The 72,089-nt window shown below is 25.5% G+C and overlaps 1 long non-coding RNA gene across 1 annotated transcript; it reads left to right on the top strand.

Moving 5' to 3' along the window:
- The first annotated feature begins 18,770 nt into the window (after positions 1-18,770).
- On the top strand, positions 18,771-35,525 carry LOC145270974 (uncharacterized). The gene is made up of 2 exons (XR_013865639.1): positions 18,771-19,043; positions 31,363-35,525. It is a non-coding gene; the product is annotated as an uncharacterized LOC145270974 (long non-coding RNA).
- Positions 35,526-72,089: the final 36,564 nt, after the last annotated feature.

Genomic DNA, 72,089 nt, shown 5'->3' with positions numbered 1-72,089 from the left:
CTTCAAGTTTAACAAATTAATAATTATCTGATAAGCTTATTATCTTCAAGTTTAACAAATTTATAATTATCTGATAAGCTTATTATCTTCAAGTTTAACAAATTTATAATTATCTGATAAGCTTATTATCTTCAAGTTTAACAAATTAATAATTATCTGATAAGCTTATTATCTTCAAGTTTAACAAATTAATAATTATCTGATAAGCTTATTATCTTCAAGTTTAACAAATTTATAATTATCTGATAAGCTTATTATCTTCAAGTTTAACAAATTTATAATTATCTGATAAGCTTATTATCTTCAAGTTTAACAAATTAATAATTATCTGATAAGCTTATTATCTTCAAGTTTAACAAATTAATAATTATCTGATAAGCTTATTATCTTCAAGTTTAACAAATTAATAATTATCTGATAAGCTTATTATCTTCAAGTTTAACAAATTTATAATTATCTGATAAGCTTATTATCTTCAAGTTTAACAAATTTATAATTATCTGATAAGCTTATTATCTTCAAGTTTAACAAATTTATAATTGCACTTAAGGTATCTGATAAGCTTATTATCTTCAAGTTTAACAAATTAATAATTGCACTTAAGGTATCTGATAAGCTTATTATCTTCAAGTTTAACAAATTAATAATTATCTGATAAGCTTATTATCTTCAAGTTTAACAAATTAATAATTATCTGTTAAGCTTATTATCTTCAAGTTTAACAAATTAATAATTATCTGATAAGCTTATTATCTTCAAGTTTAACAAATTTATAATTATCTGACAAGCTTATTATCTTCAAGTTTAACAAATTAATAATTATCTGATAAGCTTATTATCTTCAAGTTTAACAAATTAATAATTATCTGATAAGCTTATTATCTTCAAGTTTAACAAATTTATAATTATCTGATAAGCTTATTATCTTCAAGTTTAACAAATCAATAATTATCTGATAAGCTTATTATCTTCAAGTTTAACAAATTAATAATTATCTGATAAGCTTATTATCTTCAAGTTTAACAAATTAATAATTATCTTATAAGCTTATTATCTTCAAGTTTAACAAATTTATAATTATCTGATAAGCTTATTATCTTCAAGTTTAACAAATTAATAATTATCTGATAAGCTTATTATCTTCAAGTTTAACAAATTAATAATTATCTGATAAGCTTATTATCTTCAAGTTTAACAAATTTATAATTATCTGATAAGCTTATTATCTTCAAGTTTAACAAATTAATAATTATCTGATAAGCTTATTATCTTCAAGTTTAACAAATTTATAATTATCTGATAAGCTTATTATCTTCAAGTTTAACAAATTTATAATTATCTGATAAGCTTATTATCTTCAAGTTTAACAAATTTATAATTGCACTTAAGGTATCTGATAAGCTTATTATCTTCAAGTTTAACAAATTAATAATTGCACTTAAGGTATCTGATAAGCTTATTATCTTACAGTTTAACAAATTAATAATTATCTGATAAGCTTATTCTCTTCAAGTTTAACAAATTAATAATTATCTGATAAGCTTATTATCTTCAAGTTTAACAAATTTATAATTATCTGATAAGCTTATTATCTTCAAGTTTAACAAATTAATAATTATCTGATAAGCTTATTATCTTCAAGTTTAACAAATTAATAATTATCTGATAAGCTTATTATCTTCAAGTTTAACAAATTAATAATTATCTGATAAGCTTATTATCTTCAAGTTTAACAAATTTATAATTATCTGATAAGCTTATTATCTTCAAGTTTAACAAATTTATAATTATCTGATAAGCTTATTATCTTCAAGTTTAACAAATTTATAATTGCACTTAAGGTATCTGATAAGCTTATTATCTTCAAGTTTAACAAATTAATAATTGCACTTAAGGTATCTGATAAGCTTATTATCTTCAAGTTTAACAAATTAATAATTATCTGATAAGCTTATTATCTTCAAGTTTAACAAATTAATAATTATCTGTTAAGCTTATTATCTTCAAGTTTAACAAATTAATAATTATCTGATAAGCTTATTATCTTCAAGTTTAACAAATTTATAATTATCTGACAAGCTTATTATCTTCAAGTTTAACAAATTAATAATTATCTGATAAGCTTATTATCTTCAAGTTTAACAAATTAATAATTATCTGATAAGCTTATTATCTTCAAGTTTAACAAATTTATAATTATCTGATAAGCTTATTATCTTCAAGTTTAACAAATCAATAATTATCTGATAAGCTTATTATCTTCAAGTTTAACAAATTAATAATTATCTGATAAGCTTATTATCTTCAAGTTTAACAAATTAATAATTATCTTATAAGCTTATTATCTTCAAGTTTAACAAATTTATAATTATCTGATAAGCTTATTATCTTCAAGTTTAACAAATTAATAATTATCTGATAAGCTTATTATCTTCAAGTTTAACAAATTAATAATTATCTGATAAGCTTATTATCTTCAAGTTTAACAAATTTATAATTATCTGATAAGCTTATTATCTTCAAGTTTAACAAATTAATAATTATCTGATAAGCTTATTATCTTCAAGTTTAACAAATTTATAATTATCTGATAAGCTTATTATCTTCAAGTTTAACAAATTTATAATTATCTGATAAGCTTATTATCTTCAAGTTTAACAAATTTATAATTGCACTTAAGGTATCTGATAAGCTTATTATCTTCAAGTTTAACAAATTAATAATTGCACTTAAGGTATCTGATAAGCTTATTATCTTACAGTTTAACAAATTAATAATTATCTGATAAGCTTATTCTCTTCAAGTTTAACAAATTAATAATTATCTGATAAGCTTATTATCTTCAAGTTTAACAAATTAATAATTATCTGATAAGCTTATTATCTTCAAGTTTAACTAATTTATAATTATCTGATAAGCTTATTATCTTCAAGTTTAACAAATTAATAATTATCTGATAAGCTTATTATCTTCAAGTTTAACAAATTAATAATTATCTGATAAGCTTATTATCTTCAAGTTTAACAAATTAATAATTATCTGATAAGCTTATTATCTTCAAGTTTAACAAATTTATAATTATCTGATAAGCTTATTATCTTCAAGTTTAACAAATTTATAATTATCTGATAAGCTTATTATCTTCAAGTTTAACAAATTTATAATTGCACTTAAGGTATCTGATAAGCTTATTATCTTCAAGTTTAACAAATTAATAATTGCACTTAAGGTATCTGATAAGCTTATTATCTTCAAGTTTAACAAATTAATAATTATCTGATAAGCTTATTATCTTCAAGTTTAACAAATTAATAATTATCTGATAAGCTTATTATCTTCAAGTTTAACAAATTAATAATTATCTGATAAGCTTATTATCTTCAAGTTTAACAAATTAATAATTATCTGATAAGCTTATTATCTTCAAGTTTAACAAATTAATAATTATCTGATAAGCTTATTATCTTCAAGTTTAACAAATTTATAATTATCTGACAAGCTTATTATCTTCAAGTTTAACAAATTAATAATTATCTGATAAGCTTATTATCTTCAAGTTTAACAAATTAATAATTATCTGATAAGCTTATTATCTTCAAGTTTAACAAATTTATAATTATCTGATAAGCTTATTATCTTCAAGTTTAACAAATCAATAATTATCTGATAAGCTTATTATCTTCAAGTTTAACAAATTAATAATTATCTGATAAGCTTATTATCTTCAAGTTTAACAAAGTAATAATTATCTGATAAGCTTATTATCTTCAAGTTTAACAAATTTATAATTATCTGATAAGCTTATTATCTTCAAGTTTAACAAATTTATAATTATCTGATAAGCTTATTATCTTCAAGTTTAATCAAATAAATAATTATCTGATAAGCTTATTATCTTCAAGTTTAACAAATTAATAATTATCTGATAAGCTTATTATCTTCAAGTTTAACAAATTTATAATTATCTGATAAGCTTATTATCTTCAAGTTTAACAAATTAATAATTATCTGATAAGCTTATTATCTTCAAGTTTAACAAATTAATAATTATCTGATAAGCTTATTATCTTCAAGTTTAACAAATTAATAATTATCTGATAAGCTTATTATCTTCAAGTTTAACAAATTTATAATTATCTGATAAGCTTATTATCTTCAAGTTTAACAAATTTATAATTATCTGATAAGCTTATTATCTTCAAGTTTAACAAATTTATAATTGCACTAAAGGTATCTGATAAGCTTATTATCTTCAAGTTTAACAAATTAATAATTGCACTTAAGGTATCTGATAAGCTTATTATCTTCAAGTTTAACAAATTAATAATTATCTGATAAGCTTATTATCTTCAAGTTTAACAAATTAATAATGATCTGATAAACATATTATCTTCAAGTTTAACAAATTAATAATTATCTGATAAGCTTATTATCTTCAAGTTTAACAAATTAATAATTATCTGATAAGCTTATTATCTTCAAGTTTAACAAATTTATAATTATCTGATAAGCTTATTATCTTCAAGTTTAACAAATTAATAATTATCTGATAAGCTTATTATCTTCAAGTTTAACAAATTTATAATTATCTGATAAGCTTATTATCTTCAAGTTTAACAAATTAATCATTATCTGATAAGCTTATTATCTTCAAGTTTAACAAATTAATAATTGCACTTAAGGAAACAACGAGAATACTAAAAAGAGCTCTCGGTTGGTTTCAGTAAAAACAGAACAATATTGGCAGGTGTTTTAGACCCCCATACTCAGCGTTACAATCTTCAAAGGATGAAAACTAAAAAAGGGAAAAGCCACATAATTGTTAAGTGCGTGAATATACTTCTTAAAAATCACAGTAATGCATATTAAACTTCACACTCCTTAAAAGCCATATACTTGTGAAGTGTGTGAATATTCTCGTTCTACAAAATAAATACTTAGTCATGCATATGAGAACTCGCACTGGGGAAAAGTGCCATTTGTGTGTAGTGTGTGGATATTCCCGTTCTGAAAAATCAATTTTAGTGAAACATATAAGAACTGACAGTGAGGAAACACCACATATCTGTGAAATGTGTGAATCTTCTTTTTCAAGTAAATCAGTCTTGGTTTAACATAAGATAAGTCCTTAAAAGTCCTTGTGAAGTGTGTGGATATTCTTGTTCTGAAAAATCAAGCTTATTAATACATATACGAACTCACACTGGGGAAAAGCCATATACTTGTGAAGTGGGTGGGTGTTCTTTTTCTCATATCTTAGTCTAACATAACTCATACTGGTGAAAAGCCACATGTTAAGTGTGTGGATATTCTTGTTTTCAAAAATCAAGCTTAGCCAGAAATAAGATAACTCACACTGGGAAAAAGCCACACAGTTCTTTTTCTAATCAATCAGGCTTAATCATACATATAAGAACTCACACTAGAGTAACAAGCCACATACTGTTATGTATTAATTTTAATATAGATGACAAATTATATATTTGTTGTTGCGTTTTCATTTTAGAGTGTTCATATTAGTGAGATAGAGTCAGGGTACATTTTAATATAGAGCCGGGAACATGTAATACACAATGAGAGGGAGATAGATATAAAGATAGAAGAGATATCGACATTTATACAGTTCTGACAGTTCTGGGAGTGTTTCTATAAACATATTTCTTTAACACAAATGTTTTTGAGATGATGATTATCAGTTCTTTTATCATAAAGAAGGAAGCAGTCATTACTTATAATAGATGACGGGAGAAACATTCTTAAGATGATAGACACATTACTTATATGAATCTTATACACATGAGTTGAACACAAGTTGTTATAAATACCTTTGTTGAATGAACCAACACAAGACAGCTGTTACAAAATATGATGACATCCTAAATTTCTTCGATTGGTCAATGGTTTTGCATCAATGAGTTCAACATCTTACATGAGTTCATTCTTCTAAACCTTTGCTTCCCAAGGTGGATGTCAGCTCTGTCTGTCCGACCAAATCCGACCTCTGACACGGCACTGACTCGACTCTCTCTAACTCTGTCTCACTAAAACTCTAACTATACCGACAACTCATCTCTTAGCCATGACGTCATTGCATGACAAAACGACGTGCTCACGTTGTCTAAAACACACTGTTCACATGTCTACAACAAGAGTTCTCTAACCTATTTCGGCCTAACCAACTTTCAAATATGTTATAACATTTTTCATATTTCGTTTAAAATTCCTTTTAAAATAAGCAGACTTAATCATCAAATTCCTTTTTCAATGACATTAGTAAACAACGAATCTCTTTTAACCAAACATCTGCTTATTTATTTTAAACTCTCGATAAGAATTCTCCTGAATCTTAATTCCAAACATAGCTTCCCAGGTTCGAATTCTCGGACTATCCTGTCTCATTTTTACTTACAATAACAGGCGACATGTTCTCTAACAATACTTGTGAAGTGTGTGGATATTATTGTACTAAAAAATCCGATTTAGTATCACAAATGAGAACTCACACTGGGAAAAAGCCACATACCTGTGAAGTGTGTGGATATTCTTGTTCTGAAAAATCCTTCTTAGTGATCCATATGCGAACTCACACTGGGGAAAAGCCACATGTTTGCAAAGTGTGTGGATCTTTTTTTCTCAAAAATCACACTTAGTCATGCATATGAAAACTCACACTGGGAAAAAGCCACATATTTGCGAAGTGTGTGGACGTTCTTTTTCTCAAAAATCAAACTTAGTCATGCATATGAGAACTCACACTGGGGAAAAGCCACATACTTGTGAAGTGTGCGGATCTTCTTTTTCTCGAAAATCAACTTTACTGACACATGAGAGAACTCACACTGGTGAAAAGCCACATACTTGTGAAGTGTGTGGATATTCTTGTTCTCAATATTCAAGCTTATTCATCCATATGAGAACCCACACTGGTGAAAAACCACATATTTGCGAAGTGTGTGGATGTTCCTTTGCTACAAAATCAAACTTAGTCATGCGTATGACAACTCACACTGGGGAAAAGCCACATACCTGTGAAGTATGCGGATCTTCTTTTTGTAAAAAGTCAAGCTTAGTCAGGCATAAGATAACTCACACTGGGGAAAAGCCACATGCTTGCGAAGTGTGTGGATGTTCTTTTGCCCATAAATCAGGGTTAGTCAGACATATGAGAACTCACACTGGGGAAAAGCCACATACCTGTGAAGTGTGTGGATGTTCTTTTACTACAAAATCAAGATTAGTCACCCATAAGATAAATCACACTGGTGAAAAAACATATACTTGTGAAGTGTGTAGATCTTCTTTTACTACAAAATCAAGCTTAGTCAGGCATAAGATAACTCACACTGGGGAAAAGCCACATACTTGTGAAGTGTGTGGGTGTTCTTTTGCTTATAAATCAGGGTTAGTCAGACATATGAGAACTCACACTGGGGAAAAACCACATACTTGTGAAATATGTGGATCTTCTTTTACTAAAAAATCAGTCTTAGTTACACATATGAGAACTCACACTGGGGAAAAGCCACATACTTTTGACGTGTGTGGATCTTCTTTTACTACAAAATCAAGCTTAGTAACCCATAAGATAACTCACACTGGGGAAAAGCCACATACTTGTGAAGTGTGTGGATATTCTTTTACTACAAAATCAAGCTTAGTCAGACATAAGATAACTCACACTGGGGAAAAGCCACATACTTGTGAAGTGTGTGGATATTCTTGTTCTAAAAAATCAAATTTAGTGAGACACATGAGAACTCACTCAGCAATAACAACAATTGCTGATTCCACCACACAGAAGTAGAGAATGTTAGCTTCTTGACATCTAATTGTAATGTCATATTGGTAACGACTATTATACAATGTTACATAATGTAATGTGTAAATAACTCCACTGTAAAATCTTGAATATTCCATGTATTAGCAAGTCTTGGGAACATGTACCAGAAACAACAGTTGGTAATAAGTCATACACCATCCATTATGACTACAAAATTCCTACATCTACATACATAGAAAACGGGATATTAAGCCGGACATGTTGATATGGGACAAGAGGGAGAAAGTAACAACTCAAGTTAAAGTAAGCGTCCCTAATGATGCTGGCCTGAACAGAGCTGATAGGAAGAAAACAGCAAAATATTAAGGACTTATGTACGACATGAAAAGAAACTGGAATCAAAAGATCTGTCATTCCACTCATTATAGGAACAACCAGGCTATTGAAAAAGAATTTCAAAAACTATTTGGCGAACATACTCGGTGAACCAAGTGAAAAAGAAATACAAACAAAGAAAAGGAAACAGAAGAGGCCTAAAAACCCAACACTGGACAGTTGCACAAAAGAAGGTATTATTATATTGTTACCATAATTCAAAGTTTGAAAAATGGAGCAGAACGTTGAATGAGATCCTACAAGAGACAATCAAGAATTCTGACCTCCCTGAAGACAATAACAAACAAATTTTGTGAGACACGTGAGAACTCACTCAGCAATAACAAACAATTGCTGAGTCTGCCACACAGAAGTAGAGAATGTTAGCTTCTTGACATCTAATTGTTGGGGAACGACTATTATACAATATTACATAATGTAGTGTGTAAATAACTCAATTGTAAAATCTTGAATATTCCATGTATTAGAAAGTCTTGGGAACATGTGCCAGAAACAACAGTTGGTAATAAGTTATACACCATCCATTATGACTACGAAATTCCAACATCTACATACATAGAAAACGGGATATTAAGCCGAACCTATTGATATGGGACAAGAGGGAGAAAGTAGCAACTCAAGTTAAAGTAAGCGTCCTTAATGATGCTGGCCTGAACAGAGCTGAGAGGAAGAAAATAACAAAATACCAAGGACTTATGTACGACATGAAAAGAAACTGGAATCAAAAGATCTGTCATTCCACTCATTATAGGAGCAACCAGGCTACTGAAAAAGAAATAAAAAACTATCGGTGAATTAAGTAAAAGATAAATACAATTGCACCACAATAGACGGTTGAATCATAAAAATATCTTTCAATTTGAGTCACTAAAATAATTGGAGAATGTTTGGCATCTGGTGGAAGGCTCTGGTCCCAACAAAAACAAAGATAAGATAAAAAGCCACATTCTTGTGAAATGTGTGCCTTTTTCTTCTAAGAATTTGCATTTATTTACATGAGAACTTCAAACAAGACAACATTACATGTAACACATTTGAAATGACTCATGATTGATGCAACAATTCTAAATGAATATTGTCATAATAAAGAGAAAAAGAGAATATAATATTAGTAAATAAATAATCACAAAGACTATAATTGGGTTCAACTGAGTGAAAAGTCACAGACATGGAATAAAAGTATATAACAGTATATATTTGTGTTATAGTGTTTTGTTCAGAAGAAGATGTATTTCTTGTAAGATAAAAACCACCAAGAGAGCGAAGGTCAATGGGATAAGGTATGTTTCCCTTTTGTGTGATGTGCAATGCAAAGATGTCTATTCGTTATGTTAACAGAACTGTCTCGCATACGGTTCTTGTTCCGGTTGTAAACAATGTTTATGTGTGTATCTCCACACACAGGGAAAACCACAGAGACTGTATACTAACAAAAAATGAAAAGAAAACATTATACATACATTAATAGATAATTTTACATGAACACGGTTACATAGACACAATACAACCTGACACGTACATATGCACGTTATGTATATGTATATATGAACTAGTATACTACATCACATGCTTTCTTATCTGTCCCATGGCTTACTAATATGTACAGTCGAACATATCACATTAGAGAGCACCTTTCTTACAGCTCATTGAAATGAGAACAAGACAGATGATTAAGGTCGCTTCAAGCATTATTTCAGATATAATAACTGAAAAATATGCTTAATGTATACACCAGGAGAGCAATGTGACTTTATATTATTATACTATATATATATATATATATATATATATATATATATATATATATATATATATATATTTAATCAATGCCACATTCTTTGAAGCCTAATCCAGTTCCACTACACAGCCACGTGACTTTATAGAAAGCATATAGCAACAATGCGACACTCTGGCAAACGTAATCGAGTTCACTTACATAAAAGAGATAAACTTACATGAACACGTATGCACGTTATCTATATAAGTATATACACCAGTATATTACAATGCATGCTTTTACCTGTCCTATGGCCTACTAATATGTACAGTCGAACCACCTTTCTTAGATGAAAATTGAAATGAGAACAAGGGAAGTGATTCAGGTCAGATATTTATAACTGAAATAATGATTAATGAATTATGTCTACATATGTTAATGTCAAGATGTTTAAAGTAAAATGTTTTCTTTAATATTAATAGGTGGTGGTTAAATATATTTTTTCCTTTTATTTTCTTATAATAAATAAATAAAACAAATCAATTGTTAATTGTCTTCCCTTACTTTTTGCATGATCAACTTGTTTACAAATATGAAAAAAAATATTTGAACAGACAATAACAGATTATGTTATTAAATATTTTATTAGAATATCTTTTATTGAGAAATATTCAAGTATTTTTTACACAGAAATCACCACTTATCAAGGCCCGGAGGCCACTTGAGGATAATGGCTAATGGGTATACATTAGTCAATGTGATTATAGCGTAGTAAACATAAATGGTAGGAATTTTATAAATTGAACTACTTAGGGGGGACGGCTTATCAAAAACTTGTTTACAGATTGTAGTCAGCTGGAAAGCAGCCAAGCAGAAAAGAGTTCCACGGGCGTGCAGTTCTAAGAAAAAATCTTTGTTCATGGAATGCACATTTAGGTTTAGGCACAGATAAAGAGTGTAGGAAATTATTGATAGTGGGTTTTGCTACACGAGTGTTTTTCGTGAAAGTTTGGTGAGGGACCATAGATTGAAGCTCACATGATCACTTGCCATGAAAATAACGATAAAGCAGTCTTGCAATGTCTATTCTGTAGGAAACAGGTTGCAGGGAAGAGAAAAGGGCATCTCCCACTAAGCTACGAAGTTTATTTTGAACTCTGTCAAGGCAGGATAAGCTGCTTCTAACAGCTCCTGCCTAGATGTGGCAGCAGTACTCCATCATTGGATGTACCTGACTTTTATATAGGTAGAGGATTGGGGGGGTTTCAAATTTTTTCTGCCTGATGACCTTATTTTGCGCATGAGCGGCACGTGTTTGCTCCAGCAATGCAGTTTGGTCTAAGTTGTTAATGCAGCTGTAAGTCGATGGTGAAAGCTCTTTACCATCCCGTTAGCAGAAGGATGATAGGCGGTTGTTGCTATGTGAGAAACTTTAAAGGTTTGAAGGATTGGCAAAGGTCTCGGAAGGTTTGTGATGTAAACTGGGAACATTTGTCAGTGGTAACAGTCTTGGTACACCAAAGTTAGAGATCAAGTTCTCTACAAATGCGTTGGCTATGACGTCTGTTGAAATGTCATACAAAGAAATTGCTACTGGCGAACGTGTAAAAGAGTCTACCATGGTGAGCATGTGGCGATGACGATATCAGAAGGTCGCAGTGGTCCAACAATGTCCAGGTGATCAAGGGAGAAACGTGCGTCAGATACAGAGAAGCTGCCTGGGGTAGAGTTTATATTACGATGAACTTTTGTAGTTTTGCGTGAAATACGTGCCTCACTTCATCGACGTATATTACCAGTCATGCTAGGCCCAAAAGAAAATGAGCTGTGATAAGCTTGACTGTTGCCTGCTTGCTGGGTTGTGTCAAGTCCTGAAAGTGTCGAAATACTTTCTTACAACAAGAAGGAGGTAAGTAGGGTTTTTCATGCAACAGACATCTCGCACCAGATTAGCTTTCTGAAAAAAAATGTTTGATTTTCACATGAAGTCTGTCAATGACGTGTGTCATTCCTGTTCAGTCGCGATATCATCTTAATCCAGATGTTTGTCAAAACTGTTGAGGTCACAGAAGCGGGAAAGGGTGTCAGTTACATTATTCGTTTTTCCTGGTAAATATTGACTGTCAGCAGGATATTGCGTCACAATTCTTTGGGTGTATGTTTTCTAGGGGTGGAAGATGTAAGGTAAGCGATCAGAGGTTTGTTGTCGGAAAAAATTGTGAACTGTCTCCCTTCCAACATAAAACAAAAATACTTTACTGATAAATACATGGTGATTTGTTCTGGACCGAAAATGCTGTATTGGGCTCAGCTTAACATAAAAGAAAGACAGTGGTCCTGTTTGAACATTTATCACCTGGTTGAGTACGGCACCAACAGCTACACTAGAAGCATCTGTAGAAAGAAAGATTTAGCTTTGAGGTCACAGAAGCTGTCGGGTCAGGATAAAGGTAAAATGTCTTTGTGAAATTCACCAGAGCAATTTTGGATGCGTGAAAAGATGTGAGGTTTCGTGAGAGAGTCAGTCTCTAGGTGTATCAGAATTTTTGTAGGAATTTTTGACACCCCTAACACGAAACTGCGAATAAAATACAAAAAAATCTCGTAATGTCTCTGTTAAAAGTGGGTTATTTATTTTCTTTATGGATTATACTTCCAAAATAAACTATTAAAGTTGTTTTAAAAGTAATAGAATTTTTTTTAAACAGTAATGAATTTTCCGAACTCAATATTTTTCAATTTTTAAACTTTAAAAATCTATCAAAATTTTTCTATTGATTCTATTTTTACGATATTTTCAGGGTCAATGTGAAATTTTATGTTCTTTCCAATAAACCGAATATAATATTTTAGACAAACGTTTTTTTTAATTCACGCCCCCCCCATTTTCAAGTTTCTATTAAAAAGTAAATAATTAATTTACTCACCGAAAAGTAAATAATTAATTTACTCACAAATTTAAGAGAAAAGGTCAATAAATAATATATTCAAATTTAAAACAAAAAACATGTAGTGTTTTTTAGAATTTTACATGTAAAGTTTAAAGTTTAAAACCTTTTTTTTAACCACGTTATTTGTTTTTTCTTTTTTTTCTTTTTTAAATGGAACCTTGGTCATTGCTCCTTTAATTGAAAAATAATTAGGGCTTGAATTACATTTTTCGAGGAGTTATAAGTTTGGAAAGACAGGGGGTCGAATAATTCACGCCTCCCATTTTGAAATGTCTATTAAAAATAAATAATTAATTTATGTACCAAAGTCTTATATATCATAAATTCAAGAGAAAAGGTCAATAAATTATATATTAAAATTTAAAATAAAAAAAGAACTGTTTTTTAGAAATTTACCTGTAAAGTCCGAAGTTTAAAACCTTTTTTTAAAAAACACGTTGTTTTTTTTGTTTTTTTTTTTAATGAAACCTTGGTCCTTGCTCCTTTATTAGGGCTTGAATTACATTTTTCGAGGAGTTATAAGCTTGGAAAGATGGGGTGGAATTATTCACTATTATCACGAAATTTCTGACACACCTAGTCAGTCTCTGAGTTTGGACAGGTTATGTGAACAGTTGGCTATGAACTGGCGGTAGTAGTTCACAACTGGAATGTAATAACAAAGTTTACACAATGAAGTGGGTACGGGAAAATCCTGGATTGCTTGCACTTTTGAAGAACTGCCACTGAATTTGCAACATTGATTTTTAATCAAAAGGATTGTAAAGATTGGGAGACTCGGTGTTCTACTTGTGTGGAGCTTGCGATCAGGATGTCGGCGATGCATGTATAGACCAAGAGTAGTTCATGAAGGACTTAATATGTGAATCTTTGGAATGCCTGGGCGGCAGAGCGAATTTAGCAGGTGTAAACAGTTCGCTATGATTTTATTGTTAATTTACTAATGTCAAAATTTAATGAAGTTCATATGTTAATTTTATTCAGAGTTTATGAAAAAATAAAGGAAAAAATGTAAATATTAATAAATTGATGAACACTTGTCTTTAACAAGGTTGTCTCCCGCAGATTAAGCAATATCTAAAAATATAAACAGATTTCATGATAAAATGTATATTTAATCTTTTATTATGTGGATAACAAATATGTATTAGTTGAAAAGGCAAAAACACTATATATAGTATAGTTCATATACAAAAGTTCTGATACACTTGCAAGGATTCTGCATAATTTCAAAAAATTTTTCGTTGGGAAAATTATCCCTACCACAACAAGTGTATTTCTTCCGTCATAGTTTACTTTGTTTTCAAGTCCTTCTGTACCATTTGATTCTCGAGATTAATTTATATCTATAGGTTCTTTAAAGGATAACTTACCTTTTGTTCATATTAAGTACAGATTGAAATTACTCTTAAGTACACATCTGTATTACATTGTATATTGGTAAATGATATTATGTTAAGGCAGCATATTTCCGGTTTTTATGTAGCATGGTGGTCAGTAATGCAACATCCATTAGACGACAGTTTTTGTCAGGTAATTGATTACATTTATTTTAAGTGATATTTCGATGTGAGAATTTGAATAAGGCGCTTATTTTCATAGAAGTCACTATTTCTTAAGGCCTGGAGGCCACTCGGGGATAAGGGTTATTGTGTGTACAGTACTCAATGGAAAAATATCGTAGTAATCGCTAGTAATGGAAATCTAATAAAGTGCCTTACTTAAGGGGGCGGTTTATCAGGAATTTGTTTATGTTGGACTTTAAGACATCCAAGTTGTAGTAAGGTGGAAAACAGGCAAACGGAAGAGAGTTCTACGGGCGTGCACTTCTAAGAAAGAAGCTTTGTTCATAGAATCTACGTTTGGATTTAGGAACAGATAAATAGTGGGGAAAATTACTGACAGTAGTTTCAGCTAGACGGGTGTTTTTCATGAGAGATTGGCGAGGGGGACCTTAGATTGGAGCTCATACGAGCACTTGCCATGGAAATAAGGATAAAACAACGACAGGCTCGCAATGTCCCTTCTGTGAGATATAGGTTGCAGGGAAGAGAAAAGGGCATCCCCCACTAGGCTACGAAGTCTATTTTGTACTCTGTCAAGGAAGAATAGACTATTTTTCGCAGCTTCTGCTCAGATATGGCAGCAGTACTCCATCCTTGAACGTATTTGGCTTTTATATAGATAGAAAATTGCATCAGGAGTGAGATATCTACTGGAGCGGTAAAAGTATCTCATCATTTTCCAGCGACCCTGGCAACAGATTTAATGTACGTGTTCCATTTCAGATCAGGAGTAAAGGTCAAACCCAGGCGCTTATCAAAACATGGAGCCTTCCCAAGACGAGGGCATCCATTTCAATTGATGCCAGATGAGATCAGAGCGTTGATGATGTAAAGATAGAAGCTTGGTTTTAGATGCATTAAAAGTGACCAGCCACCTCTTCCTTACGTTTTATATATTTATATATTTTAAGTAATATTTCTTATGAGGGTATTTGTAATAAGGCGCTTTATATATTTTTAGTGATATTTCAGGTGTGAAAATTTGATTAAGGCGCGTTATATATTTTAAGTGATATTTCCAATGTGAGAATTTGATTAAACGCTTCATATATTTTCACTAAAACTTATTTCTAAACATCCAAGACTGATATAATCTTCTTGAACCTTGTTTCATAATCCGCCAGATAGCATCCTAGGTCTTCAAAAGATGGCAGTTATTTTAAGTGAGATTTCTTTTATTATGGCGGTTGATTAATTCTCCCCGAACCTTATCTCTCATCATTCGAGACTGATGTACTTTTTGGACCATTATGGTTCATCATTTGACTCGTTATATACTCTTTAACTACGAAGTATTTACAGCCAGCATTCTCTCTTAGGTATTCAAAGGAACAGGTGGTTCTCTTGGTTTTGTTGGAAGTTTTAGCTCAGGTTGTTTACATCTTCTCACTTATTGACCAGCAGATTCATTGTTACACAATATGTTGTATTTAAAACCTTGAAAATCTTAGATTATTACATAGTTGGCAGTTTTAGTGCAGTTGTTAATACTTTCTCATGTATTGATTAGCATATGGAACCAATATATTTTCTGTAGCAAATTCATTATGTTTATATTACTTTCACACTATGTTAATATTGTTAATTTCCAGTAAAGTGTTGTAAAAGTTAAAAATTGACAAAGCCATATTTTGGGGAAACATGCATAATCTTTTACTAAGTCTGGTAAATTCAAACAAAGAAAAAAGTCTATAATATTGAGACATAATGCCACAACAAGTCCACATAAATCTGCTGTGCCTCTACAATATATAAGTTTTCACTTTCCTAGTTGCATACTTCATCTATGAACCATTCTTGTCTACATCGTCTATTATAAAATAACCAACAGTATGAAGCAGGAAGTGTTTTGGCATCAAGAATCGGTTGCTGATTAAAAAGAAAATCACTGTGCGTTGTAAGAAGCTGCGGAGAAATCTAAGCATTGCTTGGATTGATTACCAAAAGACATACTATACTGTACTATACACGTATCTACTACGATGCTTTGAATTACCATCAAGTAATAAACACTAATTGAACAAATAATATTTTACATAATGATAAATCTGCTAATTAATTCTCAGTTAAGAAATGTTCATTTGGAAATATTCGTGTTTTACTAGAGAATGTTCAATAAGCCTAGGCGATGGCAAGAGATAGTGTTATGTAGCAGTGTGTACATATATCAGTGTGTGTATGTATATATCGTGTGTACATGTATCAGTGTGTGTGTGTGTATACCGTGTGTACATATATCAGTGTGTGTATGTATATATCGTGTGTACATGTATTAGTGTGTGTGTGTATACTGTGTGTACATATATCAGTGTGTGTATACCGTGTTAACATATATCAGTGTGTGTGTATATACCGAGTGTACATATATCAGTGTGTGTATATACCGTGTGTACATATATCAGTGTGTGTATATACCGTGTGTACATATATCAGTGTGTGTGTATATATATATATACTGTGTGTACATATATCAGTGTGTGTGTGTGTATCGTGTGTGCATATATCAGTGTGTGTTTGTATATACCGTATGTACATATATCAGTGTGTGTGCATATCTATGTACATCAGTGTGTGTGTGTGTTTGTGTGTGTATATACTGTGTGTACATATATCAGCGTGTGTGTATATACCGTGTGTACATATATCAGTGCGTGTGCATATACCGTGTGTATATCTCAGAGTGTATATCGGGATGAGAGATAACGGGGGAAACATTTTTAACGGGAATGACATTTATATTCTGGGAGAAACATTTATAACTGATGCTGAGAGACATTTATAACTAATGCTGAGAAACATATAAACTGGGGGAGAATTTAAAATTAAATAAAAACTAACTACACTTTTTTTTAAAGATTTCTAAATTTGATTTTTTTAGCTTTGTAAATATGGATTTAAATTGTATTTTTTGTTAATCCTACTTTGTAAAATGTATTTCTCAAATTATTTCACTTTAAAACCATTTAAAAAAAAGGAATACAATAATATCGAGATTAATATAGCAGAAAAATGCCTTAGGCAAGGCAAGTACCGCCCAGCCCTTGAAATTTTCAAATGCATTTCTATAATTAAATGGAATTTTAATTAGATATTGAGATAAATTTTAAATTTAAAAGGTTAATTTTAAAATAAATATTAGAGTTAATATTTAAAAAAAATGAAATTAGACTTTAAACTTAATAAGGCGCATCCGATAAATATGGGTGGGGGTGGGGGTGTATTTCACAAAACGAGAGTTAAACGTGAACTCCTTATGTATATATATATATATATATATATATATATATATATATATATATATATATATATATATATATATATATATATATATGTTTCCACTTCTCGTTATAAAACAGATGAGTATTGGTTGGAGAGACCTTGAACTAATCTAAGCTTTCTGTAAACACACACACACACACACACACACACACACACACACACACACACACACACACACACACAGCCAATATATATATATATATATATATATATATATATATATATATATATATATATATATATATATATTGATGTAATGGAATAACCTAACATCCCTCCATAAATGAAATGAACTAGAGATATATTGACCCTCTGACGTGACTGAGATAGAAGGAAAAAGACAGGAAGAGAATAAGACAAGATGTCGAGTAACTCTTCCCTTGTAAATAAACCCCTTTGTTTATTATTGTATTTTTATTTAAAGTAAGGATAGATAGAACAATCCATTCCAACCCGAATTGGAGAATTGTAATGTTTACTAGTAAAGGGACATAACTTTCAGAAGAGTTACCTTTCCCTTGCAATATATATATATATATATATATATATATATATATATATATATAAATTAAATAAACAAGTAGGGTCCAAGCAAATTACACGGCGATCTGAATGTTGTTAAATATCGATTTTTTTCTCATATTCACACCTTGGATGCGGGACATTTTACAACATTGCGTTTCTTCTCTATCAAAGGAAGGGGTAATACATGGGTGGGCGCAAAACATGACAAATAAAGCCAGATATAAACAGTGGGAATTTTGTAAGTCTGGAATTATAAGTTAAGGTCATCGTAAAGTTAACGGAATCAAATCTGATAAAAATAAGTCGCAATTTCATAATGTAATCATTGTTTTGTTTCTTGTTGGTTCAAATCTAATTTTTGTTATTTGATTGACTTCGCTATTTGTTCAATTCCTTCTTTTGAATTGTTTATGTGAAATATTCAGTTTTGCATTTTTTGATATTTGGATTATTTGGATTACTGTTCTCATCTTGGATGTAAACAGTAGTTCGACTAATCCAAATAATAATGAAATGTTCAATCTTTTACACGAGGAACAAAATAATGATTACACCGTTTTACGATGAACATAAGTTCTTTGTTCTGAAGCAGTTGATTTTTTCTTCTTATAATAATTTCACGTTTAAATCGTGTTTTTTGTCTTTTAATTTTGATTCTTTTATATTTTCATATATTTAATTGCTTAATGAATTGGACACACAAAACAAAATTTGTATCAATTTACTAAAGATCATATTAAGAAATCCTAACAAACAAACAAATTTTCTGCGTTGTTGGACACAAAAGAAAAACGTTTTTTTTTTTTCGTATTAAATTTCTGGAATGGAAGGTAAGTTTCTTTCTTTATTTTTTTTTTACTTGACAACAATATTATTCAACAACTTTAAAATAATCTTAAATATTAAAATAAGTTTATTTTTTATTGAAATCCAAGTTTGGGGCTAATTAATTTATGTTTTGTACAAACAAGGTGTTTGTTTTTTTTTTTTTTAATTTTAATTCAATATCTTACGACTTTACTTTACTAATTATCTTTGAAATAGACCCAGAAAACTTATACTTATCTTTTAAAGGATTTTTTACGATGAATTTATTTAACTTCAAAATTTAGCTGAATTGGGTAGCTCGCCGTGAGAACATTTTCATAACTTCTTTTTCACGTGTACAAATATTTTTTTTCCCTTTTGTAAATTAATCTTTCAAATACAATCATAAAGTAATCGGAAACCTACAAAAAATTATGATAAACCTGCTTTCAAAACTGTCCTCCATTTTCCGCATATTTTTGCCCGTACCTATATTCAATGTTTAAGGTTTGGGAATAATGGAATAAGGATGCTTTTATTACGTTTACATAAAATGATTCTTTTATTACGTTTACATAAAATGATTTTTTTTATTTCGTTTACATTAAATGATTCTTTTATTTCGTTTACATAAAATGATTCTTTTATTTCGTTTACATAAAATTATTATTTTATTACGTTTACATGAAATGATTCTTTTATTACGTTTACATAAAACGATTCTTTTATTACGTTTACATAAAATGATTCTTTTATTTCGTTTACATAAAATAATTCTTTTATTACGTTTACATAAAATGATTCTTTTATTTTGTTTACATAAAATTAGGCACCGCCAAAAATGGCCGCAAAATCAAGTTGTTGTTGTTTTTTAAAACGAAATTACATTTATTAAAATCCATTATTTCTGAGTAACTTTTTTTTTCCAGAAAGATAAAACCCTGAATTTTATCATATAGAAAACAGAATAATGTAAAACTTTTTCTACTATTTTTAATTCAATTTTAAATGTTAAATTTTCCCAAAAAGTTAACAATTGACATTTTTTGTCTTGCACAAAAAACGTACTTAAATATTTAAAAAAAAGGGTTTTTGAAATAATTAATTAATTTATTTATTGTCTAACTAAGATTTACGATGATTTTCTAAGAGAATATGCAAAAATATTATAATATAAGTACCTGAATTTCAAATAATTCCACTTATTCATATAGCTAACCAGATTTCGCGTCGATTTCGCGACTCTGTTTACGTTTGCGTCTGATCAGGAGAAAACTATGGAAGACCAAACAGGCCAAAAAAACTTATTTTTCAGTGACGAAAATTTCAATGTATTATTAAGCTGAGGCTGGCCAGTACCAGATGGGTGACCATTTGTATGCGTTTGCTTTTTAATGTGTATGTGTGTGGGGGCCAGGCTCCCCAAAATGGGGGGGGGGCAATTTAAAGCAGAATAAAAAAAAATTATTTCAGCGCGTTTGGTCCACCGTAGTCGAAAGGCGGCAAACGTTTTCAAACGGGATCGAAAAAAATGATGCTATTTTTAACACAAAGGGCACAATATTTATCGAATTTTTTTTTTTGGTATCGATTATTCAAAGCATGCTCTGTTTAATAATGGTCATGCATTATTCGGCTCGCTAAAAAAAAATTGTTAATTTATTTATCAAAAATTTTAAAATAGCTTTTTTCGTATAAATATTAAAAAAATTTTTTATTCGTTTTGCTTAACTTAAATTAATTATTTTACTTAACATATTCACCGAATTTCACACTTCAAAACTCAAAAGCGGGATAATTAAACACAATCGAAGTTCTGATATTCAGACGTCAAAATAAGGTATGCAAACAATTTTTTTTTTTTTTTTTTTTTTGGAATCTATAATTCTGTCCCTTACAACAACACAATATGTTGATTTCAGTTTCAGATGATTATTTTAAGCATATTTGTTCCCACTTCAAAACAAGGGGGGGGTTTTGTAAGCAAAAAAATATATATATATATATATCGTTTATGAAAAATAAGTACACTGTTATAAAGTTCATTCTTCTCCTAATAATCGCTGAAAATTTCGTATTGATCGGATAATTACCTGATTTTTGGTAGATTTTTAAAAAGACGGTCCGTCAAAAAGTACTGACCTGCCCCCCCAGTTTTGGCGGTGCCTACATAAAATGATTCTTTTATTTTGTTTACATAAAACGATTCTTTTATTACGTTTACATAAAATGATTCTTTTATTTCGTTTACATGAAATGATTCTTTTATTTCGTTTACATAAAATGATTCTTTTATTTCATTTGCATAAAATGATTCTTTTATTTCGTTTACATAAAATGATTCTTTTATTTCGTTTACATAAAATGATTCTTTTATTACGTTTACATAAAATGATTATTTTATCTCGTTTACATAAAATGATTCTTTTATTACGTTTACATAAAATGATTATTTTATTTCGTTTACATAAAATGATTCTTTTATTACGTTTACATAAAATGATTCTTTTATTTCGTTTACATAAAATGATTCTTTTATTTCGTTTACATAAAATGATTCTTTTATTTCGTTTACATAAAATGATTCTTTTATTACGTTTACATAAAATGATTCTTTTATTACGTTTACATAAAATGATTCTTTTATTTCGTTTACATGAAATGATTCTTTTATTTCGTTTACATAAAATTATTATTGTATTTCGTTTACATAAAATGATTCTTTTATTTCGTTTACATAAAATGATTAATTTATTTCGTTTACATAAAATGATTCTTTTATTTTGTTTACATAAAATGATTCTTTTATTTCGTTTACATAAAATGATTCTTTTATTTCGTTTACATAAAATGATTCTTTTATTACGTTTACATAAAACGTTTACATAAAATGATTCTTTTATTTCGTTTACATAAAATGATTCTTTTTATTACGTTTACATAAGATAAGCATATAATAGAAACTTAATAAAGAAAAAAATAATTGATAAATGTTTACAATCGAATTCAACATAGTTTTAATAAAAAAAATTAAATAAAATAAATTTTTTGTTTGCCATTACGTCTGAAAAGCCATTAAAAATATTCCGAAAAATAGAATGAAAAAAAAAATTAATACTGACGCCTTTGTTTCATAAATTCAAGTGAAAATGAGCACCCACCCCTTCCTAATCTTTTTAATAATAGATGATTCAATCTGATACTTGGATTTTTTTAATCAAAAATGAGTTTATTTATTTTTGTTATTTCTGAGAAAATAATAATGTTTACCATGAACAAAATAAGTTGATCCAAAGTTTGTCGAATTGTCAGACAACTGAGCACAAAATGTTTTTTTTTATATTTTTATTCTTTTTTAAAAATATTTTTACAAATACTTTTCTGTCAACATTTACCTAATATGTCACTAGAGAATTGTTTGAATTTTGATATTTTATTCAATATTTGGGATTTTCGAATAAAGATAATTTTATTTAAGTTTACATAAAATGATCCTTCATTTATTGGGCATCACTAATTAACAGAAACTTTATATAGAACAAAATAATTTGTAAATATTTACAATCACAACCAGTATAGTTTTTCGGGGTTTTTTTTAGAGATTTTTTTATTTGTTTCTTTTAGATGTAGTTTTATGTCAACAATTATCTATTATGTAGCTAAATCATAATGTTTATCATAAACACAATAATTTGATTCGATTTGGATTTCTAAGAGTACTAGGAGTCGGAGTCGGAATTTTTTTATCAAACTCCGACTCCTTAAGTCCAATAAATTTACTTTTTTATATGGGTCTCCTGTTTGGTTTTACCCGTTATTTTTTAATTATACAAAACACGGCACATAGGTCCCTGATAGTAGCCCCCTACATCAAAGTGCCAAAGTTGCAGGGATACTATGTAGGGAGTTGAGCAGCAAAGAGTGTGTTTACAGTAGGTGTATCAGAATTTTTGTAGGAATTTTTGACACCCCTAACACGAAACCCTGTATAAAATATTTAAAAAAAAACTCGTAGTTTCTCTTTTAAAAGTGGGTTGTTTATTTTCTTTATGGATTATACTTCAAAAATAAATTATTAAAGTTGTATAAAAAGTCATAGAAATATTTTTAATTTAAAAAAAACAGTAATGAAATCAATTGAATTTTACGAGTTCAGTATTTTTCAATTTTTAAACTTTAAAAATCTATCAAAATTTTTCTATTGATTCTATTTTTACGATATTTTCAGGATCAATTGAAATTTTATGCTCTTTCCAATAAACCGAATATAATATTTTAGACAAACGTTTTTTTTTAATTCACACTACTCCCATTTTGAAATGTCTATTAAAAAGTAAATAATTAATTTATTCACCAAAGTTTATATATATATCACAAATTGGAGATAAGATCAATAAATAATATATCCAAATTTAAAACAAAAAAGTAGTGTTTTTTAGAAATTTACCTGTAAAATCCGAAGTTTAAAACCCCTTTTTTAAACCACGTTGTTTTTTTTTATTAAATGAAACCTTGGTCCTTGCTCCTTTAATTGAAAAAAAAATAGGGGTTGAATTACATTTTTCGAGTAGTTATAACTTGGAAAGACAGGGGTCTAATTAATTCACGCCCCTATTTTGAAATGTCTATTAAAAAGTAAATAATTAATTTACTCATCAAAGTGTTATATATCACAAATTGAAGATAAAAGATCGATAAATAATATATTCAACTTTAAAACAAAAAAAGTGTTTTTTTAGAAATTGACCTTTGAAGTCCGAAGTTTAAAACCTTTTTTTTAACACGTTGTTTGTTTCTGTTTTTTAACTGAAACCTCGGTCCTTGCTCCTTTAATTAAGAAAACATTAGGCGTTTAATTACATTTTTCGAGTAGTTATAAGCTTGGAAAGACAAGGGTGGAATTATTCAATATTTTTCACAAAGTTTCTGACACACCTAGTCTAGAAGTTCTAGGGAAGAAACTATTAGAATAGAAGGTTTTCATACATCTAGGGATTTCTACTGTGTTGGGGTGGGACTTTGCTGCCTGTCGGGTTTGTCGGGGGTATTTTCATTAAGAGGGTTCAAGAGCTTGTAGTTCATCAGAACATATACCATTAAAATACTTGTAAAACAAGCGGATGGATGCAATATTTTGTTGATGGGACAGGGGATGAAGCTTAGATGACAGTTCAGGATCTATCAAGTTGGTGACTCTCTTTTGAACCCTGCCCAGGAGCGATAGACTAGTAGCTGATGCACCAGCCCAAATGTCACAACAATACGCCATACATGGGCGAATGTTAGCTTGGTAGAGGTATAGGATATTTTCAAGTGTAACTAACTTTCTAGCAAGGTAGAGAGAGCCCACATTTGCAGCAGTCTTGGCAATGATCTCGATGTATCTATTCCAACTCATGTTCTCTGCCTTGGCAGAGTTAAAAGTAGACTTCATAGTCTAGTGGGTGATGCCATTTTCTCTTCCCTGCAAACTCTTTCTCACAGCCTGTCTCTGCTTTATCATTATTTTCATGGTACATGCTCGTCTGAGCTTCAGTCTATAGCCCCCTCGCCAAACTTTCACGAGAAACACTCGTCTAGTTGAAAAAAATTATCAATAATTTCCCCCACACTTTTTCTGTGCCTGAACATAAACATAGATTCCATGAACAAAGTTTCTTCCTTAGAATGCACACCTCTTCCATTTGCCTCTTTGCCAGTTGACTATAATATCGTCATTTTCAAGTCCTACCTAAGCATGTTCTTAATGAGCCGTTTCCTTTAAGTAATCGAATTTTTCAAATTTCCATTTACAATTAAGACGACAGTGTTCCATTGACCACTGTATGCTTATTAACCCTTATTCTCGAGTGGCATCTGGGCCTTGATAAATGCGGACTCTTTTGTAAAATAACATAAGTCAAACGTAGGTATATAAAATTTCAAACATAAAATTTTCACTGACAAAAAAATATAATAATTTAAAACTTTTCTTAAACTTGAAAAAATATATTAATTATTGTGTAAAACCACTTTTGAAAAATATAATAATTAAAACCTTTTCTTAAACTTGAAAAAATATATTAATTATTGTGTAAATAAAACTTAAAAAATATGATAATTTAAAACTTTTCTTAAACTTGAAAAAATATATTAATTATTGTGTAAAAACAACTTTTGAAAAATATAATAATTAAAAACTTTTCTTTAATTTGAAAAAAATATATTAATTATTGTGTAAAAAAAACTTTTAAAAAATACCAACTCTTACAAACTCTTAAAAGCTGGGGTCACAAATTTAAATCCAAAAGGTTTCAGCACTTTGTAAGAATATATTCTGTGGAGATCATAAAATTCTATAAAGTCTCTCCTGTGAACAACTTGTGCTGTAGTTCTAATTAAATAACTTCATACCTATTAAGTCTGCATCTTATAAACCACACACAAAATGGATAGTGCCAGCTCAGAAATGTTAGGTAAGCCTATCTAATCCAATGCTCACCTAACAATGAAGTACAACCGCACAATATATATATTGTCTGATTATTATGTGAAGATGAATCACTATTGATACAACACATAAACATTTTAAGGCCAATCGATTTGGCAGGTGAGTTGTTACACACTCCGTACACATAATACAATTAAATGTCCGGGTAAAGTTTGCTATACAAACAGTAAAGATGATATTTAATGACAATATGGATACTCAATACTAATGATAATCATATGAAATCCTATTTAATTCAATACAACAAACTCAATAATGATAATCATATAAAATTTTACTTAATTCAATAAAAGCTCAATAGTAATGATAATTATAGGAAATAATATTTAATTAAATATAACAAACTCAATAATAATAATAATATCAAAACACAAACCATGGCCGACAATTAATTTTGTGCTCGTTTGACTTGTTGATCTAGTGTTACTTTTCATCAATTCTCTGTTTAGGTAACTCATTATAATACATCATCATATTCCAGTACCTTTCTATTCAAAGCTGTAAACTTATATGAGTTTTTTTTGTTTCTCCCTTTCAATTTTGACTTAACAATGACAGAAAAAAAGTTCATGAAAACATTTGTAATTCTCTCCCTGTTCCCTGTTTTCCTGACTATATAGACATGCTAAACTTAAATGTGATGTAAACAGACATATCACATCACAACTTACAGGGAAAACCTCTGCTGATATGGCCCATAATCCATAGTATCTCATTATGTTTCAGTTGCAATGTGTGTTGTTTTTGAAACGCCAATAAGGATACTTTTTCAGTATATTTTGTTTATTAAATTTTTACATGAATTTGTAGAATAGTTAACGACACTTGGCTCTTATTCTCCCTCAACAAACACAAGAAAACTGAAACCGATACAACTTCCTCTCTACCACAATAAATTGTAACCATATTGTTTATCATGTTAAATGCGTAAAATATAAACGACATGCAAAATTTGTCTTACTAATATTTAAATATAAAACATTAAATTCGCTTAATATAAAGGTCTATGATTGCAAATTATTTTAACGTTTAGATGAATAAAAAAATGAACAAATATTTTAAGATAAAACATTTCAATCCAATTTTAAATTTGTTTCGTCTCAAACAATAGAAGCCTTACAATCAACAAAGGAGAATGGTTGGATTTTGATGTTTGTCCGATTGGTCGAGAGTAGGTATGTTTGTGCAGAGCGTATATTTGAGACTCTCTTACTATGTGAATTGTGTATTAAAAATATTTTGTTTTAATCAATAGTTAAAGATTAAATATAAACTTGCTGATGAGATATATATTGTCTGATTATTATGTGAATATGAATTAGTATTGATACAACACACAAACGTTTTTAGGCCAATCGATTGGCAGGTGAGTTGTTACACATTCCTTACACATAATACAATTTAATGTCCGGGTAAAGTCTGCTATACAAACAGTAAAGATGATATTTAATGACAATATGGATACTATGGGTTCGTTGAATTAGCATATCTTTCAATATAGCACTTAAAAACTTTCGATGTTAAAGGGAGAAACACTTTAAAGTCGTTAACAAATGATAGTCATATGAAATCATATTTAATTTAATAAAAATCTCAATAATAATGAAAATCATATGAAATAATATTTAATTCTATAAAAAACTCAATATTACTGATAATCATATGAAATATTTAATTCAATAAGAAACTCAAAGATAATGATAATACTAAGAAATCATATTGAATTCAATAAAAAAAATCAATAATAATGAAAACTATGTGAAATCATATTTAATTCAATAAAAAACTCAATAATAATGAAATAATATAATCAAATGAAATAATATTTAATTCAATAAAAAACTCAAAAATCATGAAAATCATAATTCAATAAAAACTCAATAATAATGATGATCATATAAAATAATATGTAATTAAACAAAAAAACTCATTAATAAAAATAATCATATGAAATAATATTTAATACAATAAAAACTCAATAATAATGATAATCATATGAAATATTTTATTCAATAAAAACTCAATAATAATGATAACTATATGAAATAATATTTAATTCAATAAAACTCAATAATAATGATAATCATATGAAATAATATTTAATTAAATAAAAAAATCAATAATTATCATGATCATATGAAATAATATTTAATTCAATAAAAACTCAATAATATTATAATCATGAAATAATATTTTATTCAATAAAAAACTCAATTTAATGATGATCATATGAAATATTTAATTCAATAAAAAACTCAATAATAATGATAATCATATGAAATCTTATTTATACAATAATAATGATAATCATATATCTTATTTTATTCAATAAAAACCCCTATAATAATGATAATCATATGAAATAATATTTAATTCAATAAACAACTCAATAATAATGATAATCATAAAAACTCAATAATAATGATAATCATATGAAATACTATTTAATTCAATGAAAACCTCAATTATAATGATAATCCTATGAAATAATATTTAATTAAAAAAAACAAATAATAATGATTAGCATATGACATCTTATTTTATTCAATAAAAAAACTCAATAATAATCATAATCATATGAAATAATATTTTATTCTATAAAAAACTCAATAATAATGATAATCATATGAAATCTTATTTATTCAAAAATAATGATAATCATATGAATGTATGAATGGTGTTCAATAATAATGATAATCATATGAAATAATATTTTATTCAACAAAAAAATCAATAATAATGACAAGTTTCTGCTCGTTTGACTTGTTTATCTAGTGTTAATTAATTCACTGTTCAGGTACCTCGTTATAATACATCATATTATTCCAGTACCTTTCACTTCAAAGCTGTAGACGTGGAGCTCTACTCTGTCCGTTTTTATTGCCTATAACAATTCACTATAAAATCTCTTAAAACTATATTCCTTAAAAATAGGAAACAGAATTAACTTTCTAAACATAAAACCATTTTCATAGATTTATTATTAAATGTGCTGATCTTACATGTGATTATGTTTTAAAAAATATGTTAAGCTGAATTAGAGATGAACAAATATTTTTCTTCATTGGTTTGGAATAATAGGATTGACACATTGAGAAATACACGAGAAGAAATAGAAAATGTAATTGTCCCAAGCAAGGAAAATATTAATCTATATGTGGTAGTTGTATTGTTATAAAATGTTTAGTAAAAAATCAAAATAATATAATTAGGTTAAGTGTTTGTTATATGTTAATAATAATTTAAATATTTAGTCTTACTAATATTTAAATATAAAACATTAAACTCACTTATAAGTTAAACGTCTATGATTCCAAATAATTTTAACGTTCAGATGAATTAAGAATGGACAAATATTTTAAAATAAAACAATTCAACCCCATTTTTAAACTTTTTTTCTCAAATAATAGAAGTCTTACAAGCATCAACAAAGGAGAATGGTTGGATTTTGATGTTTGTCTGATTGGTCGGGAGTAAGTATGTTGGTGCAGAGCGTATACCTGAAACTTTTTTAGAAGTCTAAGACAAATATGGTCTTGGTAGTTGCACGAAGCCATATTTGGCTAGAATACATATGGTAATCTTAGCTTTGTTTACGTATAGAATACTCTTATGTAATTTTCTAGCAAGTTTTAAGCAGGCTTTGTAACATCCTTACTATGTAAATTGTGTATTAACAGATTATTAAATAACAATTTTGTTTTAACCAATAGTTAAAATGACGTTAAATGGGCTGGTAAGTCCAGCTAGAATTCGTCACATAAAGATTAAATATTAACTCACTGATAAGTTAAACACGTAGTAACAACAATTTCTATGTTCAGATGAATTAGCGATAAACGGATATCCTTAAACAATCTATAAATGTTAATAATATGCTTTAAATTTGATAAATATATATACGGAAAACAAAAAATAACTAATAAAAAATAAATGTACAGATTTTAATGTAGGTTTTCGAACCGAATTAGTAACGTTTTCGGCATTAAATAAATCCTTTATAAGAAATAGTCGATAATTTTGATAAATTTACATATTTTATATACAGTATATGCATGTGCTTTAGGAAGGCAGAAATAAACCTAGATATATTTCTCTCATTATAACAATGAAAAATATTACATCAAGATTGTCACACACACATGCGCACATGCATATTTTCCTTAAAACAATATACGTTTATAATGTATTTATTCAATAAACATATCTTAAAATGCAACGGTTTATTTAACTCAATGAAAATGATTTACACTTTCAGAGCATATGTAACTTTATTAAGCATTTAATTCACATTCATATTGTTTAAATTACTGCGTCTTACACGTGTTTCATTGCATAAACCAATCAAATTATCAGACATTTTTATCAGTTCATCAAAGAAGAAACTGTTCACTTTTTCTTGGTTCAAAAAGGAAATATATTTTAAAAGCTGCTTAGAAACGTTTAACAGACATAAAAATCCAAAATCCAGTAAAAAAAGTAAATGAAACGTAACTTCAAAGCGAAATAAAAAGGTTTAAAAGACAGTAAGACTTGTTATATATAAAACATTAAAGACAGTAAGACTTGTTATATATAAAACATTAAAGACAGTAAAACTTGTTATATATAAAACATTAAAGACAGTAAGACTTGTTATATATAAAACATTAAAGACAGTAAGACTTGTTATATATAAAACATTAAAGACAGTAAGACTTGTTATATATAAAACATTAAAGACAGTAAGACATGTTATATATAAAACATTAAAGACATACTGATATGCAGAAGAAAGACGTTTAGTTCGTAGAGCATGAATTGAATAGACTCATTTTACAGGCCATATTTAAATTTATACTAAACTTTCAACATTAATACATTTTAATAATTTATACTATCAGAAGGTGAAAATAATCAGAATAAAAAATCATAAAGAAACAAAAAATATATGAATAACAAAAATATGCTAAAAAAGTTGAATTAAATAATTTCTTAAATTGCAATACAAAAATACTTATTTTAATAAAAATTAAAAAAGTAACTACTAAGAATATCAGTTCTGTAATGGAGGTAAGGTAACCAATTTACAGCTTCGAGAGCTTTTTAAGGTATATTAATATGTATTATCAGACGTTAATTAAAAAATAAAACTGCACTAATCGATTATTAAAATAAATAAATAAAACTGCACTAATCGATTATTAAAACGGTTTATATCAGTGGGATAATAAAATATAGGAATTATAGTAATGCATTCACAAGCGTTCGATAAAATAATTCGTTGAATGAAAAACTGTTGATTTCTAAAAAAAGTACAAAAAATAAGAACCTAATTCTGTTGCATTAAATTATTATGAATATTAATAAATATGTAATGTTATGAAAATATTCAGTTTAATATCAAACACATTAGAAATAAGCGGTTATATTTCCACACATATGACTTAAAACGAAAGCTATTTTAAAAGACCATATTAGTATCCATTGCTAAGTAACTAGATTATATATTGATTTGTATTATTAACTTTAATTTAATGAGTATTTAAATTCAATTTTCCTGTAATATAAACTTATAATATTTCTATTGTTTGCAATATATTTTTATTATTATCAGTAGCAACTATGGTAGTTGTATGGGTACTGTTCCTACAATTCTTACTATTATTGTTTATTTTACTTTATTAATTGCATAATTCATTTATCTATTACAAAATACTATGAATAGTATTAAATATTACAACAATATGAATGTGAATTAAGAGTTTTTGTGATTTGGAAATGTTTTATAAGGTTATGTTTCTTGTTTTGTTGGTACGATTAAAATAAACAATGATATTAAAATATTTAATTTAATTTGTTTTTACTTACAGATGTTCCTGCTTGAACGTTTTAATGGATATTAAAGGATCACCTTACTCCTTAAAGAGTATTCTTTACACAATTATATCTTTACGTAGCTGTCAACAGAAAACGTCTGCACACAACTTTATTAGAAAGATATGTGTGAAGAGTTATTTTATCTGGATTGTTTAGCAAATAGTGATAAGAACATCACACATAATTCAATTTGTGAAATTTTTGTTTAATGTTTTAATAAATCATAAGATATCGAATTTAACATTTCAGAAGAATCTCCTAATTTACAAAATAGAATATTTTAACTTTTACACAACGACATATATCTTATCAAATAAAGTAAGTGATACAAATTGAAATTTCTTTAGTATAAAATCTAACTTGCATCAACAACTCAGATTAAAATGTTGTTTATAACTTGGAAGTTATAATCTTGCACCAGGAGCAATTTATGTTTAAATATGAATATACATATGAAGGGAAAGCCACATTCTTGTAAAGTGTGTGGATATTCGTTTACTCAAAAATCAAATTTAGTGACACATATGAGAACTCACACTGGGGAAAAGCCACATTCTTGTGAAGTGTGTGGATATTCCTTTACTAATAAATCACATTTAGTAAGACATATGAGAACTCACACCGGAGAAAAACCGCATTCTTGTAAAGTGTGTGGATATTCTTTTACTGAAAAATCGAAATTAGTGATACACATGAGAACTCACACTGGGGAAAACCCACATTCTTGTAAAGTATGTGGATATTCGTTTACTCAAAAATCAAATTTAGTGAGGCATATGAGAACTCACACTGGGGAAAAGCCACATTCTTGTAGAGTGTGTGCATATTCTTTTTCTCAAAAATCAACATTCGTTAGACATATGAGAACACACACTGGGGAAAAACCACATTCTTGTGAAGTGTGTGGTTATTCGTCTATTCAAAAATCAACATTAGTTACACATATGAGAACACACACTGGGGAAAAGCCACATTCTTGTGAAGTGTGTGGATATTCGTCTATTCAAAAATCAAAATTAGTGAGACATATGAGAACTCACACTGGGGAAAAGCCACATTCTTGTAAAGTGTGTGGACATTCTTTTACTGAAAAATCAAACGTAGTGAAGCATATGAAAACTCATACTGGGGAAAAGCCACATTCTTGTGAAGTGTGTGGATATTCGTCTATTCAAAAATCAGATTTACTGAGACATATGGGAACTCACACTGTGAAAATAGCAAATAGCAGCCATAAAGGGAACAGCATCTATTCTTAAAAGAGCCCTCAGATATAAATTTAAATCATAGCAGAATCAATTGTTAGCTCCAGGAGGGAGTCCCTTGATCTCTTAATACTTACTGAAGTAAAATAAATAAAAAAAAGGGAAAAACCACATTCTTGTAAAGTGTGTGGATATTCTTTTACTGAAAAATCAAAATTAGTGAGACATATGAAAACTCACACTGGGGAAAAGCCACATTCTTGTAAAGTGTGTGGATATTCGTTTACTGAAAAATCAGATTTACTGAGTCATATGAGAACTCACACTGGGGAAAAGCCACATATTTGTGAAGTGTGTGGATATTTTTTTACTGAAAAATCAACATTGGTGTTGGTATTCTGATATCAAGTTGCAAAGTTCTTCTAGGGGACGGCTACTATACAGCGAGACATGATGGAGTATGCAAGTGCCTCCACTGGATCATCTGTAAAAAATTAAACATCCTGTGTAGCAGCAAGTCCTGGGGAACACCAACCTGAAAAAACAGTTGGAAATGATTTATATACCATACATTACGACCATGTAATCCCTACAGCCACCTACCTTGAAAATGCTGCTGTGAAACCTGACATAGTTATATGGAATAAGTCAGAGAGAGTTGCAATCTTGATTGAAGTGAGTGTTCCTAATGATGGCGGTCTTAACAGAGCTGAAAGAGAGAAACAGACCAAATACCAAGATCTCATGTATGATATGAAAAGAAACTGGAACCTAAGGGGATATCGATCATACCAGTTATCATAGGTGCCACAGGACTTATGAAGAAGAACCTGAAGTCCTACCTAACTAATATTCCTGGTGAACCAAGTGCAAAAGAGATTCAGACAATCGCACTTAAGGGAACAGCGAGGATACTAAAACGAGCTCTCGGTTGGTTTTAATAAAAAAGCGGGGCAATGTTGGCAGCTGGTTTGGCTGCCCCATACCCGACATTACAATCTTCAAAGGAAGAAAAATAAAAAATAAAAATTAAAAAAAAGGGAAAACCACATTCCTGTGAAGTGTGTGGATATTCCTTTACTAATAGATCAAATTTAGTTAGATATATGAGAACTCACACCGGAGATGAGCCTTACAAGTACCTTGCCATTGAGGAAAACGAGAACATACAACATGCCAAGATGAGGGAGAAGATTAGTAAAGAATATGTACGCCGGGTGAGGAAAATATGCAAAACCCAGCTCACCAATAAAAATAAAATTACTGCCATAAACCAGCTTGCTATGCCAGTAATAACATACAGCTTTGGTATCATTGACTGGCCACAAAAATACATCAACCGGCTAGATGTAAAGACACGGAAGCTACTAACGCTTCATAAAATAATATATAGAAATCAGTGTCTACCAAGGCTGTATGTGCCCAGGGGAGAAGGAGGTCTGGGACTCTCAGAGATTAATCATCAACATAGGGCAACTATTGTGAGCACCGGTCAGTATCTGAGAAGCTCCCAGAATGACACCCTCTCAATAGTATATGAACATCAGGAGACAAGAGCCAGCAGAACAACATCAGTCACCCAGCTGACCAAACATTTTGGTAAGAGTTGTCTCTCAGATGAGGACGAAACACCAAACAAGTGTGCCACAGAAATAGCAAGAAAGAGCCGTCAGAAATATACCGAGACCTTTCAACAGATGAACCTTAAATAATGGGAACAACATCAGCGTGCAAAGTATTTTCTGGGGGAACTTTCTCGGGAATACATAGATAAAGAAGGTTCTTTGGACTGGCTCAAAAGAGGATCCCTCCACCACGATCAGGAAAGGGTCATAATCGCGTCCCAAGACCAGGGATTGATGACCAATGCATTCAAGAAGATGGCAGGGATCAGTAATGACAATAAATGCAGATTCTGCCACACAGAATTGGAAAGTATTGGTCATCTGATATCAAGTTGCAAAGTTCTTCTAGGGGACGGCTACTATACAGCGAGACATGATGGAGTATGCAAGTACCTCCACTGGATCATCTGTAAAAAATTAAACATCCAGTGTAGCAGCAAGTCCTGGGAACACCAACCTGAAAAAACAGTTGGTAATGATTTATATACCATACATTACGACCATGTAATCCCTACAGCCACCTACCTTGAAAATGCTGCTGTGAAACCTGACATAGTTATATGGAATAAGTCAGAGAGAGTTGCAACCTTGATTGAAGTGAGTGTTCCTAATGATGGCGGTCTTAACAGAGCTGAAAGAGAGAAACAGACCAAATACCAAGGTCTCATGTATGATATGAAAAGAAACTGGAACCTAAGGGGATATCGATCATACCAGTTATCATAGGTGCCACAGGACTTATGAAGAAGAACCTGAAGTCCTACCTAACTAATATTCCTGGTGAACCAAGTGCAAAAGAGATTCAGACAATTGCACTTAAGGGAACAGCGAGGACACTAAAAAGAGCTCTAGGTTGGTTTCAATAAAAAAGAGGGCAATGTTGGCAGCTGGTTTGGCTGCCCCATACCCAGCATTACAATCTTCAAAGGAAGAAAAATAAAAAAAAAGAGAAAAACCACATTCTTGTAAAGTGTGTGGATATTCTTGTTCTCAAAAATCAACCTTAGTTAAACATATGAGAACTCACACAAGGGAAAAGCCACATTCTTGTAAAGTGTGTGGATATTCTTGTTCTAAAAAATCAACCTAAGTTAAACATATGAGAACTCACACAAGGGAAAAGCCACATTCTTGTAAAGTGTGTGGATATTCTTGTTCTCAAAAATCAAATTTAGTGAGTCATACTAGAACTCATACTGGGGGGAATTGAATGCGTACTAGACACCAACCTCGGGTTTCAGTCTCTTGGTATAGGGGTCTACCATGAACTCTGGTATGGAGAAACTGTCAATTGTCATTTATGTAAACCTTGATCATATATTAAAATTTAAATGAAAATTAAAAAAATAAAACTAAATCAATAAACTGGCAGGACGTCGTCCAAAATAAAGAAAAATCCCTTTAGCTTTGCTATTTACTGGGTTATATGAGAAAAATAACGGTGCACCTTCTTCTAGTGATGTTTCCACAAGTAACAACACTAAGCTGGACACTCCACCAGACAAGTCAAATTCTAGTCCTGAAATCCGGCAAGATAAAACAAAGACTACTAGGAAAAGACACTATAACCAAGTAAGTGATCTATTGAGGAGACGAAAATTATTTTTCATTGTTTCGCATATTCAAGGTATGAAAAATGGAGGAGGAAGAAACGGTATTTGAGGTTCAATTAAAAACTTATCCCTTGACAAAAGAAAAAACATTACTAAATACAAGTAAGAACATACTTTCAATTATATCTAAAATACATAAATATCTCCAAAAATATGTTAGAGAGTACATTAAGAAAGATTTTAGTGAAGCAACGATTGATTTCACCAAATTTAACACTGCTGAAATTGCCCAAAGCCAGTGGAATAGGGAGAAAGATTGGACAGTGATTTGGTCAATGGAATACGCAAATATAAAATATCAAAAATTCGCAGAAAGTTGTAAGCAAGCTTTGAGAAGGAAAAGTTAACATGTCAGAAGTCTAATTCTTTGAGGAACAATGTCTGTCCTGTTTAGCAAATGTTCCAACTAAAAAAATATCCATGAAATGGCTAAAAACGTCATTTGTCAAATCAGCAATACACTCGAATCTCGTCGATGGGGTTTGCATCTTATAAGAATGTGAAGTTTGCATGAATAAGAATGCAGCGGTAAAGCAATAACGTTATCGAGTATTAATTAGGGAAAAGGAGGACGATAATAAAATTCGAGATTTAAAAAGACGAATGAAAATCGGGAAACCGTCCAACATGGAACAAAAAACTTTATAGTAGACGAAGTCGTATATTATTTGTTTGTTCTTTGGTCGTAATTTTTTGTTGATTATATTAATCTGATTACGGAATAAAAACTCATGACGGTAAATAGCATTTCGGTAAATAACTTAGATGTAAGTTGTCTCCTATTTGCGTCATTATCAGAGCAAATTGATAGCGTTAAATAGTCATTCCATACTGAGAACCGTCATTCGTGTGTGCATGTATATTTCAGAGTGTTTATATATATTATTCGTGTCTATATTGGCGGGGGCATAGAGAACGAAAGAGTGTATATTATAGACAAGTTTATTCTTCATCCGGATGAGATGATGCCAGAAACTCAAGCTTTTATGGCTACATGGTCTCATTTTCCCTCCTTCGCCTCCAACGGACATCAGCTCCCAGTCTGACGGACTCCTCTGGTCGATCTTGCCTGCTCTCTCCTAACCTGTCTTTCAACTGACTCGAACACATCTCAATATATTGGGAATTCCATTTTCCGGCATCAGTGTGGTTTCTTCACGTTTCAAATTACACGTGTGCTTTGAACATGCATTCACATGCCTTTGGTAAACAAAGAAATTCCTAAATTGAATTGTATCGTTTTTAACCTATTTTGTTAATCATTATTTCTAACCTCGTATTGTCCATTCTTTTAACTGACATATTTAATATCCAGTTATTTCTAAAAGAATGAACAATCGCTGCATTCCTAAATTGAATATCCATTATCTGTTTAAACTTTGCTTACTGGGTTCGATTCTATCCTTTTCAAATATCATCTTCAAACATATCTATTTAATTACTGGGGTCTGTCCCCTCCTCATGTAGCAATAGTATTATGGTTCAAACGGAGATAAATAGGAGTGGCACTGAGAAAGAGGGAATCAGATAGACCAGGAGAAAGGGAAGGATCCGGAGAAAGGGAATTGCTAAGGATGGGTAAAGATTATAAATTCTGATTCTATATTATTCTCTATTCTAAGATAGACATTACAGAAATTAACTTGCGGATATCAAATGTTATTTAACTGGTATAAATTTAACAAATGCAACGCGGTTACTATTGATGCTTAATGAATATACGTCAGAGATATCTCCAGAAACAAACAAAGTACGAAAATAACCACCTCCCCTAAAAAACTGGACTTGTTTTATTGTCTGTAAAATATAAAGACTGGTGTGTTTTTAAATTAAAACCCGTTATAGAAATTGTGATGAACACACACACACACACGAGGAAAAAAGATAAAACTGTATAACAGAAAACAGAAAAACAAAGAAAAAGACAGAAAATCATCGATTCAATTGGAAAAAATACTAATGTGATATTTTGTATTATTTTTGAAAATATGGAATGCCTTGTTTTAAATAATTTATTTGTTTTGTTGATGTAAATATTTAAAAATTGGAATGATAAAAAATATAAAATATTTTTTTTTGTAAATGAGGGTTTCGAATGGTGGATATTGAGCCGGGGCGACGCCGGTAAAATCGAAGGTGTATGCACACGCCAGATTTTTTACTGGCCTATAAAAATGACCTGAATTGTAATTATCACCGAAAACAAAGAAAAGCTTACATTTCAGGTTGGGAAGTTAGAATTGCTTAATGCCAAATAAAGAACAATAAAAACTTGTAAAGTGAAAACAGTTGTCTGCTTTGATTTTGAGAACAACAAAAGAATTGTCAGGTATAGATATAATTTTGCAAGCATCTGAAAAGGGCAAACCAGAAAATATTATATATATATATATATATATATATATATATATATATATATATATATATATATATGATAAGGGAACATAAGATCATGATATTATTAATATGGGAATAGATACTTAATCGAAGGGGCATTCTCATTCGAAATAAAAAAAAAACGAGGGCATGTTAGCATTACGGACCCTCAGTATATTAAAATTAGCTACTTCTCATTTTGGGCAGAGTTCACAAGAGAGTCGCCAACCTGATAGGTTGTGGACTGTCATCTAAGTTTCAGCCTCTGTCCCATCGACGAAATGTTGCATCCCTCTGCCTGTTCTACAAGTATTTTAATGGTGAATGCTCCGACGAACTACAAGACCTTGCACCCCTCGACGTAAATACCTCCAACAGACCAATCAAGCAGATAAATCTCACCCCTACACAGAAGAGATAAGAAGGCCGTCTACTATAATAGTTTCTTCCCCCGGAACTGCTAGACTTTTGAACTCGCTTCCGGGTTTTTGTTTTCCCAACTGTACTGACATGCAGATGTTCAAGTGTAATGTGAACAGATATCTTGCTACTCAACTCCCTACATAGAAGGATATTCGACACTATAAAACACGAACAAGGAAGCGTTAGACAAAACATCTCATATAAACAACGCTGCACACTTAAGAGCCTCAGCAGTAGCCCTAATCACCGACCACATCTCCTCCTACAACTTACACTGCTTCGGCCTGATTCCCTCAGACATCCGCAAACTCCTACTTATAATAGTAGACAACACATACTTCACCTACCAACGCCAAAAATACAGACAAATTACAATGCTGCCCATAGGTTCCAGCCTCTCAGGAATATTGGCCATCTCATACATGGACAGACTCGAACGCCGAGCCCTCAACACGTGCAACTCTATCATATTCCTCTCGAGATATGTTGATGTTCTGATCCTCACATCATCACGCACCGACGCTGAGAACATCTACGCTATCTTCTCTGATTCTGACCAACACATAGAATTCACCATCGAATACCCCAGCGATGACGGATCCCTATCACTCCTAGACTTCAACCTAAAAATATCAGATGACGGGGCCAGCATTACTAAATTCTACCGAAAACCAGCCAGCCGAAGTATATTTATACACTACAAGTCTGCCCTCCCTACTAAGGTCATCATCAAATATGCTAGGAATGAGATAACCCGCATCCAAAGCAAATGCAGCAAGCCAAAAAACAAGACAGAATGCACAAAACGGTTCCACCAGGTCCTAGAGGCTAACGGATAACCCAGCACTGTCATTAAACACCTTTGGAACACGAGAAAACATGTAAGAGGTTTCTCCACTAATACTTGCTTCCTTAAAATGCCCCATCTCAGCGACAAGATCACAACGGCTATCTGCAGGGCTATCAGAAGAGAGGGTCTCAATATGCAACTAGCCCACTCTAGAAACTTAATAAATAAACAGCAGTATATATTTAAACGAAAAAAAAATTAAAATTAAAATATAGCTAGCTGAAGTAATACAAACCAACTAAAAAAAAATCTACCACTCATGAAAATAAATAAATTAACAACTCCCAAGGAATGTCATCCCTATTCCACTCCCCTTCCCCTCACCTATTTTCCTACCCCCAGCAACACTAACCTAAACACCCAGCTGCCGACCGAGAACACATCACCCCGCACCCCACCTCCCTCCTCTCTCACATCCGACCCCTACAGTAGTCGACCGGACACAGTCCAGTGGCGATTTACGTGAGGCAGAAAAGCAGAGACACCGCACACGTCAGCAGAAAAAATAAATAAATAATAGTAATAATAATAAAGACAACATAACAGAGAACATTAAAAAAAGCTCACGCTAAAACAACAAGTTATAAACAAAAAATAAAGACAAATAAATAAAAATAATAAAATCATAAACATATTAATTACCACACCATACCTTACACAAATCCCTTACTCACATTTGCCCCGAGTCCTACACAATTTCCGCTCCATCATCCAGCATGCTTTGAATCGACCTGTTACGCACACCATTTGAAAAGGGAAAATTTCCGACATTAATAATGGAATACGTCGCAGAGACTAACAAGTAAGACATTTTACCAATACAACTGAAAAAAAAAATATATATATATATATAATAAAAACAGATATCATAAAACTCTAATACAAAAAAAAACTATCTAAAAATTATTGCGGATCAATAAGTGCACTAGAAGCTTTTTATTATTATTATTATTATTATTATTATTATTATTGGCGTCTGTTATAAAGCAATATTATTTTTTGATCGGTTACATTGAAAACAAACTTGTTATAATATTTAAAACTATTTTAAAAGTTACTTAATTGAATGTATTTAAATTGTAAAAAAAAACCTTACCTTTCATTCCAGGAATTCAATACGAAAAAAATCGGAATTAATTCTTTGTTCGATTTGTTTTTCTTGCTATGATTTCTTTAATAAATTGATACAACTTTTGTTTTGTGTGTCTAATTCATTAAGAAAAAAATATATGAAAATATAAAAGAATCCAAATTAAAAGATGAAAATCACGATTTAAACGTGAAATTATTTAAAGAGAAAATCAATTGCTAAAGAACAAAGAATTTAGGTTATCGCAACACGGTGTAATCATGATTTCGGTCTTCGTGTAAAAATGTTCGTTCATTAGGTAAGTGTGCCGAATTTGTTTCCATATGAAGTTAAAATTATATTTGCCAATGATTAAAGCTTATTAGGTTAGTTCAGTGTTCGGATTTGTTTTCCTATCAAGTTTGAATGATATTTGTTAAATTTCTTCAGTGAATTTTTTTTGTGTGTCAACTTCATTAAAAAATAAATTATATGAAGATATAAAAAAACTTTTTTTAAATTTCCATTTTCACCCCAAACAAGGTACAGTGCCACTTTGATGTAGGGGCAATATGTTTCAGAGATACTATGTAGGGAGTTGAGCAGCAAAATATCTGTTCACATTACACTTAAACTTCTGCAGGTCAGTACAGTTGGGAAAGCAAAAACCCGGAAGGGAGTTCAAAAGTCTAGCAGTTCCGGGGGAAGAAACTATTATAGTAGACGGCCTTCTTATCTCTTCTGTGTAGGGGTGAGATTTATCTGCTTGATTGATCTGTTGGAGGTATTTACGTCGAGGGGTGCAAGGTCTTGTAGTTCGTCGGAGCATTCGGCATTAAAATACTTGTAGAACAGGCAAGGGGATGCAACATGTCGTTGATGGGACAGAGGCTGAAGCTTAGATGACAGTTCACAACCTATCAGGTTGGCGACTCTCTTGTGAACTTTGCCCAGGAGCGAGAGCCTAAAAAATATATATATGTACTTATTGATTTGTAAATCGCCACTTGTTCTCGTCTCCTCTTACCAACAACGACTATAATTCATTTCTCGCATCGTGACAGCCTTCGAAACCTCTATTACATACCTATCCCACACAATGCTCAAGCAAACTACATATCAAACATAATAATGTTTACCATAAAAAATAGTTTAATTTTAAGTTGCTCGAATTGTTAGTCAATTAAGTAGAAAAAATAATTTGATGTTTTTTACACTTACCTAAATATCTCCTCAAAAAAATCTAAAAATATATTATTGTAGAATATTTGATATATATATATATATATATATATATATGTGTGTGTGTGTTTTTACTATAAACACAATAATTTCATTCAAAGTTAGTCGAATTATAAACAAACTGAACACAAAAAATAAATGAATTTGTTTTAACATGTTTAAAAGCTTTTTTCTGTTTACACTTATCTATTATGTGGCTTAAAAATTCAATTAGCTTGTTTATAGTTCATCCAATATTGTATATTTTAGAGTGCTGATCACTTTCTTTTATAAAATTTACATCAACTGAGCATTCTTGTATCTGTCACAACCAATTAGCAGAAACTTAATGTAAAAAAATGGTAAATCTGAATAAATAAAAATCGATTTTATTACGTTTAAAAAAAGCCACAATTTATTCACAAAATAAATAATTGATAAAAAATGACAAACATTTTAGAGTGGAGTATCATTTAACCTGTAAAATGTTTTTTACTTGTGATGGGGGTATGAGACGAATGGATTCGCCAATCATTTTTTTAACCAACGGCTGTGCTAAACAACCAATCAAAACGTCGCAAAATTATTATAAAAATTGTCGAATTTTGGATTCAATCAGTTTGCTGTTAACCACGCCACAGACCGCATTTGATTCTTGACCGCCATCTTGGTTACTGATCTGAACAACGCCGCCATCTTTGTTCAACACAATGTCTTAAAACTTAACAGGTTATGGGCCCAGCCATCATCTTTTCTTTGACGGATCGGAATCTAAAATCGAATTGTGGCAGTTAAAATTTCCGGGATATCTAAGGATTCGAAAACTACACAAAGTGATACAATCTCAAACGAGCCGAATTTCTCGAAAAGAACGTGACTGTTTTTGCAGAACTGATTCAATGTTTAGACGATAGTAGTCTTTCTCTGATTATAAGAGACGCCTTGGTTGATGGACGAAAAGCATAGAACATATTAAGAGAACATTATTTATCAAAAGGGAAAATGAAAATTATATCCTTATATACCGAACTAACGTCTCTGAAACGTAACGAGGATGAAACGATCACCGACTACGTCATAAGGGCAGAAACAATCGCCAATGCCTTAAAACTCTCAGGTGGAATAATAAGCGATAGCTTCTTGATATCGATGACCCTCAAGGGACTTCCAGCCGATTTTAAACCATTTACAACTGTTATAACTCAGAAAGACAAACCCATAAATTTCAGCAAATTTAAAGTGGCATTGCGCAGTTACGAAGAGACTAATTGTATGCTCGTGGACAATAATAACTCCAGCAATATTATGAAGTTCAAAAATGCTTCTCGAAAGCAGACACCACCAAATTACGCAACTCACCGCAACGTATTCTCCAAAAGTAATTTTCCCAAGAAAAAGAAAATTATCTGGTATAATTGTGGACGACCCAACCACAAAAATCTCCAATGCCAATATAAACGCTCTAAAATGGACTCGGTAAAAAACGTTGAGAACTTTGAGGAAGAACATACATTTCTATTCACATGTAACTTTGACACAAACGGAAAAAATCTCCTTGTAGACTGTGGTGCTACAGCGCACGTTATCACCAAGGAATCTGATTTTATTAATTTTGATTCAAACTTTAATCCTCAAAGTCATTTTGCCGAACTTGCCGACGGCAGTGAAATAAATGATATAGTCTTGAAAAGAGGCGATGCTAAAATATTCCTAAAAAATAATAAAGGCGAAATCTGTAACTAAAAAATGCTCTTTCTTAAGCAAGACATATTTTCCGTGCAGTCTGCAATTAAACAAGGCGCGAATATACAATTTGGCCAAAATAAATCAAAATTGGCATACCCCAATGGAACTGTATTTGACATTAAAGAAAATGGCCGACTATATAATTTAAAATGTATGGTTCCCGCAAAAACTGCCTGTCACGACTTGGAAACCTGGCATAAAATTTTAGGACAGTGCAATACATCTGATATTAAAAAATAACCAAATGTAGTCGAAGGCATGAAAATAATACCTTCAGACGATCTCTCAAATTGTGATGTGTGTGCACAGGGGAAAATGACAAAAGATATAAGCTGAACGCCAGACAAAAAAACTACGAAAATTCTCTTACTTGTGCATTGTGACTTAGCAGGTCCGATCAATCCGATGGGGAGAAACAATCTAAGGTACGTTTTAAACCTTATTGATGATTTTTCCGGTTTAATTATAGTTTATTTTCTAAAAAACAAATCCGACACTATCCTCGCCACTAAGAAATATTTAGCTGATGTTGCCCCGTACGGTTCAGTAAAATGTATTCGCTCAGACAATGGGACTGAATTTACTAGTAAAGACTTAAAACTTCTATTAATTAACCACCGTATTAAACACGAGAAATCTGCGCTGTATTCCCCTTTCCAAAATGGCATGGCGAACCCTTTTGGAGATGACAAAATGTCTATTTATCGAATCGAAATTAGTGCATACTTTATCGACATACGCTTTAATAGCAGCAGCATATATAAGAAATAGATCGTTCAATAGAATATTAGGCAAACCACTGTGTGAAGCGTTTTGCGGTGTAAAACCCAAAATCAACCGAATGCATATATTTGGTTCAGATTGTTTTGCATTTATAGAAAATACCAGTAAACTAAATACTAAAACCGAAAAAGTTATTTTCGTAGGTTACGATAAAAAGAGTCCAGCATATTTAATCTACTTTCCAGCCTAAAATGCCATAAAAGGGTTAGATGTGTAAAATTCAATGATACATTAAATTTTAAAAATGGCGATTCAGTGGATGAACAACATGAAAGATACAAGACTACGCAGTGGATGACTGTTACTCGTTGAAAAACGCACCGGAAAGTTATAATAAGGCGATTAATTCAGAAAATCATCAAGAATGGGAACAAGCTATGATGTCCGAATTGAAAACTTTATCTGAAAATAACACCTACGAAATAGTGGCAAAACCAACTGATTAAAATATTATTTCTTCATGCTGAGTTTTTTCCAAAAACTTAACAGCTTCTGACAGTGACACTTTTAAAGCAAGATTTGTTGCAAAAGGTTTTTCACAAATTTCTGGAGTGGAATATTTTGCAACATTTTCACCAACGACAAATTTAACGACAATTAGAATTTTATTACAACTTGTCGCTCAATACAATTTAAAAATACATCAAATGGATGTAAAAAATTGTTATTATAATGCTCCGATTACTATGAAATCGATATTCACCCTTCAGAGGGATTTAAAATGAAAAATAAAAATTTCGTGTAGAAACAGAAAAAATCGTTATATGGACTAAGACAAAGTGCTCATAATTGGAATTTACTCATGCAATGTCCCGTAAACTCGTGCATATGTAGAAAATATGTAGGTAATAAACTATTGATTTTGGTTTTTTGGGTTGACGATATATTACTCGCCTCAAACTGTGACAATACTTTAAAAGATGTTAAAAATAAATAAATAAAAAATTTAAAATGGTCGATCTTGGAAGACTGTCGTGGTTCCTCGGTATAAAATTTACCTGTGAAAATGAAACGATAACCATGAATCAATCAGGATACATTGAAAAAATTCTGCTCAAGTTCGAAATGCAAGATTGCAAACCGCGGACAACTCCCATTGAAATCGACGTAAATAAAAATATAGAGACTGAAACAAAATAATTGGTCTCATACTCCCCCATCAGGAGTCAAAAACATTTCACACATTGTTCCTCAGAAAATTAAATTTCTGACGTAGTAAGATTTCTTTCTCAATCTACTTCTTATTTGGGCAGTGGTGCTTAAAAATCTTTTGCCATTGCTTATAACTTCTGTTAATTTTTGATATTTTATTTTTACATATTCCATTGACCAAATCAATGTCCATTTTTCTTCCTATTCCACTGTGTTTGGGCAAATTCAGCAGTGTTAGATTTGGTGAAATCAATCGTCACTTCACTAAGAGCTTTCTTCTCAATTGACTCTCTAACATCTTTTGGGAGATATTGATGTACTTCAGATACAATTGAAAGTTCTTAGTTGTAGTTAGCGATGGTTTTTCTTTTATCAAGGGTGAAGATTTTATTTGAGCCTCAAATACTGTTTTTTATTCCTCCCCTATTTCTCATTCCTGGAGTATGCGAAACAGTGAAGAATATTTTTTCTCCTCAAGAGACCACTTTACTTGGTTATAGTGTCTTTTCTTAGTGGTTCTTGTTTGGTCTTGCCGGATTCCAGGACTAGAATTTGATTGGTCTGGTGAAGTGTCCAGCTTAGTGTTGTTACTTATAGCAACATCACTAGAGGGTGCACCGTTATTTTCTTCACATGACCATACTGAATGTACGTTTGTATCCTGGGCGACATCCTGCTAGCTTTTTGATTTAGTTTTATTTTTCATTTTCATTTAAATTCGAATATTTGTTCAGGATTTACTTTAAATTGAAAATTGAAAATGTCCTCATACCAGAGTCCAGTGTAAATCCCTTATACAGAGAGACTGAAGACACCCGAGGTTGGTGTCTCGTAGGCATTCAATTTTCCCCCGAGTGTGCGTTTTCATGTGTCACTAATGTCGAATTTTGAGAATAAGAATATCCACACACTTCACAAGAATATGTCTTTTTCCTTTTTGGTTTTATTTTCCTTCAGTCGAAGTTCTCAGAAATCAAGAGGCCATAACCTGGGCTAACACTTGAAGTCTATATGAGATATATAGATATGCGAATGTTCCATTAAAGTTCTTTATCTCTCAAACACTGAGTTAGTAAAGAAATTGAGAACATAGTTTTATTCTCCCCAATTAACCATTTTTATAAGTTGTATATTTCATTTGGTCTCTTGGTTATGCAGTATATCTTTTATTTTGGTCTCTTGGTTATACTGGATTCCATGACAAGAATTTATCAAGTCTGGTGAGTGTGAGTTCTCATATGTCTCACCGTTATGTTCCTCATATGACCATACTGAAGGGATCTGTTTATCCTGGGCGACATCCTGCCAGTTGCTTGGTTTAGTTTTATTTTTCATTTTCATTTAAATTCGAATATTTGTTCAGAGTTTACTTTAAATTGAAAATTGAAAGTATCCTCATACCAGAGTCCAATATTAATTTGTGAGTTCTCATATGTATCACTAATGTCGAATTTTCAGAACAAGAATATACACACATTTCACATGAAAACAGGAATATCAACACACTTCGCAAGAATATGTCTTTTCCCTTTTTTGTTTTATTTTACTTCAGTCGAAGTTCTCAGAAATCAACAGGCCCACGACCTGGGGCCAACACTTGAACTCTATATGAGATACCTAGATATTCGAATGTTCCATTAAACTTCTCTCAAAGTTAGTAAAGTTAGCTAATGAATTGTGAACATAGTTTTCTTCTCCCCAATTCATCATTTTCACACATTGTATTATATCTTTGATTTTGGTTTCTTGATTATACTGGATTCCATGACAAGAATTTACCGAATCTGGTGAGTGTGAGTTCTTATATGTCTAACTAATGTTATTTTTTCAGTAAAATACTTCACAAGAATATGGCTTTTCCCCAGTGTGAGTTTTTATATGCTCCACTAACTTTGATTTTTGCGAAAAAGAATATCCGCACACTTCACATGAATATGGCTTTTCGCCAGTGTGAGTTCTCATATGTCTCACTAATATTGATTTTTGAGAAAAAGAATGTCCGCATACTTCACAAGAATATGGCTTTTCCCCAGTGTGAGTTCTCATATGTATCACTAAGTTTGATTTGACAGAACAAGAATATCCACACATTCTACAAGAATGTGGCTTTTCCCCAGTGTGAGTTCTCATATGTTTCGCTAATGGTGATTTTTGAGAAAAAGAATATCCACACACTTTACAAGAATGTGGCTTTTCCCCAGTGTGAGTTCTCATATGTGTCACTAAGTTTGATTTTTCTGAAAAAGAATGTCCACACACTTGACAAGAATGTGGCTTTTCCCCAGTGTGAGTTCTCATATGTGTGACTAAATGTGATTTTAGAGAAAAAGAATCTCCACACACTTCACAAGAGTGTGGCTTTTCCCCAGTGTGAGTTCTCATATGTCTCACTAATGTTGATTTTTGAGGACAAGAATATCCACACACTTCACAAGAATGTGGCCTTTCCCCAGTGTGAATTTTCATATGTCTCACTAAAAGTGATTTTCGATGAAATGAATATCCACACACTCCACAAGAATGTGGCTTTTCCCCAGTGTGAGATCTCATATGTGTCAGTAAATTTGATTTATCAGAACAAGAATATCCACACACTTCACAAGAATATGGTTTTTCTCCAGTATGAGTTCTCATATGCCTCACTAAATATGATTTTCGAGAACAAGAAAATCCACACACTTCACAAGCATGTGACTTATCTCTAGTGTGAGTTCTCATATTGCTTACTAATGTTTATTTATAAAAACAAGAATGTAGGTTTTTTCACCAGCTTGTGTATCTATCTTTATTGCAAAAGTTTTCTTTCACACACACGCGTCTTTTTTATTTTAATTTTTTTTAATTCAAGCTGAGGCACTATACAGATGCCAAACACCTATCACTATTTCATATATTTACACCGAGATATTTCTTTTTAAATTATATTGGAAAGTATACAGCTTTTGATAAGGAGTTTCTTTTATACAATATAGTTTCATAGCAAGTTTCCAGTGTTAAAGAAGATATTGTCTTTAAAAAAGTAATTTTAAACGTTACTTGTCTGTAATTTGTGATTCGATTTCTTTTTAAATTATATTGGAAAGTATACAGCTTTTATATGGTGTTTTTTATACAATATAGTTTTATAGCAAGTTTCCAGTGTTAAAGAAGATATTGTCTTTAAAAAAGTAATTTTAAACGTTACTTGTCTGTAATTTGTGATTCGATTTCTAATTACCTTTTGATTTATTTGAACATTAAATATCTTTTTCACAAACATTTATATTACCTTCATGTCGTGGTTTGTTTTCACCATTTCGTTGTTTTCAAAAATTCCTTAAAAAGTAATGTCCAGTAAAATGAATTTTCTCACAGATGTTACTGTAGTGTTGCAAATAAAGTAATAGCTGTTTACACCTTAATGTTTATGGGTCATGATACTTCATTAACATTGAATAATAATGTTTATAGGTCATGATACTTCATTAAGATTGAATAATAATGTTTATAGGTCATGATACTTCATTAGCACTGAATAATAATGTTTATATGTCATGATACTTCATTAGCATTGAATAATAATATTTATAGGTCATGAAAATATATGATTCGTGATTTGTGCTTTTTTTGATGTGTGTGATTTGTGAATTTGTTATTATTTCCTTCTGATTTATTTAAACATTAAACACATACTTGTAAAGTCCAGTAACATAAATCTTCCAACAGATGTCGCTGTAATCGTTCAAATAAAGTAATAATATTCATAGGATAATGTTTAAAGAAAATGATACTCCAGTAAAATTGAATAATCGGGTTCAATCAGGAACATCTGTAAAAAATAATGAAAGTCAATATTTTAGTGTTTACATTCACATATTTATATTTTGTTTGTTCTCTTGTTCAGAAACTAATATGAGACACGTTACAAAAATGATTGGATATTTTCTAATTTGACACAAAAAAAACATGAAATATGTTCCAACTTGAAAAATAATGACCAAATATTTTCTAACTTGACACAGAGCTAGCCGATAGTTTTTTTCTCAGGATGTAGTCTAGTTGAAATTATATCTAGCGTTTTTTATGATTTCAAGGAAAGAAATAGTGATGTATATCATATTACAATATATAAGTGTTATATATATTATATATATATGTGTGTTTTATTTTTAATATAACAATGAGAGCAAGTAATTTAACAGAGTCCATCAAAAAGTATTGAATACACGTTTTTGCCTTCTTCAATTGATATATGTGTAATTGATATATGAATATGCAAAATAAAAAAAAAACAATGTGAATATTTTTAATTAAGATGTGTTTATTTACTGTCCAAAGAGGCATTAACTTGGCAGAAAAAAGCTACCGCGAATTCTATGTTTTAATCTTTTTTTATTTATACATTTTTTTTCATCTAATATATTTGTCAATTTCTCAATCCTATAAATCTATCTAACGTTTGTTTGTGGAAATATCTCCGTTCACCTCTAATGCATTCAAATATGAAAATTATTTGTAAATAAAGAATTTTAACTTATTGATGCTTTAAGTATTGGTACGAATCAATAGATATCACTTACGTCCAGGTGGTAATACACCTTGTTTGGATGAAAAAGATAAAAATGTCATTAAATATCTGTTCACACCCTGTTCATATGAACGTAAAATATTATCCTCATATTAGCATTTTGGAATGTTTGATCTTTAAATATTATTAAAACAAAATGTTTTCATATTAGCATTTTTGAATGTTTGATCTTTAAATATTATTAAAACTAAATATTTTCATATTAGCATTTTTGAATGTTCTTTAAATATTATTAAAACTAAATATTTTCATATTAGCATTTTTGAATGTTTGATCTTTAAATATTATTAAAACTAAATATTTTCATATTAGCATTTTTGAATGTTCTTTAAATATTATTAAAACTAAATATTTTCATATTAGCATTTTTGAATGTTTGATCTTTAAATATTATTAAAACTAAATATTTTCATATTAGCATTTTTGAATGTTTGATCTTTAAATATTATTAAAACTAAATATTTTCATATTAGCATCTTTGAATGATCTTTAAATATTATTAAAACTAAATATTTTCATATTAGCATTTTTGAATGTTTGATCTTTAAATATTATTAAAACTAAATATTTTCATATTAGCATTTTTGAATGATCTTTAAATATTATTAAAACTAAATATTTTCATATTAGCATTTTTGAATGTTTGATCTTTAAATATTATTAAAACTAAATATTTTCATATTAGCATTTTTGAATGTTTGATCTTTAAATATTATTAAAACTAAATATTTTCATATTAGCATTTTTGAATGATCTTTAAATATTATTAAAACTAAATATTTTCATATTAGCATTTTTGAATGATCTTTAAATATTATTAAAACTAAATATTTTCATATTAGCATTTTTGAATGTTTGATCTTTAAATATTATTAAAACTAAATATTTTCATATTAGCATTTTTGAATGATCTTTAAATATTATTAAAACTAAATATTTTCAGATTAGCATTTTTGAATGTTTGATCTTTAAATATTATTAAAACTAAATATTTTCATATTAGCATTTTTGAATGATCTTTAAATATTATTAAAACTAAATATTTTCATATTAGAATTTTTGAATGTTTGATCTTTAAATATTATTAAAACTAAATATTTTCATATTAGCATTTTTGAATGATCTTTAAATATTATTAAAACTAAATATTTTCATATTAGCATTTTTGAATGTTTGATCTTTAAATATTATTAAAACTAAATATTTTCATATTAGCATTTTTAAAAGTTTGATCTTTAAATATTATTAAAACTAAATATTTTCATATTAGCATTTTTGAATGATCTTTAAATATTATTAAAACTAAATATTTTCATATTAGCATTTTTGAATGATCTTTAAATATTATTAAAACTAAATATTTTCATATTAGCATTTTTGAATGTTTGATCTTTAAATATTATTAAAACTAAATATTTTCATATTAGCATTTTTGAATGATCTTTAAATATTATTAAAACTAAATATTTTCATATTAGCATTTTTGAATGTTTGATCTTTAAATATTATTAAAACTAAATATTTTCATATTAGCATTTTTGAATGATCTTTAAATATTATTAAAACTAAATATTTTCATATTAGCATTTTTGAATGATCTTTAAATATTATTAAAACTAAATATTTTCATATTAGCATTTTTGAATGTTTGATCTTTAAATATTATTAAAACTAAATATTTTCATATTAGCATTTTTGAATGATCTTTAAATATTATTAAAACTAAATATTTTCATATTAGCATTTTTGAATGTTTGATCTTTAAATATTATTAAAACTAAATATTTTCATATTAGCATTTTTGAATGATCTTTAAATATTATTAAAACTAAATATTTTCATATTAGCATTTTTGAATGTTTGATCTTTAAATATTATTAAAACTAAATATTTTCATATTAGCATTTTTGAATGATCTTTAAATATTATTAAAACTAAATATTTTCATATTAGCATTTTTGAATGATCTTTAAATATTATTAAAACTAAATATTTTCATATTAGCATTTTTGAATGTTTGATCTTTAAATATTATTAAAACTAAATATTTTCATATTAGCATTTTTGAATGATCTTTAAATATTATTAAAACTAAATATTTTCATATTAGCATTTTTGAATGTTTGATCTTTAAATATTATTAAAACTAAATATTTTCATATTAGCATTTTTGAATGATCTTTAAATATTATTAAAACTAAATATTTTCATATTAGCATTTTTGAATGATCTTTAAATATTATTAAAACTAAATATTTTCATATTAGCATTTTTGAATGTTTGATCTTTAAATATTATTAAAACTAAATATTTTCATATTAGCATTTTTGAATGATCTTTAAATATTATTAAAACTAAATATTTTCATATTAGCATTTTTGAATGATCTTTAAATATTATTAAAACTAAATATTTTCATATTAGCATTTTTGAATGATCTTTAAATATTATTAAAACAAAATATTTTCATATTAGCATTTTTGAATGTTTGATCTTTAAATATTATTAAAACTAAATATTTTCATATTAGCATTTTTGAATGATCTTTAAATATTATTAAAACTAAATATTTTCATATTAGCATTTTTGAATGTTTGATCTTTAAATATTATTAAAACTAAATATTTTCATATTAGCATTTTTGAATGTTTGATCTTTAAATATTATTAAAACTAAATATTTTCATATTAGCATTTTTGAATGATCTTTAAATATTATTAAAACTAAATATTTTCATATTAGCATTTTTGAATGATCTTTAAATATTATTAAAACTAAATATTTTCATATTAGCATTTTTGAATGTTTGATCTTTAAATATTATTAAAACTAAATATTTTCATATTAGCATTTTTGAATGATCTTTAAATATTATTAAAACTAAATATTTTCATATTAGCATTTTTGAATGTTTGATCTTTAAATATTATTAAAACTAAATATTTTCATATTAGCATTTTTGAATGATCTTTAAATATTATTAAAACTAAATATTTTCATATTAGCATTTTTGAATGTTTGATCTTTAAATATTATTAAAACTAAATATTTTCATATTAGCATTTTTGAATGTTCTTTAAATATTATTAAAACTAAATATTTTCATATTAGCATTTTTGAATGTTTGATCTTTAAATATTATTAAAACTAAATATTTTCATATTAGCATTTTTGAATGATCTTTAAATATTATTAAAACTAAATATTTTCATATTAGCATTTTTGAATGTTTGATCTTTAAATATTATTAAAACTAAATATTTTCATATTAGCATTTTTGAATGATCTTTAAATATTATTAAAACTAAATATTTTCAGATTAGCATTTTTGAATGTTTGATCTTTAAATATTATTAAAACTAAATATTTTCATATTAGCATTTTTGAATGATCTTTAAATATTATTAAAACTAAATATTTTCATATTAGCATTTTTGAATGTTTGATCTTTAAATATTATTAAAACTAAATATTTTCATATTAGCATTTTTGAATGATCTTTAAATATTATTAAAACTAAATATTTTCATATTAGCATTTTTGAATGTTTGATCTTTAAATATTATTAAAACTAAATATTTTCATATTAGCATTTTTGAATGTTTGATCTTTAAATATTATTAAAACTAAATATTTTCATATTAGCATTTTTGAATGATCTTTAAATATTATTAAAACTAAATATTTTCATATTAGCATTTTTGAATGATCTTTAAATATTATTAAAACTAAATATTTTCATATTAGCATTTTTGAATGTTTGATCTTTAAATATTATTAAAACTAAATATTTTCATATTAGCATTTTTGAATGATCTTTAAATATTATTAAAACTAAATATTTTCATATTAGCATTTTTGAATGTTTGATCTTTAAATATTATTAAAACTAAATATTTTCATATTAGCATTTTTGAATGATCTTTAAATATTATTAAAACTAAATATTTTCATATTAGCATTTTTGAATGATCTTTAAATATTATTAAAACTAAATATTTTCATATTAGCATTTTTGAATGTTTGATCTTTAAATATTATTAAAACTAAATATTTTCATATTAGCATTTTTGAATGATCTTTAAATATTATTAAAACTAAATATTTTCATATTAGCATTTTTGAATGTTTGATCTTTAAATATTATTAAAACTAAATATTTTCATATTAGCATTTTTGAATGATCTTTAAATATTATTAAAACTAAATATTTTCATATTAGCATTTTTGAATGTTTGATCTTTAAATATTATTAAAACTAAATATTTTCATATTAGCATTTTTGAATGATCTTTAAATATTATTAAAACTAAATATTTTCATATTAGCATTTTTGAATGATCTTTAAATATTATTAAAACTAAATATTTTCATATTAGCATTTTTGAATGTTTGATCTTTAAATATTATTAAAACTAAATATTTTCATATTAGCATTTTTGAATGATCTTTAAATATTATTAAAACTAAATATTTTCATATTAGCATTTTTGAATGTTTGATCTTTAAATATTATTAAAACTAAATATTTTCATATTAGCATTTTTGAATGATCTTTAAATATTATTAAAACTAAATATTTTCATATTAGCATTTTTGAATGATCTTTAAATATTATTAAAACTAAATATTTTCATATTAGCATTTTTGAATGTTTGATCTTTAAATATTATTAAAACTAAATATTTTCATATTAGCATTTTTGAATGATCTTTAAATATTATTAAAACTAAATATTTTCATATTAGCATTTTTGAATGATCTTTAAATATTATTAAAACTAAATATTTTCATATTAGCATTTTTGAATGATCTTTAAATATTATTAAAACTAAATATTTTCATATTAGCATTTTTGAATGTTTGATCTTTAAATATTATTAAAACTAAATATTTTCATATTAGCATTTTTGAATGATCTTTAAATATTATTAAAACTAAATATTTTCATATTAGCATTTTTGAATGTTTGATCTTTAAATATTATTAAAACTAAATATTTTCATATTAGCATTTTTGAATGTTTGATCTTTAAATATTATTAAAACTAAATATTTTCATATTAGCATTTTTGAATGATCTTTAAATATTATTAAAACTAAATATTTTCATATTAGCATTTTTGAATGATCTTTAAATATTATTAAAACTAAATATTTTCATATTAGCATTTTTGAATGTTTGATCTTTAAATATTATTAAAACTAAATATTTTCATATTAGCATTTTTGAATGATCTTTAAATATTATTAAAACTAAATATTTTCATATTAGCATTTTTGAATGTTTGATCTTTAAATATTATTAAAACTAAATATTTTCATATTAGCATTTTTGAATGATCTTTAAATATTATTAAAACTAAATATTTTCATATTAGCATTTTTGAATGTTTGATCTTTAAATATTATTAAAACTAAATATTTTCATATTAGCATTTTTGAATGTTCTTTAAATATTATTAAAACTAAATATTTTCATATTAGCATTTTTGAATGTTTGATCTTTAAATATTATTAAAACTAAATATTTTCATATTAGCATTTTTGAATGATCTTTAAATATTATTAAAACTAAATATTTTCATATTAGCATTTTTGAATGTTTGATCTTTAAATATTATTAAAACTAAATATTTTCATATTAGCATTTTTGAATGATCTTTAAATATTATTAAAACTAAATATTTTCATATTAGCATTTTTGAATGTTTGATCTTTAAATATTATTAAAACTAAATATTTTCATATTAGCATTTTTGAATGATCTTTAAATATTATTAAAACTAAATATTTTCATATTAGCATTTTTGGATGATCTTTAAATATTATTAAAACTAAATATTTTCATATTAGCATTTTTGAATGTTTGATCTTTAAATATTATTAAAACTAAATATTTTCATATTAGCATTTTTGAATGATCTTTAAATATTATTAAAACTAAATATTTTCATATTAGCATTTTTGAATGTTTGATCTTTAAATATTATTAAAACTAAATATTTTCATATTAGCATTTTTGAATGATCTTTAAATATTATTAAAACTAAATATTTTCATATTAGCATTTTTGAATGTTTGATCTTTAAATATTATTAAAACTAAATATTTTCATATTAGCATTTTTGAATGATCTTTAAATATTATTAAAACTAAATATTTTCATATTAGCATTTTTGAATGATCTTTAAATATTATTAAAACTAAATATTTTCATATTAGCATTTTTGAATGTTTGATCTTTAAATATTATTAAAACTAAATATTTTCATATTAGCATTTTTGAATGATCTTTAAATATTATTAAAACTAAATATTTTCATATTAGCATTTTTGAATGTTTGATCTTTAAATATTATTAAAACTAAATATTTTCATATTAGCATTTTTGAATGATCTTTAAATATTATTAAAACTAAATATTTTCATATTAGCATTTTTGAATGATCTTTAAATATTATTAAAACTAAATATTTTCATATTAGCATTTTTGAATGTTTGATCTTTAAATATTATTAAAACTAAATATTTTCATATTAGCATTTTTGAATGATCTTTAAATATTATTAAAACTAAATATTTTCATATTAGCATTTTTGAATGATCTTTAAATATTATTAAAACTAAATATTTTCATATTAGCATTTTTGAATGATCTTTAAATATTATTAAAACTAAATATTTTCATATTAGCATTTTTGAATGTTTGATCTTTAAATATTATTAAAACTAAATATTTTCATATTAGCATTTTTGAATGATCTTTAAATATTATTAAAACTAAATATTTTCATATTAGCATTTTTGAATGTTTGATCTTTAAATATTATTAAAACTAAATATTTTCATATTAGCATTTTTGAATGTTTGATCTTTAAATATTATTAAAACTAAATATTTTCATATTAGCATTTTTGAATGATCTTTAAATATTATTAAAACTAAATATTTTCATATTAGCATTTTTGAATGATCTTTAAATATTATTAAAACTAAATATTTTCATATTAGCATTTTTGAATGTTTGATCTTTAAATATTATTAAAACTAAATATTTTCATATTAGCATTTTTGAATGATCTTTAAATATTATTAAAACTAAATATTTTCATATTAGCATTTTTGAATGTTTGATCTTTAAATATTATTAAAACTAAATATTTTCATATTAGCATTTTTGAATGATCTTTAAATATTATTAAAACTAAATATTTTCATATTAGCATTTTTGAATGTTTGATCTTTAAATATTATTAAAACTAAATATTTTCATATTAGCATTTTTGAATGTTCTTTAAATATTATTAAAACTAAATATTTTCATATTAGCATTTTTGAATGTTTGATCTTTAAATATTATTAAAACTAAATATTTTCATATTAGCATTTTTGAATGATCTTTAAATATTATTAAAACTAAATATTTTCATATTAGCATTTTTGAATGTTTGATCTTTAAATATTATTAAAACTAAATATTTTCATATTAGCATTTTTGAATGATCTTTAAATATTATTAAAACTAAATATTTTCATATTAGCATTTTTGAATGTTTGATCTTTAAATATTATTAAAACTAAATATTTTCATATTAGCATTTTTGAATGATCTTTAAATATTATTAAAACTAAATATTTTCATATTAGCATTTTTGAATGATCTTTAAATATTATTAAAACTAAATATTTTCATATTAGCATTTTTGAATGTTTGATCTTTAAATATTATTAAAACTAAATATTTTCATATTAGCATTTTTGAATGATCTTTAAATATTATTAAAACTAAATATTTTCATATTAGCATTTTTGAATGTTTGATCTTTAAATATTATTAAAACTAAATATTTTCATATTAGCATTTTTGAATGATCTTTAAATATTATTAAAACTAAATATTTTCATATTAGCATTTTTGAATGATCTTTAAATATTATTAAAACTAAATATTTTCATATTAGCATTTTTGAATGTTTGATCTTTAAATATTATTAAAACTAAATATTTTCATATTAGCATTTTTGAATGATCTTTAAATATTATTAAAACTAAATATTTTCATATTAGCATTTTTGAATGTTTGATCTTTAAATATTATTAAAACTAAATATTTTCATATTAGCATTTTTGAATGATCTTTAAATATTATTAAAACTAAATATTTTCATATTAGCATTTTTGAATGATCTTTAAATATTATTAAAACTAAATATTTTCATATTAGCATTTTTGAATGTTTGATCTTTAAATATTATTAAAACTAAATATTTTCATATTAGCATTTTTGAATGATCTTTAAATATTATTAAAACTAAATATTTTCATATTAGCATTTTTGAATGATCTTTAAATATTATTAAAACTAAATATTTTCATATTAGCATTTTTGAATGATCTTTAAATATTATTAAAACTAAATATTTTCATATTAGCATTTTTGAATGTTTGATCTTTAAATATTATTAAAACTAAATATTTTCATATTAGCATTTTTGAATGATCTTTAAATATTATTAAAACTAAATATTTTCATATTAGCATTTTTGAATGTTTGATCTTTAAATATTATTAAAACTAAATATTTTCATATTAGCATTTTTGAATGTTTGATCTTTAAATATTATTAAAACTAAATATTTTCATATTAGCATTTTTGAATGTTTGATCTTTAAATATTATTAAAACTAAATATTTTCATATTAGCATTTTTGAATGATCTTTAAATATTATTAAAACTAAATATTTTCATATTAGCATTTTTGAATGTTTGATCTTTAAATATTATTAAAACTAAATATTTTCATATTAGCATTTTTGAATGATCTTTAAATATTATTAAAACTAAATATTTTCATATTAGCATTTTTGAATGTTTGATCTTTAAATATTATTAAAACTAAATATTTTCATATTAGCATTTTTGAATGATCTTTAAATATTATTAAAACTAAATATTTTCATATTAGCATTTTTGAATGATCTTTAAATATTATTAAAACTAAATATTTTCATATTAGCATTTTTGAATGTTTGATCTTTAAATATTATTAAAACTAAATATTTTCATATTAGCATTTTTGAATGATCTTTAAATATTATTAAAACTAAATATTTTCATATTAGCATTTTTGAATGTTTGATCTTTAAATATTATTAAAACTAAATATTTTCATATTAGCATTTTTGAATGATCTTTAAATATTATTAAAACTAAATATTTTCATATTAGCATTTTTGAATGATCTTTAAATATTATTAAAACTAAATATTTTCATATTAGCATTTTTGAATGTTTGATCTTTAAATATTATTAAAACTAAATATTTTCATATTAGCATTTTTGAATGATCTTTAAATATTATTAAAACTAAATATTTTCATATTAGCATTTTTGAATGATCTTTAAATATTATTAAAACTAAATATTTTCATATTAGCATTTTTGAATGATCTTTAAATATTATTAAAACTAAATATTTTCATATTAGCATTTTTGAATGTTTGATCTTTAAATATTATTAAAACTAAATATTTTCATATTAGCATTTTTGAATGATCTTTAAATATTATTAAAACTAAATATTTTCATATTAGCATTTTTGAATGTTTGATCTTTAAATATTATTAAAACTAAATATTTTCATATTAGCATTTTTGAATGTTTGATCTTTAAATATTATTAAAACTAAATATTTTCATATTAGCATTTTTGAATGATCTTTAAATATTATTAAAACTAAATATTTTCATATTAGCATTTTTGAATGATCTTTAAATATTATTAAAACTAAATATTTTCATATTAGCATTTTTGAATGTTTGATCTTTAAATATTATTAAAACTAAATATTTTCATATTAGCATTTTTGAATGATCTTTAAATATTATTAAAACTAAATATTTTCATATTAGCATTTTTGAATGTTTGATCTTTAAATATTATTAAAACTAAATATTTTCATATTAGCATTTTTGAATGATCTTTAAATATTATTAAAACTAAATATTTTCATATTAGCATTTTTGAATGTTTGATCTTTAAATATTATTAAAACTAAATATTTTCATATTAGCATTTTTGAATGTTCTTTAAATATTATTAAAACTAAATATTTTCATATTAGCATTTTTGAATGTTTGATCTTTAAATATTATTAAAACTAAATATTTTCATATTAGCATTTTTGAATGATCTTTAAATATTATTAAAACTAAATATTTTCATATTAGCATTTTTGAATGTTTGATCTTTAAATATTATTAAAACTAAATATTTTCATATTAGCATTTTTGAATGATCTTTAAATATTATTAAAACTAAATATTTTCATATTAGCATTTTTGAATGTTTGATCTTTAAATATTATTAAAACTAAATATTTTCATATTAGCATTTTTGAATGATCTTTAAATATTATTAAAACTAAATATTTTCAGATTAGCATTTTTGAATGTTTGATCTTTAAATATTATTAAAACTAAATATTTTCATATTAGCATTTTTGAATGATCTTTAAATATTATTAAAACTAAATATTTTCATATTAGCATTTTTGAATGTTTGATCTTTAAATATTATTAAAACTAAATATTTTCATATTAGCATTTTTGAATGATCTTTAAATATTATTAAAACTAAATATTTTCATATTAGCATTTTTGAATGTTTGATCTTTAAATATTATTAAAACTAAATATTTTCATATTAGCATTTTTGAATGTTTGATCTTTAAATATTATTAAAACTAAATATTTTCATATTAGCATTTTTGAATGATCTTTAAATATTATTAAAACTAAATATTTTCATATTAGCATTTTTGAATGTTTGATCTTTAAATATTATTAAAACTAAATATTTTCATATTAGCATTTTTGAATGATCTTTAAATATTATTAAAACTAAATATTTTCATATTAGCATTTTTGAATGATCTTTAAATATTATTAAAACTAAATATTTTCATATTAGCATTTTTGAATGTTTGATCTTTAAATATTATTAAAACTAAATATTTTCATATTAGCATTTTTGAATGATCTTTAAATATTATTAAAACTAAATATTTTCATATTAGCATTTTTGAATGTTTGATCTTTAAATATTATTAAAACTAAATATTTTCATATTAGCATTTTTGAATGATCTTTAAATATTATTAAAACTAAATATTTTCATATTAGCATTTTTGAATGTTTGATCTTTAAATATTATTAAAACTAAATATTTTCATATTAGCATTTTTGAATGATCTTTAAATATTATTAAAACTAAATATTTTCATATTAGCATTTTTGAATGATCTTTAAATATTATTAAAACTAAATATTTTCATATTAGCATTTTTGAATGTTTGATCTTTAAATATTATTAAAACTAAATATTTTCATATTAGCATTTTTGAATGATCTTTAAATATCATTAAAACTAAATATTTTCATATTAGCATTTTTGAATGTTTGATCTTTAAATATTATTAAAACTACATATTTTCATATTAGCATTTTTGAATGATCTTTAAATATTATTAAAACTAAATATTTTCATATTAGCATTTTTGAATGATCTTTAAATATTATTAAAACTAAATATTTTCATATTAGCATTTTTGAATGATCTTTAAATATTATTAAAACAAAATATTTTCATATTAGCATTTTTGAATGTTTGATCTTTAAATATTATTAAAACTAAATATTTTCATATTAGCATTTTTGAATGATCTTTAAATATTATTAAAACTAAATATTTTCATATTAGCATTTTTGAATGTTTGATCTTTAAATATTATTAAAACTAAATATTTTCATATTAGCATTTTTGAATGTTTGATCTTTAAATATTATTAAAACTAAATATTTTCATATTAGCATTTTTGAATGATCTTTAAATATTATTAAAACTAAATATTTTCATATTAGCATTTTTGAATGATCTTTAAATATTATTAAAACTAAATATTTTCATATTAGCATTTTTGAATGTTTGATCTTTAAATATTATTAAAACTAAATATTTTCATATTAGCATTTTTGAATGATCTTTAAATATTATTAAAACTAAATATTTTCATATTAGCATTTTTGAATGTTTGATCTTTAAATATTATTAAAACTAAATATTTTCATATTAGCATTTTTGAATGATCTTTAAGTATTATTAAAACTAAATATTTTCATATTAGCATTTTTGAATGTTTGATCTTTAAATATTATTAAAACTAAATATTTTCATATTAGCATTTTTGAATGTTTGATCTTTAAATATTATTAAAACTAAATATTTTCATATTAGCATTTTTGAATGATCTTTAAATATTATTAAAACTAAATATTTTCATATTAGCATTTTTGAATGATCTTTAAATATTATTAAAACTAAATATTTTCATATTAGCATTTTTGAATGTTTGATCTTTAAATATTATTAAAACTAAATATTTTCATATTAGCATTTTTGAATGATCTTTAAATATTATTAAAACTAAATATTTTCATATTAGCATTTTTGAATGTTTGATCTTTAAATATTATTAAAACTAAATATTTTCATATTAGCATTTTTGAATGATCTTTAAATATTATTAAAACTAAATATTTTCATATTAGCATTTTTGAATGATCTTTAAATATTATTAAAACTAAATATTTTCATATTAGCATTTTTGAATGTTTGATCTTTAAATATTATTAAAACTAAATATTTTCATATTAGCATTTTTGAATGATCTTTAAATATTATTAAAACTAAATATTTTCATATTAGCATTTTTGAATGTTTGATCTTTAAATATTATTAAAACTAAATATTTTCATATTAGCATTTTTGAATGATCTTTAAATATTATTAAAACTAAATATTTTCATATTAGCATTTTTGAATGTTTGATCTTTAAATATTATTAAAACTAAATATTTTCATATTAGCATTTTTGAATGTTTGATCTTTAAATATTATTAAAACTAAATATTTTCATATTAGCATTTTTGAATGATCTTTAAATATTATTAAAACTAAATATTTTCATATTAGCATTTTTGAATGTTTGATCTTTAAATATTATTAAAACTAAATATTTTCATATTAGCATTTTTGAATGTTTGATCTTTAAATATTATTAAAACTAAATATTTTCATATTAGCATTTTTGAATGATCTTTAAATATTATTAAAACTAAATATTTTCATATTAGCATTTTTGAATGATCTTTAAATATTATTAAAACTAAATATTTTCATATTAGCATTTTTGAATGTTTGATCTTTAAATATTATTAAAACTAAATATTTTCATATTAGCATTTTTGAATGATCTTTAAATATTATTAAAACTAAATATTTTCATATTAGCATTTTTGAATGTTTGATCTTTAAATATTATTAAAACTAAATATTTTCATATTAGCATTTTTGAATGATCTTTAAATATTATTAAAACTAAATATTTTCATATTAGCATTTTTGAATGTTTGATCTTTAAATATTATTAAAACTAAATATTTTCATATTAGCATTTTTGAATGTTCTTTAAATATTATTAAAACTAAATATTTTCATATTAGCATTTTTGAATGTTTGATCTTTAAATATTATTAAAACTAAATATTTTCATATTAGCATTTTTGAATGATCTTTAAATATTATTAAAACTAAATATTTTCATATTAGCATTTTTGAATGTTTGATCTTTAAATATTATTAAAACTAAATATTTTCATATTAGCATTTTTGAATGATCTTTAAATATTATTAAAACTAAATATTTTCATATTAGCATTTTTGAATGTTTGATCTTTAAATATTATTAAAACTAAATATTTTCATATTAGCATTTTTGAATGATCTTTAAATATTATTAAAACTAAATATTTTCAGATTAGCATTTTTGAATGTTTGATCTTTAAATATTATTAAAACTAAATATTTTCATATTAGCATTTTTGAATGATCTTTAAATATTATTAAAACTAAATATTTTCATATTAGCATTTTTGAATGTTTGATCTTTAAATATTATTAAAACTAAATATTTTCATATTAGCATTTTTGAATGATCTTTAAATATTATTAAAACTAAATATTTTCATATTAGCATTTTTGAATGTTTGATCTTTAAATATTATTAAAACTAAATATTTTCATATTAGCATTTTTGAATGTTTGATCTTTAAATATTATTAAAACTAAATATTTTCATATTAGCATTTTTGAATGATCTTTAAATATTATTAAAACTAAATATTTTCATATTAGCATTTTTGAATGTTTGATCTTTAAATATTATTAAAACTAAATATTTTCATATTAGCATTTTTGAATGATCTTTAAATATTATTAAAACTAAATATTTTCATATTAGCATTTTTGAATGATCTTTAAATATTATTAAAACTAAATATTTTCATATTAGCATTTTTGAATGTTTGATCTTTAAATATTATTAAAACTAAATATTTTCATATTAGCATTTTTGAATGATCTTTAAATATTATTAAAACTAAATATTTTCATATTAGCATTTTTGAATGTTTGATCTTTAAATATTATTAAAACTAAATATTTTCATATTAGCATTTTTGAATGATCTTTAAATATTATTAAAACTAAATATTTTCATATTAGCATTTTTGAATGTTTGATCTTTAAATATTATTAAAACTAAATATTTTCATATTAGCATTTTTGAATGATCTTTAAATATTATTAAAACTAAATATTTTCATATTAGCATTTTTGAATGATCTTTAAATATTATTAAAACTAAATATTTTCATATTAGCATTTTTGAATGTTTGATCTTTAAATATTATTAAAACTAAATATTTTCATATTAGCATTTTTGAATGATCTTTAAATATCATTAAAACTAAATATTTTCATATTAGCATTTTTGAATGTTTGATCTTTAAATATTATTAAAACTACATATTTTCATATTAGCATTTTTGAATGATCTTTAAATATTATTAAAACTAAATATTTTCATATTAGCATTTTTGAATGATCTTTAAATATTATTAAAACTAAATATTTTCATATTAGCATTTTTGAATGATCTTTAAATATTATTAAAACAAAATATTTTCATATTAGCATTTTTGAATGTTTGATCTTTAAATATTATTAAAACTAAATATTTTCATATTAGCATTTTTGAATGATCTTTAAATATTATTAAAACTAAATATTTTCATATTAGCATTTTTGAATGTTTGATCTTTAAATATTATTAAAACTAAATATTTTCATATTAGCATTTTTGAATGTTTGATCTTTAAATATTATTAAAACTAAATATTTTCATATTAGCATTTTTGAATGATCTTTAAATATTATTAAAACTAAATATTTTCATATTAGCATTTTTGAATGATCTTTAAATATTATTAAAACTAAATATTTTCATATTAGCATTTTTGAATGTTTGATCTTTAAATATTATTAAAACTAAATATTTTCATATTAGCATTTTTGAATGATCTTTAAATATTATTAAAACTAAATATTTTCATATTAGCATTTTTGAATGTTTGATCTTTAAATATTATTAAAACTAAATATTTTCATATTAGCATTTTTGAATGATCTTTAAATATTATTAAAACTAAATATTTTCATATTAGCATTTTTGAATGTTTGATCTTTAAATATTATTAAAACTAAATATTTTCATATTAGCATTTTTGAATGTTTGATCTTTAAATATTATTAAAACTAAATATTTTCATATTAGCATTTTTGAATGATCTTTAAATATTATTAAAACTAAATATTTTCATATTAGCATTTTTGAATGATCTTTAAATATTATTAAAACTAAATATTTTCATATTAGCATTTTTGAATGTTTGATCTTTAAATATTATTAAAACTAAATATTTTCATATTAGCATTTTTGAATGATCTTTAAATATTATTAAAACTAAATATTTTCATATTAGCATTTTTGAATGTTTGATCTTTAAATATTATTAAAACTAAATATTTTCATATTAGCATTTTTGAATGATCTTTAAATATTATTAAAACTAAATATTTTCATATTAGCATTTTTGAATGATCTTTAAATATTATTAAAACTAAATATTTTCATATTAGCATTTTTGAATGTTTGATCTTTAAATATTATTAAAACTAAATATTTTCATATTAGCATTTTTGAATGATCTTTAAATATTATTAAAACTAAATATTTTCATATTAGCATTTTTGAATGTTTGATCTTTAAATATTATTAAAACTAAATATTTTCATATTAGCATTTTTGAATGATCTTTAAATATTATTAAAACTAAATATTTTCATATTAGCATTTTTGAATGATCTTTAAATATTATTAAAACTAAATATTTTCATATTAGCATTTTTGAATGTTTGATCTTTAAATATTATTAAAACTAAATATTTTCATATTAGCATTTTTGAATGATCTTTAAATATTATTAAAACTAAATATTTTCATATTAGCATTTTTGAATGTTTGATCTTTAAATATTATTAAAACTAAATATTTTCATATTAGCATTTTTGAATGATCTTTAAATATTATTAAAACTAAATATTTTCATATTAGCATTTTTGAATGTTTGATCTTTAAATATTATTAAAACTAAATATTTTCATATTAGCATTTTTGAATGATCTTTAAATATTATTAAAACTAAATATTTTCATATTAGCATTTTTGAATGATCTTTAAATATTATTAAAACTAAATATTTTCATATTAGCATTTTTGAATGTTTGATCTTTAAATATTATTAAAACTAAATATTTTCATATTAGCATTTTTGAATGATCTTTAAATATCATTAAAACTAAATATTTTCATATTAGCATTTTTGAATGTTTGATCTTTAAATATTATTAAAACTACATATTTTCATATTAGCATTTTTGAATGATCTTTAAATATTATTAAAACTAAATATTTTCATATTAGCATTTTTGAATGATCTTTAAATATTATTAAAACTAAATATTTTCATATTAGCATTTTTGAATGATCTTTAAATATTATTAAAACTAAATATTTTCATATTAGCATTTTTGAATGTTTGATCTTTAAATATTATTAAAACTAAATATTTTCATATTAGCATTTTTGAATGATCTTTAAATATTATTAAAACTAAATATTTTCATATTAGCATTTTTGAATGTTTGATCTTTAAATATTATTAAAACTAAATATTTTCATATTAGCATTTTTGAATGTTTGATCTTTAAATATTATTAAAACTAAATATTTTCATATTAGCATTTTTGAATGATCTTTAAATATTATTAAAACTAAATATTTTCATATTAGCATTTTTGAATGATCTTTAAATATTATTAAAACTAAATATTTTCATATTAGCATTTTTGAATGTTTGATCTTTAAATATTATTAAAACTAAATATTTTCATATTAGCATTTTTGAATGATCTTTAAATATTATTAAAACTAAATATTTTCATATTAGCATTTTTGAATGTTTGATCTTTAAATATTATTAAAACTAAATATTTTCATATTAGCATTTTTGAATGATCTTTAAATATTATTAAAACTAAATATTTTCATATTAGCATTTTTGAATGTTTGATCTTTAAATATTATTAAAACTAAATATTTTCATATTAGCATTTTTGAATGTTTGATCTTTAAATATTATTAAAACTAAATATTTTCATATTAGCATTTTTGAATGATCTTTAAATATTATTAAAACTAAATATTTTCATATTAGCATTTTTGAATGATCTTTAAATATTATTAAAACTAAATATTTTCATATTAGCATTTTTGAATGTTTGATCTTTAAATATTATTAAAACTAAATATTTTCATATTAGCATTTTTGAATGATCTTTAAATATTATTAAAACTAAATATTTTCATATTAGCATTTTTGAATGTTTGATCTTTAAATATTATTAAAACTAAATATTTTCATATTAGCATTTTTGAATGATCTTTAAATATTATTAAAACTAAATATTTTCATATTAGCATTTTTGAATGATCTTTAAATATTATTAAAACTAAATATTTTCATATTAGCATTTTTGAATGTTTGATCTTTAAATATTATTAAAACTAAATATTTTCATATTAGCATTTTTGAATGATCTTTAAATATTATTAAAACTAAATATTTTCATATTAGCATTTTTGAATGTTTGATCTTTAAATATTATTAAAACTAAATATTTTCATATTAGCATTTTTGAATGATCTTTAAATATTATTAAAACTAAATATTTTCATATTAGCATTTTTGAATGTTTGATCTTTAAATATTATTAAAACTAAATATTTTCATATTAGCATTTTTGAATGATCTTTAAATATTATTAAAACTAAATATTTTCATATTAGCATTTTTGAATGATCTTTAAATATTATTAAAACTAAATATTTTCATATTAGCATTTTTGAATGTTTGATCTTTAAATATTATTAAAACTAAATATTTTCATATTAGCATTTTTGAATGATCTTTAAATATTATTAAAACTAAATATTTTCATATTAGCATTTTTGAATGTTTGATCTTTAAATATTATTAAAACTAAATATTTTCATATTAGCATTTTTGAATGATCTTTAAATATTATTAAAACTAAATATTTTCATATTAGCATTTTTGAATGATCTTTAAATATTATTAAAACTAAATATTTTCATATTAGCATTTTTGAATGTTTGATCTTTAAATATTATTAAAACTAAATATTTTCATATTAGCATTTTTGAATGATCTTTAAATATTATTAAAACTAAATATTTTCATATTAGCATTTTTGAATGATCTTTAAATATTATTAAAACTAAATATTTTCATATTAGCATTTTTGAATGATCTTTAAATATTATTAAAACTAAATATTTTCATATTAGCATTTTTGAATGTTTGATCTTTAAATATTATTAAAACTAAATATTTTCATATTAGCATTTTTGAATGATCTTTAAATATTATTAAAACTAAATATTTTCATATTAGCATTTTTGAATGTTTGATCTTTAAATATTATTAAAACTAAATATTTTCATATTAGCATTTTTGAATGTTTGATCTTTAAATATTATTAAAACTAAATATTTTCATATTAGCATTTTTGAATGATCTTTAAATATTATTAAAACTAAATATTTTCATATTAGCATTTTTGAATGATCTTTAAATATTATTAAAACTAAATATTTTCATATTAGCATTTTTGAATGTTTGATCTTTAAATATTATTAAAACTAAATATTTTCATATTAGCATTTTTGAATGATCTTTAAATATTATTAAAACTAAATATTTTCATATTAGCATTTTTGAATGTTTGATCTTTAAATATTATTAAAACTAAATATTTTCATATTAGCATTTTTGAATGATCTTTAAATATTATTAAAACTAAATATTTTCATATTAGCATTTTTGAATGTTTGATCTTTAAATATTATTAAAACTAAATATTTTCATATTAGCATTTTTGAATGTTCTTTAAATATTATTAAAACTAAATATTTTCATATTAGCATTTTTGAATGTTTGATCTTTAAATATTATTAAAACTAAATATTTTCATATTAGCATTTTTGAATGATCTTTAAATATTATTAAAACTAAATATTTTCATATTAGCATTTTTGAATGTTTGATCTTTAAATATTATTAAAACTAAATATTTTCATATTAGCATTTTTGAATGATCTTTAAATATTATTAAAACTAAATATTTTCATATTAGCATTTTTGAATGTTTGATCTTTAAATATTATTAAAACTAAATATTTTCATATTAGCATTTTTGAATGATCTTTAAATATTATTAAAACTAAATATTTTCATATTAGCATTTTTGAATGTTTGATCTTTAAATATTATTAAAACTAAATATTTTCATATTAGCATTTTTGAATGATCTTTAAATATTATTAAAACTAAATATTTTCATATTAGCATTTTTGAATGTTTGATCTTTAAATATTATTAAAACTAAATATTTTCATATTAGCATTTTTGAATGATCTTTAAATATTATTAAAACTAAATATTTTCATATTAGCATTTTTGAATGTTTGATCTTTAAATATTATTAAAACTAAATATTTTCATATTAGCATTTTTGAATGATCTTTAAATATTATTAAAACTAAATATTTTCATATTAGCATTTTTGAATGATCTTTAAATATTATTAAAACTAAATATTTTCATATTAGCATTTTTGAATGTTTGATCTTTAAATATTATTAAAACTAAATATTTTCATATTAGCATTTTTGAATGATCTTTAAATATTATTAAAACTAAATATTTTCATATTAGCATTTTTGAATGTTTGATCTTTAAATATTATTAAAACTAAATATTTTCATATTAGCATTTTTGAATGATCTTTAAATATTATTAAAACTAAATATTTTCATATTAGCATTTTTGAATGTTTGATCTTTAAATATTATTAAAACTAAATATTTTCATATTAGCATTTTTGAATGATCTTTAAATATTATTAAAACTAAATATTTTCATATTAGCATTTTTGAATGATCTTTAAATATTATTAAAACTAAATATTTTCATATTAGCATTTTTGAATGTTTGATTTTTAAATATTATTAAAACTAAATATTTTCATATTAGCATTTTTGAATGATCTTTAAATATTATTAAAACTAAATATTTTCATATTAGCATTTTTGAATGATCTTTAAATATTATTAAAACTAAATATTTTCATATTAGCATTTTTGAATGATCTTTAAATATTATTAAAACTAAATATTTTCATATTAGCATTTTTGAATGTTTGATCTTTAAATATTATTAAAACTAAATATTTTCATATTAGCATTTTTGAATGATCTTTAAATATTATTAAAACTAAATATTTTCATATTAGCATTTTTGAATGTTTGATCTTTAAATATTATTAAAACTAAATATTTTCATATTAGCATTTTTGAATGTTTGATCTTTAAATATTATTAAAACTAAATATTTTCATATTAGCATTTTTGAATGATCTTTAAATATTATTAAAACTAAATATTTTCATATTAGCATTTTTGAATGATCTTTAAATATTATTAAAACTAAATATTTTCATATTAGCATTTTTGAATGTTTGATCTTTAAATATTATTAAAACTAAATATTTTCATATTAGCATTTTTGAATGATCTTTAAATATTATTAAAACTAAATATTTTCATATTAGCATTTTTGAATGTTTGATCTTTAAATATTATTAAAACTAAATATTTTCATATTAGCATTTTTGAATGATCTTTAAATATTATTAAAACTAAATATTTTCATATTAGCATTTTTGAATGTTTGATCTTTAAATATTATTAAAACTAAATATTTTCATATTAGCATTTTTGAATGTTCTTTAAATATTATTAAAACTAAATATTTTCATATTAGCATTTTTGAATGTTTGATCTTTAAATATTATTAAAACTAAATATTTTCATATTAGCATTTTTGAATGATCTTTAAATATTATTAAAACTAAATATTTTCATATTAGCATTTTTGAATGTTTGATCTTTAAATATTATTAAAACTAAATATTTTCATATTAGCATTTTTGAATGATCTTTAAATATTATTAAAACTAAATATTTTCATATTAGCATTTTTGAATGTTTGATCTTTAAATATTATTAAAACTAAATATTTTCATATTAGCATTTTTGAATGATCTTTAAATATTATTAAAACTAAATATTTTCATATTAGCATTTTTGAATGATCTTTAAATATTATTAAAACTAAATATTTTCATATTAGCATTTTTGAATGTTTGATCTTTAAATATTATTAAAACTAAATATTTTCATATTAGCATTTTTGAATGATCTTTAAATATTATTAAAACTAAATATTTTCATATTAGCATTTTTGAATGTTTGATCTTTAAATATTATTAAAACTAAATATTTTCATATTAGCATTTTTGAATGATCTTTAAATATTATTAAAACTAAATATTTTCATATTAGCATTTTTGAATGTTTGATCTTTAAATATTATTAAAACTAAATATTTTCATATTAGCATTTTTGAATGATCTTTAAATATTA

Source organism: Euprymna scolopes, chromosome 46 (genome assembly GCF_053919585.1).
Source record: "Euprymna scolopes isolate OS-2025 chromosome 46, ASM5391958v1, whole genome shotgun sequence".
NCBI lineage: Eukaryota > Metazoa > Mollusca > Cephalopoda > Sepiida > Sepiolidae > Euprymna > Euprymna scolopes.
The sequence above is the reverse complement of the archived record's forward strand: the minus strand, read 5'-3'. Positions and strand labels throughout refer to the sequence as shown.